The sequence below is a fragment of the Miscanthus floridulus genome, chromosome 12 (assembly GCF_019320115.1).
Source record: "Miscanthus floridulus cultivar M001 chromosome 12, ASM1932011v1, whole genome shotgun sequence".
Classification (NCBI taxonomy): domain Eukaryota; kingdom Viridiplantae; phylum Streptophyta; class Magnoliopsida; order Poales; family Poaceae; genus Miscanthus; species Miscanthus floridulus.
The window spans coordinates 68,089,043-68,161,131 of NC_089591.1; the positions used below are offsets into that span (position 1 = coordinate 68,089,043).

Here is a 72,089-nt window from a genome sequence, read left to right on the forward strand (position 1 = left end):
CGAGTTGATCCATATCAACTCCAACTTCATCTCCTTTGTAAATATGCCAACACCACCATGTGTATGTGTGTTAGCATTTTCACAATCATTTTCCAAAGGATTAGCCACTCAACTTGCCACGCCACTCAATCCTAGCGACGATGTAAAGTTAGATCACTCGAGTGGCACTAGATGACCGATATGCAAATAAGTTTGCCCCTCTTGATAGTACGGCCATCTATCCTAAACCCGGTCATCAACTTCTCTACACACCTATGACTGGTGAAATAAAATGCCCTAGGTTATACCTTTGCCTTGCGTATTCTATTCCATCTCCTCCAATGTCGATGCAACACATGCACCAACATGATCGACAATGATATGATCCACTTCATATCATCACGTGATCATATTGGTCCATCGATCTTGACTTCACTTGCTTTTCACCGTTGCCTTTGTCCATCGGTGCTAAGTCTTGCTCAAGCTTCACCGCCACACGATCCATTGCTCCAAAGCCTCTGACTTGCCCTTCACGTTTGCAACCGATCCATCAAGCCAAGTCTTGTCTTAATCTTCTCCACCTTGATCACATGACTCAATGTCATGTCTCATGTGCAATGAGCTCCTTCATCATCACATGTGTGAGCTTTGCAACATCTCCAAGCCATTTTCACCTTCATGGCATATATTGCTCACACACATGTTCCTGTGGACTAATCACCTATGTATCTTACATAAACATAATTAGTTCACCTAGGTTGTCACTCAGTTACTAAAGCCACACAAGGACCTTTCAATCTCCCCCTTTTTGTAATTGATGACAACTCTGCAAAGATATGGAACTTAAGCTCTTTTGGATTTATGTTGCTTGCCCAAGCAATTTTACCATGTGAAAATGATTTTAGACAAGTACCACAAACTCAAGATAGTAGTATTAGCTCCCCCTACATATGTGCTAGAGTGTTTAATTTGAAGGTCGCACATATGCATAGATTAAAATTGTGGGAGAGTAATTACTACAAAATGATGCTAAGGTGTATAGAATAAACCTTTGAAGCGTGTACCAATCGAAGTTGCGCCTTTAAGTTCATCCTTAGCACCATGGTTAGCTAGATATCACTTGGAAATAAAAGCACTAGATACCTTATGAGATCAACATTAAAAGCAAGGTACTAGCATTACTTAAAAAACATATCAAGTGTCTACCTATCATCCTATGCATGCTAGTTATCAAATCATCATTCAAGTTCTACAACTAGCATACACCACACAAGCATGCATACTGAATTTGAAAGCTTATGTAATGCAAGCAAGCACATGAATATGCACATATCAAATGCAATCAATCAAAGTTCATGAGCTTGCTCCCCCAACTTGTGTGCTTCTCTTGTCTAAAAATTTTTGATCCATCTCTTTTTTTCAATGTTGCTCCCTCTTTATCCATATCCATGTCCAACCTCTACTTCTTTGAGCTTTTATATCTTATCTCTCCCCCTTGTATAATCTCAATCTCAAAGCTTTCATATCTTTGTATAATCTCTCCCCCTTTGTCACTAATTTCCATAAAAGGTGAGCTTCTCATTGATGCAAAGGTATACGTTTGGGGTAGATGGTTGAGGCTTGAATCTTGCATTTTTATAGACATCACTTGATTGTTGGAATGACACCACTTGTAACTCATACCACTTGTATCTTGTGTAAGGCTTCTTGAGATACCATACATAGAATCTTTGATCTTGATATCAATTTATGTGACACCTCCCCCTATGTGATAGCATAGATCATCCATTTGATACACTTGAGCTCTTGTAGGTGAGGGATGTATTCTTCACTTGATGATCACTTAAAGTTGAGGATCACTTGTGGAACCATTTTCTTGCATGATTGATATTATGTGTAGATATGATATCACTTGAAAGAATCTTCTAGTATGGAACCACTTGTTGGATTTATCAATAAAAATCATTTCTTGAACATTTGCTATCTTCATGAGTACCACTTATAGGATATCACTTGTGAGTTGATCTAGACATTACTTGTAGATTCTTGATGAAATACTTGAGTCTAGATACCACTTGTAACAAACCAACTAGATACACATTTGCATTGTTGTCTTGTGCTTATACTTTTATCACTATCATGAGCTTCTATGGTTAGCTTGAACTAAATTGATTTGTCTAAGCTTTCAAGTCCGGTTTGAACCAATGACAAGCTTCTTCACACCTCTTGCAAGGGTTATCTTACCAATATTGTACTTGTCACTTGTTAGCAATCCAAATTAGATCAAGTACTTGGGATCACTAGCTCATGAACAAATTCATATACTAACCACTAGATCAAGTAATAATTCAAGCAATAGTGGTAGGTTATGAATTTAAATATTTCATTTGTTATGCATGATCCTATAAAGTATGTACTATATGCACTAACCACATACTAGTAAGGGATGAAATAATCATACACATTACAATGATACCTTTGCTATGTTGGAGTAGAGGATAGTCACATAGATTCCAATTTATTACTCCAATAGCAATATGAAGTCTAATTATAAGCTTGGTGAAGACCAATAGATACCATGTTGAATTCTATTCTTCACCCATATGAAATGAATACCACTTATGATCAAGTGCACTTTCTTGTTGTGGTTGGCTTGCTTCATCTTTTGATCAATGCTTGCATGAGAGCATCAATTTGAGAATACCACTTGAAATATCATGACTAGCTCTCTTTTAGATGTTGCTTACTTTTCTTGATCAACCCTTTTGATTGCTTCAACTAAGCATCTCAAATGTTCCTCGGATCACCACTTCCATGTTAGCCTTTCAAGTACCATACTTGGTTCACCTACACATAGGCGGCAAGCCCCTACACTAGAGAGAAGTGACCTCTCTCTAAAAATCATTCTTGATACTCACTTGAAATGACTTGATTGATTGATCCAAGTGATAGACTTAACTTGGTGAGTAACCTTGATTCCTTCTTTAAGTCCTTTTCTTTCTTCTTCTTTAAGTCCTTTTTTTCTACCAAATGATTTCCAATAGTCACTAGAACTTAAACTTCAACTTCATCTTAAGTTTAATCTTGATCTTTCAATTTGAGTACCGAATGTGTGCAAAGTACACTCCACAATCAAATAGCCTTATACTCTTTGCTTGTCATGCTTCTAGATCATCTCAAAATCAAACTTAGGTACCTCAAATACATATAAACATGTTTCCAACTTGAGGACCTTTCAATTAAAGTGACTCTAGATCAATCCAACATTTGTCACTTTTCTGACAGATTTTATACCTTTCAAAGAAATAAGCATATCTCCCAAAATACAAATCCAAATACCACTAAATTTGGTGGAGGTGTGCAATACTAAGTTACCTAGCAGCTGTAAAAATTTTAGCTTCATTTGACTTCTAGATTGCTATCAGATTTCAATTCTTCCACCACTGCTACATGCTGAAAATAGCTGCACTATAGCTAACAAGATCCATTCTAAAACTAAAGCATTTCTTATCCAACTATCATGAAAATTGTACAGCATCTTATACCATAAGTCTAGAGAATGTACACTAATTTTTATGCCAATCCAATAAGTGTTGATTACTCAAACATGGCTAAGATCATAGCTCACTTAGATTTTCAATATAGGATAGATTTCAATCACTTGAGCTATACTTCATCAAATATGAATCAAACTTGAAACTAACTCATTTGAATACTTTCACAAGACATAAATCCATTCAATCCACTTACTAAATATCATCTTATGAACTTATCCAGCACAAATCAATCCAAACTTGACTGCTAATTAATTATCCATTCAATCATCTCATAGCAAGCAACATTGCATATTTATCCAATTCAATCAACTCATATGCACCCAAATGAAATGATCAATAAGAGATATACCTTGGTTAGCTCATGATCATCCAACTAGCAAGTTTCAACTCAAATATTTTTGCAAGCCATCAAATATTCTAATAAATCACCCCAACTTGAATATAACACTTGTATGTTGATAGCACTTGGACTTCACTCAATTTTCACTTGGCATTGGGTTTGGATGTGCACTAGGCTTCATATCTTGACTCAACATATGATGATCAATATGAAATCAATTGAATCAAGTCTCCAATACCAATGGTACCTACAATCAATCATCCACTTTTTGATGGTACCCAAACAAGTTTGGGTCCTCTAAAATTAGGAGCAACATATTTAGGCATAGCCTTAGTATGAGTAGCGGGATGTTTTGCAATTGTAATCAATGAGATACCATTGCCATCCTTCTTAAGCATGAATCATCATCAATTGAAATAGGCTTAGGAGTGTTACCTAGGGGACATGAATGTGCCATGTGTCCCCTTTCCCGGCATGAGTAGCACTTTCTTTTTGCTTGAACCTTTTCTTCCTTGCTTATGTTGTGCTTCTCATTGCCTTGCTTCTCCTTATTTGCTTGAGCCTTCTTCTCAAGCTTGTTTGGATAACCCGAAGCTAGGTGGCCCAATGTGTCATAACTATAGCATTTCATGTGAGCAATCTTCTTCATTTTCTCTTCTTTGTTCTTGCTCATTTGCTTTGCATCTTGATCATTCTTAGACGCATTGCTCTTTCTCTTGTTTTTTCACCCCTTCTAGTTTTCTTCTTCTTTATCATCAATTCACTATTATCTTCATGGTTGATCTTGATTTGCTCTTGGGGAGTCTTCTTTTGCTCAACTTGTGGCTTTGGTTGATGCTCTTCTTGTTGCTTCACCAATTGCTTGGTTGGGCATATTGAGGTAAGATGACCCCAAGTGCGGCACTTGAAGCACTTCACATGCCTTAGCCTCTCTTCTTCTTTTATCTTCTTGAGCTTCTCAATGTTAGGGCAACCACTTGCAAAGTGTCCCACTTCATGACACCGGTAGCACATGGTATGACAGAGCTTTCTTTGTTGTAGCTTCTTCATCTTTCTTTCTCTCTTTCTTTTGCCCTTTGTCATCTTCTTCTTGAAGCCAAGGCCACACTTGTCACCATAGTTTCTTTGAGTCTTCAATATATGCTCAAAGGTGACTTTTGAGTTGTAGCACCTCTCTAACTTGTTGCTCAATTTCTTCACTTCACTTTTGATCTTAATGTTCTCCTTCAAAATGTTAGTCTCACAAGACATGGAAGTAGAACAAGCATCGATATGTGAAGAGCATGGTATATCTAATAAATCATCACAAGAGGTGGATATATGCTTCTTGCCTACATCACAAGGGTTAACAACAATATATGATTGATCAATTGACCCATGTGATGAGCTCTCATTGTTTTTAAGTTTCTTTGTAAATAATTTAATTAGAGAAGCATGTTATTCTAATAATTCATCATGAGATGCAAGTAGTGTCTCATGATTCAATTTTAGCTCATCATGTGAAGATTTGTAAGCATCAAGTAATTTCTTATGTTCTTCATAAGAGTTCTTTAGAAATGAGTTTTCATTTTCTAATTTTAATATTTTAGCTTTCTCATTTTCTAAAGACATAGTCATGGTAGCAAGACTACTAACAAGCTCATCATATGAATCAACATGATCAACAACATTATCATTTGATACCTTGGTGTCACCTTGTGACATAAAGCAATATGGTGATGTAGTTGGAGAGCTTATAGTAGCGATTTCATCATGGCTTGAGCATGAACCATCATCACCATTAAGTGTGCATGGGGTAGCATCATCACTTGCAACACTTGTGGCATCATCATCAACCTTGTCAAGTGAACTTGTGGTAGATCGATCATCATCATCATTACTTGACCATGAGGTGGAGCAATCTTCCACAATCACCAAATTATGGTTATGCTCAACACACTCATGTGCCTCTATCTTGGACTCATCATCATCGGAGACCGTCCCATATTTTTCATTGAGATAACTCCAAATCTTATGGACGGTCTTCATGTCAATGATCTCTCCAAATATACAATCATGCAAAGATCTATACATGATGTTAGTAGCTTGGATGTTGAGATCTAGGCATTTCTCGAGTGCTTAAGTTAGATTATCTTCATCCAACATATGAGAAAAGCCTACATCTATCATCCACCACATTTGAGGACAAATAAACTTAAAATTGCATATCATCTAATTTTTCCATCGTGTAAAGTGTGTGCCCTCAAAAATATGTGGACAATCAACATCTAGCCCATAAGCCGCCATCCTCTCGGGTTGATGAAGACCATAAATAAGAGACCTAGCTCTGATACCACTTGTAGGGTTAAGATGACGGACTAGAGGGGGGTGAATAGTCCTTTCTAAAATTAATCACGTCGGCTAACAGAAACAAGTGCGGAATTAGAACTATCGGTCTAGCCAAGACTACATCCCTCTATCTATGTTCTCTAGCACCTTCCAAAGATACTAATTAAGCAACAAAGGTACCGGGCTAGCTAGAGCTCACCTAACCAATTTTAGAAGCAAGGTCACATAAACCTATGCCACTAGTACTTTAAACAATAAGGGAGTTCCTACACATGCTAGTAAGCAAAAGCACAAAGCCACCTAATGATCACTAACAATGTTCAATAACAAGGCAACCAATATCAAACTAGAGAGCGCAATTACTTAGCTACACAAACTAAGCAATGCGACTAACAAGGTTACACAAACCAAATTAGCCACGCAAGAGAGCTACTTCTATGCTACACAAGCAAGAAGATAACTAGTAAGCTACACAAGCTAACTAATTACAAGAGTAACTACACAAGCACAATGTATATAAAAGTAATTACAAGCTTATGTAACGAGGATGCAAATCAATAGGAAGAATAAGGTTGACACGGTGATTTTTCTCCCAAGGTTCATGTGTTTGCCACACGCTACGTCCCCGTTGTGTCGACCGCTCACTTGGTGGTTTGGCGGCTAATTGGCATCACCCGCCAAGCCCGCACATTGGGCACCGCAAGAACCTACCCCGAAAGTGAGGGTAGCTCAATGACACACTCAACTAGAGTTGCTCTTCGCGGCTCCCACGGGGCGAGCACAATGCCCCTCACAAAGCTCTTCTCTGGAGCATCGCACAAACTTCTTGTGGGCTTCAACGGAGACCACCACCAAGCTATCTAGGAGGTGGCAACCTCCAAGAGTAACAAGCACCACTAGCTTACAACTCGATCACCTAGTTCCACTCGATGCAATCTCATGATGCAATCGTACTAGAATCGCTCTCTCACACAATCGAATGATCACTATCAAATATATGTGAGATGGAGGGCTCCCAAGCACTACTACACAAGGCACCAAGGCTCTAGTGTGCTCAGCTGCCGGCCCAAGGCTGACCATGGCTTCTATTTATAACCCCACAAACAAATTGAGCCATTACCCCTTCACTGGGCAAAAATCAGGACGATCGAACGCTCCGGTCATATCGACTGGACGCTGGACCTCAGCGTCCGGTCACACGATACTCACCACGTGTCCCCTCCTTCAAATGTTATTCATTCAATCTCAACGGTCATCTGACAACCGAATGCAATAGCTTCAACTGACCGGACACTGAGCCTCCAGCGTCCGGTCGTTTCCAATAAGGTTCTAGAAACAACATTTCACGACCGGATGCATCCGGTCGATCGCGATCGGACACAGCACCAGCGTCTGGTCACTCTCTAGCTTCTCTGTTCTGCCTGCGTCATCATATGTCACCCTGACCAGATGCACACAGCCAGCATCCGGTCACTTTCAGCACCAATGTCCGGGCGAAGACCGACGCCTGCACGCTCTCTGCCTCCACTAACCGGATGCCGGACCCCAGCGTCTGGTCACCACATGACCAGCGTCCGGTCCACTCGGTGAGACCCTGTCTTTTCTATATAGGGCGCCGGTGGAGTTCCTAACCCTTCTCACCTCTATTTCATCACCGAGTTGATCCACATCAACTCCAACTTCATCTCCTTTGTAAATGTGCCAACACCACCAGGTGTACACCACCATGTGTATGTGTGTTAGCATTTTCATAATCATTTTCCAAAGGATTAGCCACTCAACTTGCCACGCCACTCAATCCTAGCGACAATGTAAAGTTAGATCACTCGAGTGGCACTAGATGACTGATATGCAAATAAGTTTGCCCCTCTTGATAGTATGGCCATCTATCCTCAACCCGGTCATCAACTTCTCTACACACCTATGACTGGTGAAATAAAATGCCCTAGGTTATACCTTTGCCTTGTGCATTCCATTCCATCTCCTCCAATGTCGATGCAACACATGCACCAATATGATCGACAATGATATGATCCGCTTTATATCATCATGTGATCATATTGGTTCATCGATCTTGAATTCACTTGCTTTTCACCATTGCCTTTGTCCATTGGCACCAAGTCTTGCTTAAGCTTCACCGCCACATGGTCCATCGCTCCAAAGCCTCTGACTTGCCCTTCACGCTTGCAACCGATCCATCAAGCTAAGTCTTGTCTTGATCTTCTCCACCTTGATCACATGACTCAATGTCATGTCTCATATGCAATGAGCTCCTTCATCATCACATGTGTGAGCCTTGCAACATCTCCAAGCCATTTTTACCTTCATGGCATATATTGCTCACACACATGTTCCTATGAACTAATCACCTATGTATCTCATATAAACACAATTAGTCCACCTAGGTTGTCACTCAATTACCAAAACCACACAAGGACCTTTCAGTGTGCCAATCACAAGATGGAGCCAATCAATCAATCACAAAACAACCAATGAAATCCTTGGACAAGGTGACACAAGATTTTTTACTGAGATTCACTTGCTTGCCGATAAGCTAGTCCTCGTTATGGCCTTTCACCCACTTGGAGGTTCACACGCTAATTGGCATCACACGCCAAACCCTTAATAGGATGCCACACAACCAACATAAGATGAGGATCACACAAGCCACGAGCAATCCACTATAGTACCTTTTGGCTCTTTACCGGAGAAAGGTTAAGAACCCCTCACAATCACCATGACCGGAGCCGAAGACAAGCACCTTTCTCCGCTCGACGATCCTTGCTGCTCTAAGCCGTCTAGGTGGCAGCAACCACCAAGAGAAGCAAGCAAATCCCATAGCAAAACACGAACACCAAGTGCCTCTAGATGTAAACACTCAAGCAATACACTTGGATTTATTCCCAATCTTACAAAGATGATGAATCAATGATGGATATGAGTGGAAGGGCTTTGGCTAAGCTCATAAGGTTGCTATGTCAATGCAAATGGCCAAGAGAGTGAGCTTGAGCCGGCATGGGGCTTAAATGGAGAGCCTCCACAAATAGAGCCATTGGGCTCCTCACTGCATTGAACATGGGGCAACCGGACACGCTGGTCAGAGATGACCGGACGCACGCCTCCAGCGTCCAATCGCCTAATGGGCTCCATGTGTCCTCCATGTTTAATGTCATCTGTTCCATCTTAATGGTTGAGTACCTCAGAGCAACAGCTAAGTTGCGCCCTGATGTGTAGGCAAACCGATCGGACACACCTTGCCCGCGTTAGATCCTCACTCACTCGCACACCACCTGAAGATGATCGGACACGATCGCTGCCTTGACCTAACTCGTGCCAACACGGAGTCAGATCATTTCTAGTAAGCTCCCTGAGCGACATTTATGCGATCGGACGCGTCAGCTGGGGTGTGACCGGACTCAGGCCAGAGTCTGGCCCTTCTTCTCCTCTGTTTGCCAAGCAACACGATCGACGCCATCGTATGTCATAGGTGACTGGACTCACACTCCACCCATTCAGGTCACAAAGTGACCCTATGTCTGGTCACTCTATCGATCGAGGCTTGAGCCACTGCTCCACTACTGACCGGACGCGTAGGTCCAACGTCCGGTCTGCTTAGTGACCATCTTGACTTCTGAAACTTCACCTACCCTTGCTCAAATGTGCTAACCACCAAGTGTATCACCTCATGCACGTGTGTTAGCATATTTTCACAAACATTTTTAAGGGTGTTAGCACTCACTAGAATCTAAATGCATATGCAATGAGTTAGAATATCTAGTGACACTTTGATAACCGTATTTTGATATGAGTTTCACCTCTCTTAATAGTACGGCTATCAATCCTAAACGTGATCACACTCGCTAAGTGTCTAGATCACCAAATCAAAAAGCTCCTATGGATATCACCTTTGTCTTGAGCTTTTTGTTTTTCCCTTTCTTCTTTTCCAAATAAAGAGCTTGATCATCATCACATGTCCAACACCACCACCTTTGGACTTCAATTGCTCCACCACTTGGATTGTGCCATCTCATAATTACTTTGATAAACTAGGTTAGCATTTAGGGTTTCATCAATTCACCAAAGCCAAACTAGAGCTTTCAGCCATGTCGCGTATCAAGAGAGGGAGAGAAATGAGACAAAAGGAGATAGACGAGAAAGATTGTTGCGCTGTGTGCCGAGATGAGATAGAGAGAAACAAGAATAGAGGATAAAAGGATATTTCCTTACTCACTGACGTATGGGTCCCACATCTAAACAAGATGGAGCTTCTCTAGCATGTGTCCCTTACTCCCTTACAACACAGGGGATTGGGATAAGAAAAGGGAAATTGATTGGGGATAAAAGAAGGGGTTTGTGGGATGGGAATGCTAGTCTTTATTTCTCTACGTCTATCTTTATTTCCCATTATCCAAACATGATATCAAATCTATTCCACCCCTCATTTTCCTATCCCAAACTCTATTTCCCATTTCTCAAACACCACCTTATACTGTATAGAATTCAAATTTCTTAATCGCTATACCGAATTTAAAGGAAAAGGGGGAAAGAGATCCGTGGAGTTGCTCTTACTTTCTTATGTTTTTGTTTACTTGTCAGTTGTCACCAATATTTTATTATAGCAACTTTGGCCATTTTTTGCATAAATGATATTTAGATAGTTCAAAATGTATCACACCAATGAACAATCATACCATATGAAGAGGTTGAAGTAACCAAGAGTTTTTTTTGGGAAAATGGTGGGAAGTGTTTGTCAAAGTACTTTAACGGACTTGGTTTTGGATCATATATATAGAGTATTGATTTGACAAATATGTTTAGGTTGAGATATGTCAGCAAGTTGGGCCCACACCCTGTTTATTTACTGGAGGTTTATTTCTGTGTCATCCGGATGCAAGATACGGGCGACCCTCGCTATCTAGGACCGAGTGGCATGTCCAAATGGGAACTTGACCTCCCATTTCCACCCAAGCGGGTGCGGTCTAGCACATTGGCCTAGTGGCCTCCGATACCATATAGGGAGGAAACACGTACTACCACATGGAACTTCCGGGACTAAAGGGCCGACCCACGTGGCCAGACCGGGAGGCCTCTTTAGCCCTGGTTGGTATTACCAACCGGGACTAAAGGTGGACCTTTAGTCCTGGGCGCGAAACCGAGACTAAAGGAGGGGTCCTTTAGTCCTGGATTCGTGCTCCCGGTTTCAAAACCGAGACTGAAGGGGGTTGACAACCAGGAGTACAACCCTGTTTCTGTACTAGTGCAGCTAAGGTTTTAAATAAACATATATCAAACACACACACAAAGACACGATGCAAAGAAGAAAATTATCAATGTGATAGAAAACACATAAAGTAGTATTCCCTGTACTGATAAATAAGAGACATTTTTAGGTTGTTAAGACAACAGTTATGTACTTCGGTTGTATTACTTCTATGTATTGAGTTTCGAAATTTTAAAATAATATGATTCCAACTGTCACAAAATTGGTTTCATAAAAGTTTACATCTGCTAGATTTTATAACGATTTTGTAGCAAAATATAGTAGTTAAAATTGTATTAGATAGACGCTAGATAGTGTCAATGTATCCAAAACTTCACCTATTTTTAACTGGGGGTGTAACAGCTAACCAAAGTTAATAGTCTAAAAAAAGCTTACCAAAGTTAATCACAACCAAATAAAAAACAGAGTATCCTTATGTGGACTGCGTTATAGAAAAATAAAATAATATGTAAGAGGGAGAATGCACACAAAGGTGAGCAATTTTATTAGTTATGGGCCCCAATTTCTCCATGACTTTCTAATGCTTCTCCGTGCGAGCAAATTGCAATTACTCATAGAACTCTAAAGGTGCAATTCATTCTAAGCTGGGTGAAAATTAGTCATAGAATCTATATTTATATTTATATCTTTTATAAAACTAATCCCCACTATAAGTTTTATCTTAACATGCAAATCATACACATCATTTCCACTAACTATGCACATCATCTCCCACTAAAGCAGTGTTTGGTTTGCACTACAGTACACACAAATGGAAATAATATTAGTTCAAATCGAATGGCTTGTGGTAACATCTGTAGCTTTAAGTCCATTACATTTGCGTTACCAACGCTTCTACCAAGCAGCACGTAATAGTCATGTCATCCAACTAACTTTGTCTGCTAGATCTGTTTCTGAAACTGGGCACTTGAAGAGGCACCAGAAATCATGTATGGAAAAAACTAATCGACGTGCTACTGTTCAGTCTAGGCTTGCGCTTAATCCTGATGGTTTGCGCAACTAGGACTATAAATCCTGATGTAGCTAGACAGAAGTTGTGTCGATTGATTGCTAGGCTTGATCTTCCCTTAGGTATTGGTGACACTGATGCATGGGAGGAGTACATTCAACAGTGCTCATAACCCTATTTTTACTAGGGTCTCCCGGCAGGCCACCACTAGAGACCTAAGTAAGTTATTCACTAACGTCAGTAATATGCTTAAGAATCATATTTTGCGTGGTGCTTCATCTATTGGTTTGACATCTAACATTTGGTCTGGTAATGCTAAGGAGGACTACATCAGTAGTAGTTGCTTATTTTGTGAGTGCTGACTGGGAGCTATAGAAAAAGGTAATTAGGTTGAGATTGATTGAGGTGAAGCATACTGGTCAGAACATTGCTGAAAAAATTGGTTCTGTGATTGAGGAATTTGGTTTGATTGATAAGATCTTTTCTAGTTACTCTAGATAATGCTTCTTCTAATGCAAAAGCAATGGAAACTTTGACACCTTTGTTTGCAGAATACTTGGGTTCTGATCCAACCCCTACACCTTCTGATCCTAATAAAAGAACTTATCACCTTATTCATCAATGTTGTGCTTGTTATATCATAAATTTAATTGTTAAATCTGGTTTAAAGAGGTTCAAACAATACACAGAAGATTTTAGAACTGCTATTAACTTCTTGAATTTTTCTAATCATAGAATTGCCAAGTTTAAAAACTACTGCAATACTCAAGGTTTAAGACCTAGGAAGTTTGGTTTTGATATGGATGTTAGATGGAATGCTACATACCTTATGCTTAAACACCTGCTGCCATATAAAGAAGATTTTTCTATGTTCATTAATGCTAATTTTGGGGTTGAATTGTTAACTCCAAGGCATTGGCATATAGCTGCAAAGGTATTAGAATTCCTAGAAGTATTTTATGAATCAACTGTTGTTCTTTCTGGTGTGTACTATCCAACTAGCCCTCTTGTTTTGCATCATCTGCTTGACATTTCTGCTCATTTGCATGAAAGTGAAAAGGATCAAAATCTGATAGCTAGTTGTGTATCCGATGAAACTAAAATTTCTTAAATACTGGGAAAATATACCTCTGCTGTATTCATTTGCTTTCATTCTTGATCCAAGAGCTAAGATGAGAGGTCTGTTTAATGTCCTGATAATTCTAAAAGAAAACCTTGGTGTTGATTATAGTTCATATTATGCTTCTGTTAAAATTGAACTTTATAAGTTGTTTGTCAAGTATGACAGCAAGTTTGGTGCAGCTAAGAATAGAAGGGCTGCACATCCTGCAGGCCAAACTGGTAGAAGAAAACAGGCTTGGGGAAGAATATTTGGAGGCCCTAGGAGCCTCTGGTGTTATTGGTCCATCCCCTACCCCAACTTCATCTGCTGCATCTGTTGGTTGTGAGCTCACAACTTACCTAGACAGTGACAATGTCACTGCATATGAAAATGACTTTGATTTGCTTCTCTGGTGGCGTGACCACAAACTAACCTTTCCTGTTTTATCTATAATGGCAAAAGATATAATGTATGTTCCAGTGTCTACTGTGTCTTCAGAATCATGCTTCAGCTTGACAGGAAGGATACTTGAAGAGCGACACCGATGCTTGTTGCCTAGAACATGTGAAGATGCTTGCTTGCATCAAGGATTGAGAGTTGGGAGAATGAAGGCTGCAGCATTCAACAGACAACCAAGAGTTGGCAAGCTACTTCGAGCATTTATATCTTGATGAAGAAATTGAAAATGCATTTGGGGCTCCTTCGACTGGTACATCAGTGGCTTCTGCATCTACTTCTGCTGATACTTAGTGTTCTCTGTTCTGAGAGTTGAGAGATGAGAGATGAGATATGAGAGTGAGTTGAGAACTTGAGATTGAGAGGAGAGATGAGAGATGAGAGTTGAGATGAAACTAAGAGTGACATTTGTATCTGAACTTTGAACTTATCATTATAAGAGCTATGTGCTGCACTCTTTTTTCTTTTCTAGGGTTTCTCACAAGGGTGAGTTTTACCTAGAAAGGATTTTTAACGAGACAGCATTGCACATAGCTCAATTATCTTTTTAAGTCTTGTTTGTGCATTGTTATTTTGTGATTGTGAGTTGAGTTGTGATTGTGAGTTGTGAGTTGTGACTGGTCAATGGTCTAGTTGTTAATTGTTATCTTTGAATCCGGTCTAGTTGTGAACTTGTGATTGTGAGTTGTGATTATGAATTTGTAATCTCTTATCCTTTATGTTTTATGTGAAATTTAATTCCAAATTTGAAAACTGAAGTTAGAGCTGAATTTGCTGGTGTGTTTACAGAATTGCGGGCTGTAGACTGGCACGGCCCTGATATTTTCGCCGGGCTGGCACGGCCCGAAAATCAGCCCGCAGGGCCGTGCTTGGGCCGAATGCCAGGCACGAGGCCCGTGCTAGCACGGCCCGCAGGCACGACGTGCCATGCCGGCCCGAGAAGTTGCGGGCCATGCCTGGCCCGTGTCCGTGCCAGGCCGTGCCGGCCCGGCCTGATGGCCATATATACAGGGAACCACCCCCTGCACATGAGTACATGAACTTGGAGCCGTGGCTTGTGTGCGTGCAGCCGTGCACGCACCAACAGCGCTGCAAAGTATGTACAGGATACAGGAGAAAGCGTCCAAAAACCTCCATCGCTCCCACGGCCACGGCCCATGTGGCCACCAATCCTGTACGGTAGTAACCAACCGTGCACGAGTGGCCGCGCTTGCATTCCGCGCTCCAGGAGTAGGAAGCGCAGCAGCAACGTAGCACCTACGTTGTGGTGGACTGGTGGATCCGTGGACGACGGTGCATTCCACCATGTTTGCCATAAGATAGGCCATAGAATTAAAATATTTGCTATCAGATAGATAGAAATATTGTGAGACTAATCCATAAGGTAGTCCGTAGCAAAAGATATCCATAAGCTTATAGACTACCCATAAGAAATAAAAAATATTACTTTTTCTTACTCCTCCCTCTCTCTTTCTTGATTTTGCATAGGATTGTAAAGAGAGAATTTTTTATCTCATAAAGAGAGATTTTTTTATCTCATATGGGACCCATCTTATTGGCTGAAACACTATGGAGACAACCATAGCTATAGTCCACTGACACAAAAGCTACCTATATGAACTACTTAGCCCATATACATTGTGGTTGCTCTAGAGGGCAGGTGTGAAGGTGAGCGCGGCAGGTGTGGCCTATAGCCTGCAGCACTCGCCGCAGCGACCGGTGGACGGTGGTGTTCGGCTCTGGCTCGTGCACTTGCGTCATTTGCGTGTAGTCCGCTCCACCTCCAGTCCATTCCACCATGGCCATGGATGTGCGACTGATTGCCTGTGCTTGAGCTTGCTCGCTCGCCTTTTCAGCTGCCGCGAAGTCAGTAAGCGCGTGTGAGACCGCCGCGCGCCGGCCTATCCATCCACCTACGGTGGCCTTCGATTGCCGCTCTGAATCGTACGAGAGATCCTCATGAAAAGCGCTTTTCGTGCTGGATCTCCGATCCGTTCGCTCTGACTCTGTACAGTGTTCCACCTCAAGGGCTCAAGCGAGAAACACAAAGGCGAGGCAACGAAAGATCACCTAAATGTAGAATCTTGGTGCCCAACACACTGAAACGAACACACCTAAAAACGATCCTCTAGAGCCTAGAGTGGTAAGCATGTAAGATGTAACCTTCCTAGCTTATTTATTTAAAATAGAAAGGGTTAATTCGAACGCTGCCATTGTAACTCTTCGAGTTTAGAAATATACCATTGCAATTCGTGATATTGTAAATATGCCATTGTAATTCCCGTGAAACGTGATTCATGCCATTAAGTAGGCTTTCAGGCGTTCGTATACGGCAACATGTTTAGTATGGCCCGTATTGCCCCTGTCCAGTCGCCGTAGCACCTCCGCCGCACGTCACATTGCCTGCAGCATCCGCTCCTTGGGCGATACCGTGCCTGGCTGTCCAGCTGACCTGTATTTTGCATTGGATTGCCCAGCTGACCCATCTGAACAAAGCATATGACATAAAAAGGTCATAGATAATTTGATAACAAGTTGAAAACTTCTGATAATTTGATAACAAGTTGAACACACTGAACAAAGCATATGCCATAAAAGGTCACAGATAAGTTGATAACAAGTTCACAGACTAGTGCCTGGACTTTAACTGACTACAAGTTCACAGGACTTTAACTGAATACAAAGTTCACATGACTTTAAATGGATAAAGTTCACAGGACTTTAACTGAACAAAGCATGGCCTGATTAATAAAATTCAAAAGCACGGCCTGATTTCTAGTTCAAAAGCACGGCCTTATTACAGGTTCACAATCACAGCCTGATTACACACAGCAACCATCAAAAGCACTCGACATTAAGATTCAGGAATCGGTGACGTGAGCAGTGAGTTGGGTATTAAGGAACTGTGACAAGCTCATGACAACTCTAGGCTGTGGTGCGGCGGTAGCCTTCTGTTGCTTTTTCTTCACTGGAGTCTTCTTCTTCTTGGGCGTCTTCTTCCTTTTGGGACTCTTTTTCTTCTTTTGTGCTGTCTTCTTCTTCTTCACCTCTGATGGCCCAGCAGTGTCATCATCTTGTTGCCGTTTCCTGCATAGTATAGTGGTTAGCACTAGGTTCAGTACAGAATGCACAAGAAATGCTTTGAGAATGAGTCACTAACCTCTTGTTCTGTGATCTGCCCCTAATTTCTCCATCGGAGTCAACCTCAGCAAATTTGCAAGTCTTGGCAAAGTGACCAAAGTCACCACACCCTTCCAGTTCACCAACAATTGGAAACTTTCCTCATATTTACCATGTATGTGCTGAAGAGCTAGCTTCATACCTGCCCATGCCTTAGAATACTTCAACTTGATCCCATAATCATCTTCCAGTTTGTCCCTAGCATCCTTGGCACCTTTGTTTGGATTTTTCTTGAGTCATTCTGTCAACCTGCTAGCACACCAGTCTTGTGTTGCCATTTTTCCTTCTCTCAGCTTTGTAGTAGGACAGTTATGCTCAGCAGGCAATACTTTAATCTGCAACAAAATTGAATACATGTTACAAAAGTGTACCAAAAACAGTTTACAATAGAAAAATAAGAATACACAGGTTGTACCAAAAACAGTCTTGTGTTGCCATTTTGAAAGTTAGTAGAGAATGGAAATGTATAAAAAATCTTTATAATGAGGGAACAATAGATAATTTTGAAATCATTAGATCAACTTTAACTTATGTAAATAATGTAAAAATCATGTCAAACAAAAAGCAAGCAGTATAAACATAGTACACTTTGCCAGTCATACTACTTGATTTATGTACAAAATGTAGAGAATCAGTTCAGATTCTGAACTTTCCCTATTATGTATATTAGCTTTGCAAACAGGTTGACTCACATTAAGGAGAACCACAAGTTTCAGAAAAATGGCAGAGAGGGTCACAGGGAAGATGATCCAGCAAAGGGCCTAGCACACATCGTCAATGAAATCAAAGGGAAACATGAGCTAAAGTATGACACCATTATATTGGATAAGTTGTTCTTATTCATTTATTACAGATGACAAAAAAAATTCGAAAGTCATCTCTCTGACATGTTGTGTCAAACAACTCAGGTATGTGTATGTATGGCATGCCATTACTGGATACTGGGGTGGAGTCAGGCCAGGTGTAGTTGGAATGGAGCACTACGAATCAAAGATGCAGCAGCCTGTGTCATCACTAGGGGTTCAGAAAAACAAGCCCTGCGATGCTTTGGACAGCATAACGACCAATGGACTGGGCCTTGTGAACCTTGAGAAAGTATTCAGTTTCTACAATGAACTCCACTCGTATCTTGCATCTGCTGGGATCGATGGGGTCAAGGTAGACGTGCAGAACATCCTTAAGACGCTGGGTGCTGGCCATGGGGAAGGGTACTGTTAGCTAGAAAGTACCAGCAGGCTCTAGAAGCTTCCGTCGCTAGGAACTTCCCTGACAATGGCATCATATATGCATGAGCCACAACACTGACAACCTATACAGGTAAATAGCTTATGCTGAAATATCTTGAAAGCTTTTTTTAGCAAAATATCTTGAAAGCTTTCTTTGGTAAATCAAAGATGTTTATAAAAATCATGTCAAACAAAAAGCAATGAGTCATAAAAGATGTTTATTGCAGAAAGATTATAAACACAATATCTCTTCAAGTCTACAACTAACATTTTTAAGGGACAGCGACGTGAGCCGACCGGCCCTGCAGCCGGCGCTTGGGAACTTGCAGGTGCCGTCGCTGACGCTCCACCCGCTGAGGCCCGTGGCTGCCTGGCTCGGCACGGCCTCCTTGAACTGCTCCAGCAGCTGAGCATCGTCGGCGGCGGAGGCAGACGCGGCCGCCGCCATGACGACGAAGAGTGCCACTACAGCGACCAGGCCCGGAAGATTCCATGAACTAGCTAGCGCGCTACCTTAAAACATCAGCTACTAGCTGCCTCTCTCATCTCGCAAAGCGTAGATGCTGCCCAATAACCCAGCAGCGGTACCTCGCACGGCCCTCGTCTTCTTCGTATGTTCATGTACTTGCAAATACAGAGATTGGTAAATCCGTCCCTGATCCCCAACTACTCTAGTCATACCGAGGGAAGATTTTGCAAGAGTTAAGAGATTACCTAGCCTTGTTGCCAGCCATGGCCGACGAACTGCTCCCACACGGCTCGCCGGTCGTGGGGAAGTCTATCATCTTGCTCAAATCGATGTGCAGACTTGGGGAATCAAATCTCCTTCACCACCACCACCTGCTCCAGGCACGAATCGTCGCCTGCACAGGTTGCACAGCCTCCGTCGAGCCTGCACAGCCTGCGCCGCCGCTGCCGTCGAGCCGACTCGCCTGCGCCGCCGCCGACTCTGGTTGTTGGGTTAGGGTTCGGGGACGGGGAGAGAAGAGACGAGAGAAAGACCGAGAAAGAAAGCAAAGCGAGCCGCGAGCGACCTTGACTCCTCATGTAAGTCAGATGAGGCAAGGGCAATACGGCCATACGAAAAATGTTTCCGTATACGTACGCCTGCAAGGTGGGCCACAAGTCGTTGCAAACGTACTTAATGGCATGAATCACGTTTCACGGGAATTACAATGACATATTTACAATATCACGAATTGTAATGGTATATTTCTAAACTCGAAGAGTTACAATGACAGCATTCGAATTAACCCAAAAGAAAAGGCAAGCAAGTAACCGTTAAATAACCCCAACATTTTCGTTCCTTGACGCTTGTTTTCGCCACAAAACAACGGCGGACACATGCGTGCTTCGCTGTCCGATGCGCTCGCCGTACCCCAAGTCCCGATTCCCGAACTCGTGAGACATTGGAGACCTAAAAAAATCATGTTTAATTTCTTCCTCTAAAATTTAGTCTCTATCAAAGCATATATTTGAACACATTCATTAGCCCATATATTTAAACACCACCAAAGTTGAGCTCCATATCGGGTTCTTGGACACCATTATTGCCGTAGCCTCTACTTACCGCACACTTCCAAGAGCAAAGAACCCAGACGCTGACACGGATGAAATCCAAGATTTTTCAGAGGATAGGACACTGGACACGAGCACCCAGTCCTAGTTTAGCTCTGTGAAATTTAGAAATTCGGCTACTATAGCACTTTCGTTTTTATTTAGCAATTAGTATTTAATTATGGACTAATTAGGCTTAAAACGTTCGTCTCACGATTTTTAACTAAACTGTACAATTAGTTTTTTTTCCGTCTACATTTAATGCTCCATGCACGTATCGTAAGATTTGATGTGATAAATACTGTAGCACTTTTTGAAAAAAGTTTTTTTTTAACTAAACATGACCACAAACATTTTCAAACCCCTCCTCGCTGGCACACGTACCGCTACTACTACTGTTCACACACGCTCACCGAAGAGTGCAGGACTGGCCTAGGAGGCTAGTACTACTCCGTGCGGCGTGCGCGTGAGAGCAAGAGCGAGGCCTGCTCTCAGCTCTCCACCACTGTTCCCTCTTCAACCACGCACAGTAGACATGGCCACCTGTTCACCTTTTTGAAGGGAGGCTTTTTCCCATGCGCTATTATAAAAGATGTTCCAAAGTCTACGTGTCACTAAGAGGTTTAAACACACCTTAGTACTGTGATCCTAAACTTTTTTTATCCAACACGTCATTCCTTTCACTTTTAGCTCTAACGGTGTCAAACTGTGCTAAAAAATGTCTAAACTATCCTCAGGTCTGCTAGCATAAGTGTATGTGATCTTTTAATCTTGGCCGCAGATCCAGAGAAGAACGGTGCAGGTTCATTGCTAGTATAAGTGTATTTTTAAAGTATTTCTGAATTTATTTTTCTAAAGGAAAATGGCTGTATAAGGTGTAAGCATGACTTCACGGTGAGGTCATCAAGCTAGCAAGGCAGAGTTCCCTCTGCTCGCTACGGCCACTCACGCGGCGTTGCGCGTGAGGCGTTGATGCAGAAGCCAGCGAGGACGACAAGCCGCGTGGAGCCACGCCACCCCGTCCCAAGCCACCGACGCCGCCGCGGTAGAGTTCGACACGCTCATGGACGTCCAGTCCGACGACTCTAATGGGAACCACGTCGGCCCGGATCTCGGCTCCATGGTCTCCGCCGCCTCCGCCAACCTCAGGGACAACGCCACCGGTGGCGTCGACCTCACCTGCGAGAGGACCGTCAACGCCTGGATCGACTAACGTCCCTCTAGTTCCAGCGACGGGTGTAACACCCCGGTGTTATGTAAGCATTTAGGCACTGCAAATCATGCATATTATGCATCATCAAGCATCCTAATCATACATGCCTAATCATGTAAATAGTAACTAAAACAATGCTTCGAAACATATGAAACATGCTCGTGAAACATGAATGTTGCATACACTTGTTTAGAGTTATTTTGCCCTAATTATGCTTGCTAGGTTAGTAAAACTATGTTTGGCTATAATTGTAAATCATCTAAAATTATTTAGCATGAATTTTTGGAGCAAAGTTTGTATTCAAATTTTTGACAAAATATGCATTTGAAATTTTTATTGAAAATGGTCAAAAATCCTCTCTATTTAGCTTTTGCTTCCCAATTCAAAATCTATGCAAAATTTTTAGTTGGTCCCTAAAGCAAAGTTATAGAGGATTAAATTCTAAGCAACTTTTATTTTTGGGCCATTTTCAAAAAAGTCATTTTCTTGCTCAAAAGGGTACTTGAAAACTGATATTTGAAAATTCATTGAAAATAGAATTTGAAAAAATTGTTTCTCTCTTTTAACGGGCCGCCGCCTCACTTCTGGCCCACCATTGCCCGCAATCGAGCACACGTCGCTCCGCCTCGCTCCCCGGCACCTGGTGCTCGCTGCAGGGACACCATTTGAGCAAGGTACAGCTGCCTTGCGCATTTTCACCGCCGTCGGTCATGGCGCCGCCGTGCTTGACCTCGCCGTGGAAGAGCTTTCCCCGTCACATCTCCATCCCCTTGAGTAACCTGCTCGGGTTCGCCATCTTCTTGCGGACCTAGCGCGCACGCCCGCTTGCCCGGTCATGGCCGACAATGGCCATCGGCCCGCTGGCAGCGGACCGCACCATCGTGGCGTCTAGAACGCCGACGTGGCGTGGCCGTCTCGCCTCGGTCGAGCTGGGCCAGGTCGGCCTTAGGCCGGAGCCTCGAGCCGGGCCAGTCGCCATTCTCCTTCGCTCAGGTTGCGCACGCCGAAAGCGGCCGTGGGCCAGTCGTTCCTATGGGCCGGCCCAGTAGTAATAGGAAAATGGTTTTCGTTTTTTCTTTTATTATTTAGGAAGAGAAATACTTTGGAAAATGTTTGTGTACTCATTTTGGCTCCAAATTTGTTGAAGTACAATTTTGTTGTATTCCTTATCACCAGATCTACATGATAAAAATATTGCATAGTCATTTTTGAGATACTTTTCTGTAGAGCTTTATTTAATTCTTGATATTGCTGATATCTTGTAAAATGTGTAGTAAAACCTATATGTATCAGAAAAATATGCTTCAAAGTTTGTTACTCTTCTTGTGTAATGTACTTCCTAGGAAAAATATATGCCATGCATGTCCTGTAGAAAAATTATGAGATGTAGTTCAAGTGCCTTTAATGGCTGATTTTTGTTATTTTTGCTAGAGAGCAAAATTTGTATAAAACATGCATGTGATAATTTTTGTACAATGACTATTTACTGTATAGAACATAGGAAAAATATTACATCTGTTGTTTGACACTTTTCATAATACAAAGTATTTTCATGTTCATAATTATGCCATAGCTTGTCATTTTTGTGTAGGCTACTCCACTTATTCAAATGTCATAAAAATTTAATGGTAGGCTACGTAGGGTAGTACTATGCTATGGTAATTTTCTAAGATTTTTCTAAGCTATAAAAATAAATGTTGCTATTCAAACCTATTATTAATTAGGGTTTAATCAAATGTTGCTTTGTGCATGATTAAGAAATTAGTGAAGCTTTGGTGTATCTTTGAAGCATTTAATGAGATGTGTTGACTTAGCATCTTAATAGTAGAAGAGAATACAGTAGATGACATGTGCTTGTAGTACATGTTCTTGATAATGTTGACTATCTTGCATGCAGGCATATTCATTATGTTCATTTCGTCCGATGCACCTTTTGCATAAGCACTTACGCACCTACATCATACAGGATCGCAAACCGAGAGCCTAGTCATCATACCCGAGGAGCCCGAGGAGCAGCTTGAGGTGTAGCCACAGGAAGTGACCAAAGTAGACGAGGAGGACGTTGAGGAACTTTCAGAGTGCCCCGATACCACCCGAGCTCCTTCGAGAGAGGCAAGCCCCAGAGTATTTTTCTCCCCGGTTTGTAATTATTAATGAAATGCTTTACTTTAATTGATGCATTACGTTCAGGAGTTGTTTGCAATCGTTGCTGCATTATACCTTGTCTACCTTTGTTATACTATATCCTTGTTACCCTGATATCCGTAGTCGAGTCAATGCTTAGCTGGCTTAGACTGATAGAAGTCGGGTGATTTCCTATCACCTGTGAGCTATAGGTGGTTACCTGGATCTGCTTGGATAACTATATAGTCATGGTATAACTAAGTGTTAATTTGAAGTTGAGACCTGGACGGAGACTTATAGAGTTTTGGACTGTAGTGCTTCCCATCTGTGTCGATTAAGGACCGACCAGTTGTTGGGCCTCAGGTCATGTTGAACAGCATGCCTTACTATTTAGCTGGCCAAATAAAGTACCTTTCAACCGTGAAGCTGGGAGATTATTTGGGCCGAGTAGATTGCCCGCAGCGCACTGTGCCGGAGCAGGTGTGGTAGGACACGGGGGCGTGATGATAAGACCAAAGGGCAGTCGGTCGGCCCCCGGGTACATGTGGTTCCTAGCAAACTTGAGATTTTCCTAGGATAGTTGACTCGGTGACCAATACCTCACTTTAGCGGGTGAGTGAGGTTTGTGTAAGGAATAAATCACCAGCTGGTTAGGAATCGATTCGAATCGCTATCGCTCCTGGATAGTGAGTACTTGACTTGAGTGACTTCATCGTAGTAATAGTTGATGGAACACTTGGACAGTTATAACGAATATGACATTATGGAAGTTGTTAATGATCATTTGTTATCATTATTTGCTTAATCACATGCTTGCTCTAGTATAGGTGCAAACATAGTCGACAGGTTAATAATAATTAACTTGATAATAATGCTTTTGGAAAGGTTCTTGAAATGCTAAAAATGCCTCTTTTTGTAAATGAGTCAGCTACCCTACTATAAAGCCCTTCATAATCCTTGGTGTCACTTTATTTTCGGTTATATCGGGTAAGTCTAGCTGAGTACCTTCTCGTACTCAGGGTTTTATTCCCACTTGTTGCAGATGGGCAGATGTATTACGGCTACTGTATCAACTGCCTTTATCCTGCGATGGGTAATGCTTAGGACCATGGGCATGGTCATTCCCTACATCTCGTCTGATACTTTTGTTGGAGATGATCATTAGCTGGCACTGTATTTGAACTCCGTGTGAGTGTGTGTGGTTTTGAACAAATGGCTTCCGCTACTTCTATTTGAACTCGTTTTGTAATAACTATGTTTAAACTCTGATGTATCTGTGATGCAAACTTTTATGTAATATGTGATGGTGACCGTTAAACTTATTACGATCTTGGCTGGTATGTGAGTTGGTTTGAAATCCTTCGTGATTTCACGGACTACCGGGTTATACGGGCTTAAGTTTGCTAAATCGTCTGCTCTGGCGGACGATTTTCTTACTTAATTTCGTATAATTGGTCAGTTCTGTTACAACGGGAAAGGCGGCGTCTTGGAGGTGTTCGTGTCCTACGCGCCCAAGCGCCCGCCCAGGCCCGTGTTGTCCGCGCCGCTCGACCTCGAGGAGCACGTCAAGGACGCCGCATTTGTCGGATTCTCCGCCTCCACGCAGGGGAGCATGGAGACGCACGCCATCGAGCGGTGGAGCTTCTCCACTGCGTCGCCTTCGCCATCCCCGCGTTCGGCACCCGCCACGGCGCCACTCGACTCTACCCCGGCGCTCCCGCCTCCCGTCGCCAACCCGGTGCTCCGTCACCGCTGCTCCCAGTAGTGACAACGGGTCCGCCGCACCGGCTGGCTCGAACGCACGAACGCCACGAGCGGCTCGTCCTGCCCCGCGGTCGCACGAGCTGTCCCCGGCGCCGGCGTCACGGCCGCCGCCACGTGTGCCCTGCATCACGCCGCGAACGCACGGACCCCACGAGCGCCCCTGCGCTGCCCCGCAGCCGCACGGGCGCCCGACCCTGCCCCGTGGCCGTCCTAGGTGCCGACGTCGCGATCCGCCGCTACGTGCAGCCCTGCCCCACGCCGCGGATGCGCGTGCCATCCTCGACTCCAACAGCGTGGGCGCCACCGCGAGTGGCCCGCCCCACCCCCGCGCGGGCGAGCTCCGCCCTGTCCACCACAGGCGCGCGCGGGCGAGCTCTGACGCGACCACCGCGATGGCGCGCTGGGCGAGCTCCGCCCCCCGCAACTGCGACAATGCACGGACGAGCTCTCCCCGGCCGCGTTCTTGATGAGGAAGAAAATGTCTGGGTTACTTACAGCTTGGCCCCACCGGATAGAGAGAAAGAAGTGGAAGGATAAGGTTGTGAGAGAAGTGTATTTTAGACTTTGCGACCGTTTGGACCCACGTGTCTGCTAAACGGTGGAAAACAGACGGACGATGAACGGAATATCGTGGAGGAAAAAAAAGAGAGTAAAGTGTCGTGGTATCTTAGTGCGTTTGAATTTTTTAATGATAAGAGGGTCTTTTACAGGGCCCTGGCCTGAGCCTGACCCCTGCGGGCTGCGGCCTGCCTGAAGCCCTGAACTGCCCGCAGGCTTGCAGTTGCAGCTCATTTGCAAGACACGGACAGCTCTCTCCTTTTCTTGCTTCCTTTTCTTTCAGTCGCTTCACTCCACAGCCTCGAGCTTTGGCTTTGTGGCACCTGTGATTCTGTGAACAAAGGACTCAAAGGAGGGTGGAGAGAGAGGGAGAGGGCCGATCCAAGTAGTTCCGGCCACCTGCTTGTTTCTCCATTTGGCCTGCAATGGCGGGGAGCTTCGACGGGAGGACGCCAACCAGAGGCGTTGAGCAGGCGAGTCAAAATCTCCTTCCCCCACTTACCCATTTCCTGTCCATTTCTTGGAGGATTTCACGGTCGCTTTTAGTAGGCTGGAGTGGGAAGACTTTTAATGCTTCCTCTTTTCCTAATCATTTTTTGGGGGATTTTATACCTGCATTTTTTGGGGAAATGAAATGCAGAGGGTTGGAATGCACCGACTGATTGCTTCAGCTCGTTGCTTTGTTCAGGCCATCGTTGCTCTGAAGAAGGGCTCACATCTCCTGAAATGTGGCAAGAGGGGGAAGCCTAAATTCTGCGCCTTCAGGCTATCATCTGTGAGTAATCTAGTGCCTGCGATTTCACTTCAAGAAATCCTAGAACCTGTCTCCTTTGATACAGGGGTACTCCCTTGTTGTCCATGATTTCAGTTTCTTCTTATTTATTTCCTTTTTAGTTACACACGACTCCTAGTTTATTAAGGGGAGCTTGAATGCCTGGGGTGGTAATTCTGAAGTTATACAGACCTAACGGTAACCAAAAAAATCATGTGGATACTGGATTTCTACCTACCTATTTCAATACTTTTTTCCTACCCCAGTTCATTCTGCTAGAAGTGTTGAACTAGATATTGCTCGTGCCCTTCGGAAACTGCTTAATAAGCACTGCCGTCTGCCAGAGAGAGACTGGCATCAGGTTTAAATAGATTCGATAGTGAGTAATATTATTAGTCTCAACCAATAAATTACAGAAGATTCCTTTGACTGACTTATACAGTTCCATTTTCTGAAATGTCACAGAACTGCAAATACCTCTGTCGATATCATACGATTCTATAATAGAGTTCAAACTTTTGAAGCTAGGACCACCATTCCAAGCTTTCGGTTCTAGAGCAGCCCAAGTTTTGAACCGTGACCACTAATAGTCATACAAGTATTTAGGTTTGTCACATGACAAATGATATTAGTATATTGATGATCAGAAATTCAGAAGTGCCTCCAGTTTTTATTTCATAATTTCTACGTAGATATGATCAGAACAAGTAGCAGTCAAATGTTTATATTTGGACATGAATATATCCGAAACAGCACCATTCTGGAGGGGAAAGTCATAAAGTTTTGTCCAATTGAACTATGAGGTCTTGGCCAGTTTCCTGTCCGCTATTGTATCATAGTTGAATTGCAGCTTGTTATGCTATGTATACGTAGTTAACTAGTTATATCAAAATCCACCTTCCAGTCATGGGGAAATATTTTTTCCTTCTATTTTCAGGATGAGACAACATTGATATGGTACTCAAAAGGGAGGGAAAAACACTTGAGCTTAAGCTCCGTGTCAGCTGTGGATTCTTGGCCAGAAGACGGTACACAATTCATTTTGTGCTGCAAAAAAGTCATGGTATTTGTTATTCATATTATAATGCAACTATTTCTAAAGATTTCAGAATTTTGCAGATAAAATTTCTGCGACAGCGTTGTCCAGAGAAGGAATCCCATTCCTTTTCACTTATATACAAAAATGGAGAGCACTCACTTGACTTGGTATGTGCATTGCAGTGTCCAAGTCATTTTGGTTTGTAAGTCTGTAGTGTCCATTTTTTTTTTCTCACCAGCACCATATCTTTCAAAAACAATGACCAGATCTGCAGCGATAGAGATCAAGCTGAATACTGGTATCTGGGCTTGAGGGCCTTATTACCAACTCCTTGTAGCCCATGTTCATCAATTGGATCAAGGAGCAGTAGACAGATGGACAGTTGTACAAATACTCCCAGCAGCTATATTCAGCTTAAGAGTAGGTTACCAAGTGCGCATGGCACACCAAGGCACATACAGGTTAGTTCAAGAAGTTACATTGTAGCATCTGAATGGTAACACTTATATCGCTTGCTTTGACATTTTTCTCTGGTACTTCATGTAGCAATGTTTGTTTTTGTTGGGAAAGGGGCTTCACGTGGCAAGTACAGGGCATGGACTGTCTGAATTTGAAATTCAGGAGGCTAATTGACAAACAGAATATTCTTAGGTTGTACCAACTTATATCAATCTCAACAAACCACACACCTATGAGTTATGACTGCAAGGCTATTAAATGAGATCCACATTGAAATGATTTTAACTTTATGAACCCAATAATTTGTGTTGTTTTAATCTTGTCCATATCACCATATGTAAGTAGACATGCCTTACTGATACGCTTTTTTGTTTCTACACGCCTAGTGCTCTTGGTTAAATTACAGTTCTTCTATTTGGGTCTAACGATTCGTCTAATGCATTTCATGTTAAGGTATATTCATCACACAGGAACCCCAAGAAGACACATGGAACATTTTTTGGTGGTAGCACTGATTGTTCAGAAGCATTATTTTACCCAAGGCAGCGAGCATTCTCTGACATAGATACCTACCTGGAAAAGCTGACACGCAAGATGTCAACTCCAGAAATACATGGTTTGAAGGATATTATGGTTGGTAACAAAGAAAAGGAGCAGAAAATTACCCAAACACCTTAACTGAAAACCTTTGAAGGACCCCGTGCAGCATGTAGGTTGGATTCTCTGAAGGATGTTTTTTTTCTGGGGTGATGCTTTTGGAAGTATTTTAGACTATGATGATACCTCAAAATCCCTTCCAATGTTAGTGGACTCAACCAACATGCTTGATGTACAAAGCATTTCTTGCGGAGAGACTCATGCAGCTATAATCACTAAGCAAGGGGAGGTCTACTCCTGGGGCAATGAGAGCAGTGGCAGAATTGGAAATCAAGTAAATATCAAAGTCTCCCGACCCAAGCTTGTTGAGTCTCTTGCCTCTTTACATGTGAAGGCTGTGGCATATGGATCAAAGCACGCTTGTGCAGTAACTGTTTCTGGTGAACTTCTTGAATGGGGCGAAGGACCCCATATGGGTCAGTTGGACTGCTATGCAAAGAATCAATGGTTTCCGCATAAAATGTTTAGTCCACTGGATGGCATATCTGTTGTGAAGATTGTTTGTGGGCCTTGGCATACAGCAATAATAACATCGTCTGGTCAGTTATACACATATGGGGATGGAACATTTGGTGTTCTTGGTCATGGAGATACACAAGGAACTACTCGACCAAAAGAAGTAGAGTATTTGAAAGGCTCAAGAGTGAAATGTGTGGCATGTGGGCCATGGCACACAGCTGCCATTGTGGAAGTAATCAGTGATTTCAAGAGCAATTCACCAAGAAGCAAGCTGTTCACATGGGGCGATGCGGATCGGGGGAAGCTGGGTCATGCTGACAAAAAGATGAAGCTTATACCAACATGCGTCGATTCACTGACAGACTATGATTTTATTCAGGTGTCCTGCGGGATGGCACTCACTGTCGTTCTTTCTATTACTGGTGTGGTCTTCACTATTGGCAGTTCCATGCATGGGCAATTGGGGAACCCCCATGCAGATGGTAAAACTGTTTGTGCTGTTGAAGGACTACGTAAGACCGAGTTTGTCAGACATATATCATCAGGTTCTTCCCATGTAGCAGTGCTGACTACAAATGGGAAAGTGTTTACATGGGGTAAAGGCAAGGAAGGGCAGCTTGGTTTAGGTGACTACCTTAATAGGAGCACTCCAACTTTAGTAGATGCATTGGAAGGTAGGCAAGTGGAAAGCATATCTTGTGGTTACAATTACACTGCAGCAGTATGTTTGCATAAGATAATCTCAAGGAAGGACCTCTCTGTATGTAGTGGTTGCAAGATGGCTTTTGGTTTCACTAGAAAGAAGCACAACTGTTACCATTGTGGCTCCATGTTCTGCAATTCCTGTAGTAGTAACAAGGTTGCCAGGGCAGCACTTGCACCAGACAAGAGCAGAAGGTATCGCGTATGTGATGGGTGTTTCTGTGAGCTACTGAAAGTTGTGGATTCTGCTAAGGTAAAGTCTGAATTAAAGACCAGCAAAGGAGCTGAAATTATAAGGTCATACACACCAAAGTTGTCTCGTATATTCAGGGATGCAAACTTACCTGTAGAAAAGGTGGCTTTAGTACAACGCCCCAATCAGAGAAATGAGGTCCCGGCCATTCCAGTCCAAGCAAAATCTCAGAGATGGGGGCAAGTTGAGTGCCCAGCTCAATTTCTACCTGGAGAAGACAGTTTTCAGTATCAATCTATATCAAAGAATCATATGTGTAGTGCCTCTGTTTCCGAGAGAATGCATGACCCCATAGTGCTGAAGTCTGGCAGATCTCTGCAACAGCCTAATGATGACCAGAGGAAAGATCTGAACAGCACAGAAACCTTGCTCACAGAAGAAGTAAAGCAGCTTCATTCACAGGTAACTTTATGCGGTTATGTCACTGATAAGCAAATAATTTTGTTTCCCTTTCCAGAAATAAGCTGTAATACTATTTCTGGTGTTTCAATAGGTGACACTTCTCGTGGAGCAGTACCATCAAAAAGCTCTTCAGGTTGAACTGTATAAACAAAAACTTGATGAGACATGGCTAATTGTTAGGGATGAGGCTGCAAAATGCAAAGCTGCCAAAGACATCATAAAGGTTCTAACTCATCAGGTATGGGCATGATACATACTCTGATTCCAATCAGTACACTGTTTCAGTTGCAGTTTTAGTTTCAGTAAGAAAGAAAGTGCCATGCATCACTTTGCCTTGATTGGCATGTTTGTCTGTTGTGAACTGTGCAGTGTAAGGCCTTGTCAGAGAAACTTTTGGTTGGTCAGCAATATGAGAACCTTGAGACAAAATCTAATATCAGCCAAGGACAAATATTGTCAGCAGATTTGCAGCATTATCCCAGTGAAAAGCTTGCCACAGGCAAATTCGGACAACTCAACAACACCAAAAATCAGCAGTCCAGCAGCAAAGGAGATGAAGAATATACACCTTCTTCGAGTTCTGATGTGCAGGTAGAAGGATCGTGCAGTCATTTGAATGGTTCAAGAACATTTGATGGTAATGGCTGTGTTACAGAAGGGAATTCCCTTGTTGCTCGAGTCACCTCCAATGGTGTGATTGAGCAAATCGAGCATGGGGTTTATGTCACATTTGCTGTATCACCTAGCGGCAAGAAAGACAAAAAACGTGTACGATTCAGGTGGGTCCTAGGATGACTTACTGGTGCTTGATTTTACCTTTTACATTTGCAGTAACCTAACTAGGCATTCTTGGTGGTGTAGTCGGAAGCATTTTGGCGAGAAGGAAGCTCAGCACTGGTGGGAAGAGAATAAGGGCAGTGTCTATGCCAAGTACAGTACTGAAAAAATATAACATCAGCTAGAGGGCACAATCAAGAATGTACAAGAGTAACCACAAGGTCAGATTGGGGTGTCTACTTTTGAGCAAGAAGACAAATGACATGGAGCAGATAAGATGATATTGGCGGAACAGATAACTGACTCCTTTTTTGCCAATGAAAATAGGCAGTTTAACTTACTGTAGATATGAATGTACAGATAAGATTGAGTGAATGGCGGCTGGATGCCTCCTCTTTCTTCTCCATTTCCTCTTGATTCAGTTACCATGATCTAGTCTGATGAACAATGCAGTGCTGAATGTTTCCTAAAAAAACAATGCAGTGCTGAATTGAACTAGTATCAGTTGTAATTTCCTGGTAGAAAGTAGAATTTGTTCAGTGTTAGTTGTTTCCCTTGATTCTTCAGGCAACTAAAGCTGCAACAAGGGAAGTTTTCAGACATAATAAGGCTGATATAGTAGTCAGGGCTCATATCCTGACGGAGAAAGCATCCAACTGAAAACGGTTCAAACCCTCGGCCCAAATAGGAAGGCAAGGCTTATCCTTCCGAGACTCCACACCTCCGGCAATGGCGAGCGCTCACGCCGGCTTTGCCCTCACCATCGCTGCTTCCAGAAGCTTCAGCTTCAAAATCGTGGCATGCCCCTCCCCCTCCCCCTCGCCCACGCATCGTCCGGTCGCTTCGCGCGTTGGGGTCCGCAACCAGCAGCGCGCGTCCACTGCCACGGCCTGTCTCCAGCAGCCGAGCGCCTCCCATGACGCCGCCACCAGGCTGTGCGTCAGCGGTAGGCGCCCCGATCTCAGCGCACTCACTTTGCTCCTAGATTTGGTAATCCTATGTTAGGCGCCCCGATCTCAGCGCACTCACATGGCTCCTAGATTTGGTAATCCTATGCCGTGCATTTTAGGTCTTTCAGCCAACGATTTCCTGACGAAATTCGAAATCTCCAAGGCCGAAATCTTAAAGCACACGTTCTGACGGTTCCCTTCCTCGAACAGGTCTTTCGTTCCGCACCACCGAACAGAACCTCCGGGACGCATTCGAAAAGTTTGGTGACCTTACGGAAGGTGACAGTCCGAGATGAGTAATGTGATGAGAAACTGCACCCGTTTTGATTCAGAATTATTCAGATTTGCTTCATGCTTGCTACTCCAGTTTGTCTCGTGATGGATAGAGTAGCGAAGCGACCGAGAGGTTTCGCTTTCCTTTCTTACACCGAGGAGGAGGAAGCCAGGGGCGCCATGGAAGGAATGCACGGGAAGGTGAAAGATGTTCAGATCGTCAGATGCTTGTGTGATAATCTGTTGATCGCCAGATGTTCAGATAACTTGTAGGCTTTGTTTGTAGCTCACACTCTATGTTCTGCAGTTCCTGGATGGCAGAGTAATCTTTGTTGAGGTTGCGAAACGAAGGCCTGGACCCTGAAGGATTGTGGCCAGGTGCCAAGCGAAATGTCATCCAGTTTCCTTGACGCTTGTTCGATGAACCTGACAAGTCTTTCTGTATTACTTAAACTCTGTGTAAACTAAATTCATTCATTGCAGGTTTCTGTAGCACGGCCGTACTGCATCACCAGTGTTACGATTTTTAAGGTACTGATCATTGTTCAAAAACTAGATTGTACTGCACCACCTAGTGTTACAACTTTTAAGGTACTGAACATTGTTCAAAAACTTGATCGTAGGTTTCGGCAAAGTCCCTGATGAGACACTGATGCAGGCAAAGCTCACGTGAAGTTCATATGTCAATAGAGTAACTGAAGAAACCTTAGCAGCATTCGGTCGTGTAGCTGCCATTTCATTGTTTCACAAAACATTCGTAATTTACATATACAGGTCATACAATATGGTCTCCTACTACAACTATTACATTACTTGCTGCATGACAACCATTGACCTCAACCTCCACCGCCGGGGGAAAATTACAAACACTCCGAGAGGAAAATGGAAACATTAGTCTTGAACTATACAATGGCAGACAGGAACCACAGTCAGTCAGTCACCTCCATTTGTGGAAGGCTGCTTCACCAGTTTCAATCTGCCTCTCATAACTCATAAGTAACAGCAGAATGCGAGAATGGTCCATCCTGCAAAACATCAGTACTGATGTACTGTACTAGTCATACGTATTGAATATCAGCAAAAATATCCAGAGTAGCGGTGGCGAGGGCCCAAAATTTTACAGGCACAGCCTTGTCATCTCTCTATCTGCCTCCTCCCCAGTTTCCTCTGACTGCAGCATCTTGCTTTGAGATGTGCACTTCTTGTATGGTACAAAACCTCGAAGGCAGGCTGGAACTGTGCTCGCACATTTCCTTGAACCTGGAACAGGTATCACTTTGTCTTCATCGTTGTTTACTTTCGTGCATTCTATAGAATCTGAATTCTGAGTTGTTTCAGCCACACTGCTGGAGGTTGTGTTCGACTCCTGTCCATGATCCTTCTGCCCTCGTGACCTTGCAGTCTACAGCTTGAGATGGTTGGTTCTGCTGCTTATTTGAGGTAACTGTCTCTGCGTTCAACACTGTGTAAGATATGCTTCCATTACCGTAGTTGAGGAATTGGCAAGCAGAGTGCATAGAGAACACCTCCCCTTGAGGAAGATAGTACATAAACTGCTGTGTACCGGTCAGCCATGGGCACCATGTCTTTGCTTCTTCTGTAACTTGGGAAGACAACTTCCCAGTTCCACTAGTTGGTGTCTCAGCTGAAGCATCCAGTTCCATGTCTGCCACATGTTGTAGGCTCCCAGTATTGGAGCTTGGCTGCTGATCTAAATTATTAACCACAACCCTCTTGCCAAATAGCCTAAGAACTGGACCTTCAGGTATTTCACATGCCACATCGTTGGAAGTGGTGGCATCCTGCAGCATATTTAAGGCGTTTGTTAGAACTAAGAATTTAGGTGTTATCAACTGTGCTATTAGATGCTGTTCTCAAAGGAAACGAATTTTCAATTCCATTTCCATGCCACCTAGAATTAATGTAAAAAGGTGCCAGGAACCAGCTAGTATGCTGATATACATGGTGAGGTTATGGACTTTAGTTGGATGCTTAATATTCTTAGGAATGAAAGAACATATGCTTTGCAAGGTATATTATGGCTGTAACAATGTTCAGTACCTTGGAAAGTGCTACTGATGTGCTTGGTGTGAAGCATTTGTCCTCCATGTAAACCGAGGAAGCTGGTGATCCACTACCTTCAGTTTGCAGGGTCTCGGAGCCAATCTGTGCTGTGGATAACACAGATTTTGGTGAGCAATTCTCCTGCTCAGACAGGGACTGTGTCTGCAACAGGGGCTTCTGAAGCTGTTTGATCGCAGAGGCATCCCTGCCGACTGAATTACGCAGCTTGCGCGGGTATGGGTGTGTTGGCCTCCTCTTTGGCCGTGGCGGCGGAATCTGAATTTGCGGTGGAGCAGCTACGCTGTTGCTATCCCCAGAGGATTCTCGGAAGACCTGCAGCGTGCAAAGCAAAAAGCAATCAGAAGCACATCTTGGATGGCACAGCATGGATAGCATCTGCTGTCCATGATTGAGCTGACTTACATCACCTTGCAAGCAACACAATCCATGGAATTTTCAGGCAGAGGGGATTTGATGGGTTTTTTTTCTATGCAAGAGGCAACGAGACCTTGGAGAAGAACTTCTGCGCGTGGCTCCTGATTTGCACGGCAGTCTTGCTGCCTATGTGCTCTGCAGATTGTACAGGTCATCAGCCAGGTTCTGTGCAGTTCTGATAACAAAGCTTGTAGTACATGACCATAAATAAAGAAGGGTGACAGGCACAGAGGCACTCTTCTCACCTTGTATACGGCGCCAGGCACGGCCGTGCTGCTGCAGGGCCTCCAAGAAGAGATTGTGCTCGTCCTCGGTCCATTTCTCCCTCTGCTTGGATATCGTGTATGGCTTGCGTGCCTAAACGGCAAGTGCCAAAAGTGTGACCTTGGTGAGAGGAAAACATCTCCAGCTTCATTAGATTTGGAATTCGGTGCTAAAGCTGCTCTGCAGATCGCAAGAGAAGTTTTAGGTGTACCTTAGGGGCTCGCGCTCCTCCTGGCAAGTTCAGTTCACCGGAGTTGAGAGTGTTCTTCAGATGATCCATGAAGTTTCCATGGCCGACGTGATCTGCAGCAGGCCTTTGATCGTTCCTCGCCTTCAGAAACAGAGAGGAACTCAGGATTTTCTGAGCCAAAACAACAACAACTCAGCAGCCTTTCTTTTGGGGGCATACATGTATGGCAGCAAAGTAACAGACTTCCAAGAACACGCTTTACCCCCGAACAAACCAAAACGATCGGGAAGAATAACGACAGCTGAAGAAAGTAAGACTAGTTAGTTACCTGAAAACGAGCCATCTCGAGATTTCTGAACCACCGAGTCTGACAGCACCTCAACCCCCGGCTCTTCACCACGAGCACGAATCAAGCAGCAGCAGCAGGAAGCAGAAGAAGGCGAGAGCATGCACCACCGAGACCAAGCCACCGGCTGCTGAACACCCTTCCGAGAGCTGCCGGTCCTGAAGCGGGAGGGGAGGAGAAGAGAGGAGGCAGGCAACGAAATGGAGGCTGGATGGTGCAGCGAGAGGGGGAGAGGGCGGAGAAAAAGGGAGGCGAGGCGAGGCCAGGGCGCCACGTCGGACAGGATTTTTCCGCCGGTGCCCCTTTTCCGTGCGCGCTTTTCCGTCCGGCCTCACGCCGCCGCCGGGACAGGATGAATAATCTATCCGCCTTTACAGGCTTCGTGGGGCCCGGAGCGGAGGACGCCCGGGCGCCGCTCGATTCTTGTGGCCGTCGCTGCTCCGCCGGTCGGGTTGCCTCGCCTCGCCTCCAGAGCTGCTCGTCCGCCACCGCAGCTCACCCAACCATGCGCTGCACGACAGGGGTGGGGGTGTTGGGTGTTCCTATCGGTCCGGCCCGGCCGGTCGGCTGGCTTGCCTTCCCGTCGTCGCCTTTGGTGGGCCGCGCCTGCGGTGGCTCGTGGATATGTGTCATCGTGTCGAGACTAGAGAGGCGGTTTGGCTGTTTGATCGACGATAAAGCTCGGCAAAAGCCAAAAGCAAAGGCCAAACTTCCCCTATTTATATGCACACACGCAAAAATATCTTGCAAAGTATACTACTATATATAGTAGTATATAAAGTTAGGCCTGGTATGCACACGCGAGAACAACTTACCAAGCCGAAAATGAGCTATACCCTCGCTCCATCAGTAGTAGTAACTACCTCCGGAGTTTGACTTTGCGCTGCTGCTCCTACAGAAATATCTGGACAAATATCTGAGGCCTTAGGGGCCGAAAATGACCTATACCCTCGCTCCATCAGTAGTTGTAACTACCTCCGGAGTTTGACTTTGCGCTGCTGCTCCTACAGAAATATCTGGACAAATATCTGAGGCCTTAGGGGCCGTTTTTCCTCCGAAATCCGATCCTATCCGCTTCCGCTTTGGTGCTTTCATTTCATGCGACGAAACGTAACTTGTTTGGCTTCTAAAATTGGGTCGCCAGGACGGCGCGTCGTCCGCCGTCGCGCCTGCTCGGCTGGATGGATGGATAGACAGCCTGTCCGCTTGCTCGTAAACGATCGTAAATTTTTAATTGGGAATAGTGTTTTTCTCTCACACCAAATCAGCTAGCAGTAAATAATCCACGATACGATACGGTCTCCCAAACAGGCTGAGAGTAGCACAGATGGGCAACCGGCCGGCCCGGCACGGCCCGATGGGGTTTGGGCTGAGTAGGCACGCCGTGCGTTGCGGGCACGCGGGCCTGATCTTTGGCCCAGGCACGGCCCTATGGGCCTTTTTTCATGCCGGGCCAGCCCGTCAGGCACGCCAGAATTTGCTGGCCGTGCCAGTCCACAGCCCGGTTCACATGAAACACCTCAGAGAACACATCTCCTCAATGGCTCAAAGTGGATTGGTGGGATAATAAACACCAGATAAAACAACAGTGCAGCCATAAAAGAGTTTCAGGAACTCCAATATCTTCTCAGCAACATATCAGTGATTTGGAGACAACAATGCAAATCCATAATTTGAATTAATGAACACAGAAAAAACTGCACTATATGGAATAAATGTTTCAGCATAAGATAAGTAGCATTCCATCTAACATCCATATCCAAGCCAAACTTTCTAGATCTAATACCTTAGCATTACAGTAGTTCTTGAACATAGCAATTATTTGATTAGAGGAATTCAAAAAATTAATTGCAGTTCTAAAATCTTCTAGGTAAGGTTTTAACCTCTTTAGTTTAGATTTAACAATCAGATTAATTATATGACAGGCACATCGTTGATGCACAAGAGTATACTTACGTTTATTAGGATCTAAAGGCTAAGGTGAAGGATCAGAACCCAAATAACCAGCAAACATGGGTGTTAAAGTTTTCATAGCCTTAGCTTTAGAAGACGAGGACCACACAGAGGCAACGAAACTGGGAACGGATTAGCAAGGACGGCGAGTGCTGGTGGAGGAAGTGGCAGGGACACAAACTCATATGGTCACCGAGAGGACAAAGGAGAGGGAGAGGGAAAAGGGAGGGGATCAGGGAACTCAGGGTGAGGTGGGGGAGCGGCGGCGAGGTCACCGGAGCCGAGGACGATGGTCGACGGGGACGGTCGGAGACGAGCGAGAGCGAGAGAGAGCGACGCGGCGAGGGAGGGGAGGGGATTTCTGAGTTAGGGTTTGGGGAGTGAGGGGGACAGCCATAGCGCCTACATTTTATATGGAGCGGGGGGTGCAGCGGGGAGGGGAGGTGGGCTGGGCCAAATGCAGCGGGGAGCAGAGGAGGGGAGGCGGGGAGGTGAGGTCGTGCCGTGCCGTGCTGGCCCACGTGCCATGCCGACCCACATGCCTGGCATGTGGCCCAGGCACTGCCTGCTCCTCCGGGCCATGCCAGCTGAAAGCTCTAGTTTGGTTTTGGTTAATTGATGAAACCCTAAGTGCTAACCTAGTTTATCAAGATGATTATGAGATAGGTAGCACTACTCTAAGTGATGAAGCAATGGCGAATATCATGACAATGGTGATGGCATGGTGATGGTCAAATGCTTAAACTTGGAAAAGAAGAAAGAGAAAAACAAAAGGCTCAAGGCAAAGGTATAAAATGTAGGAGCCATTTTGTTTTAGTGATCAAGACACTTAGTGAGTGTGATTACATTTAGGATAGATAGCCGTACTATTAAGAGGAGTGAAACTCGTATCGGAATGCGGTTATCAAAGTACCACTAGATGCTCTAACTCATTGCATATGCATTTAGGATCTAATAGAGTGCTAACACCCTTGAAAATGTTTGTGAAAATATGCTAACACTAGTGCACAAGGTGATACACTTGGTGGTGTTGGCACATCTACAAAGGAGGTGGTGTTTACAAAGGAAAATGGAATGCCTATTTTCTATTGCGCCGGATGCAAATTCTTGTGGTTGGCACATTAGAGCAAGGGTGAAGAAGTTAGAAGTAAAAATGAGTTGATCGCAAAGACGCTGGCGCCGGTCAACTGACCGGACGCTGGGTCTGAAAGCACCGGACCCTGACAGCGCGCGTCCGGTCAGGTGTGGCAGAAAGGTCGCCAGTTTCAGTGTTGCACCGGACGCTGGACCTGAGATGCACCGGACGCTGGTTTCTGCATCCGGTCAAACTGATATGGCAACATAGTGACTAGAGTTTAGCACTGGACGCTGGTCTGTGTCCGGTCAGGGTGGACCGGACGTGTCCGATCGAAGAAAACCGGATTTGGACCGGACGCGTCCGGTCAGTTTTGCCGGAGCATCCGGTCAGTTAATAGCCGTTGTGATCTGGCGGCTCAAGTTTAACTCAGAATGACACGTGGCTTACATCTATGGACCGGACGCTGTGTCCAGGGTCCGGTCAGTATGACCGGAGTGTCCGGTCAGAGCGCGTTTTGCCCAGTGAAGGGGTACAACGGCTCTATTTGATGGGGGCTCTATTTATAGCCCCATGGCCGGCTCAACGGAGAACTCTTACACATTTTCATTAACATAGCAACCTTGTGAGCTTAGCCAAAGTCCTCCCACTCATCTCCATCATTGATTCATCATCTTTGTGAAATTGGGAGAGAATCCAAGTGCATTGCTTGAGTGATTGCATCTAGAGGCACTTGGTATTCATGTTGCGCTGCGGATTTCGCTTGTTAATCTTGGTGGTTGCCACCACCTAGACGGCTCGGTGCAGCGGTGGAGGATCGGCATGAGTTGGTGATTGTTCATGGCCATCTCCGGTGATTGTGAGGGGAGTTGTACCTTTCCCGGCGGAGCGTCGAAAGGTAACTCTAGTAAATTACTCGTGTCATTGAGTTACCTCACTTGTGGGTCGGTTCTTGCGGTGTCCAATCGTGTGGACGAGGTTTGTGAAACACCTCTTAGCCGCCGAACCACCAAGTGTTGGTCGACACAACAGGGACGTAGCGTGTTGGCAAGCACGTGAACCTCGGGAGAAAATCGGTCGTCTCTTGCTACTTGCATTCTCTCGGTGATTGGCTTAATCTTCATCTTGTGATTGGTTCACTCCACGACCCGACGGTATAATCGTGTTACTTACTCATTTACATTTCCGCAAACTAGATATAGCAAGCTCTTTAGTGTAATTAGAATTGAGAGCTTGCCTTGTGCTTTAAACATATCTAGTGGAGCTCTTTAGTGTAGCATTTGTGAGAGCTCTTAGTGAGTAGTGGTCAAGTAGATTGTGTGCCAATTGATCATTGCAACTAGAATTGTTGGATAGGTGGCTTGTAACACTTGTAGAGCTAGAGCAAGTTTGCATTTCACTATTTGTCTTACTAATCAAATTACTCTAGTTGATTTGTAGTTTTTAAATAGGCTATTCACCCCCCTCTAGCCATATTAGGACCTTTCACTAGCCCAGGCTCGCTGGGCACCGGGCCAGGCCATGCTTGGGCCAGGCCAAAATATCGGGCCTCGTGCCAGGCCCACGGTTCTGGGCTACATGCCCATATATATCTCCTACAACTAAAAAGGACTAAAAGTAAGACTATTTTTTTGTGCGACTTTTTTTGGGGTCGCTCCTCTCTTCCGGCCATACGATACCCCACGCGATAGAAAAAAAACTGTCATCTCTACGATCCCTGCCTGCTTTGAAGGAAACAAATCGATCACCTGAGGCCACATGCATAGAAGGAAACAATGATCATGCATGGAAGAAAACAATTAGCAAAGATCAAGCAAGACTTCTCTCTTCCGGCCATGCGATACCCCGCGCGATAGAAAAAGAAACTGTCATCCCTGCGATCCCCGCCTGTTTTGAAAGAAACAAATCGATCACCTGAGGCCACATGCATGGAAGGAAACAATAATCATGCATGGAATGAACTAATTGGCAAACATCAGGCAAGACGACTCAATGAGGTTGTCCCTTAATTTTAGTGTTTCCAGCATACCGGCCTGAAATTAAAAAGTGGCTGCTCCTTGAGAACATCAATGGTGCCAAATAAAAGATGTGCAGGTTATACATGGTGAGACCGGTGAACCTTCTGTAATTTCCTAAACGAATATTCCCACCATTCGTATATAGGTCCATTCCCCTGTGTTTCTTCATGCTCCAATTATCATATAATATGAAACTATTGTTGTGTTCATCACCACTTCGAGTTGACTACTCCCATTAGCATATACTTCCTCTGCCCCAAAATATAAGTCCTTATGGGATGTGTGTAGGTCAAACTTTCTCAACTTTGACTAGGTTTGTAAAAAATACGTGCAACATTTAAAAATCAATTGGTCGACTCTTGAGGCCACATGCATGTAAAAAATACCTACATTATAATTGGTCGAAGTTAAAAAAAGTTAACTTCTCGGGAAGCGAGAATGAATTCTATTTTGGGATAGAGGGAGTATATCAAAGCAGTGTTGAAAATATTTTAACAATCAAGTTCGTCTCTGTCTGATTGATAAGGTTAGACATCGTAATGGCATAAAATTTTTTGACTCTCATGGACACCCTTATGGATCACTACAAAGCATCCTAATCCTACAACATACACAAATGACAACCTTAAAGATCATCTTAGACGTTCTGGCATTAGAGTATATACGTGCAGACACATAGGCATGGTGGTGTAAGTGAGTAGCCAGCAGGAGTCGAGAGTTAGGGGGTGTTTGAATTCCAGGACTAAACTTTAGTCCTTATCACATTGAATTTTTAGATATCAATTAGGAGGACTAAATATGAGCTAATTATAAAACTAATTACATAAGTTGTGGCTAATTCGCTTGTCAGCGCCGTGTACAGGATGGTATGGAGATGTGGTGGAACTTATTCGTGGATTTGTTGGCGCACGAAAGAAATGGATATCGAAAATCTCTTCCTATCAGTATAAAAAATGATCTTAGCCGCATCACAGAAAGATCTACACAGTAGAGTTTGTGAGCTTGCGACGTCATGCTCTATGTGACTGTGTAAATTTCACGAACTTAGCTTTTTGGATTAAATGTCACTTTAACGTCGGTCATCTACTTTTACAGTATTGTTATCTTGTCGTGCGATACGTGTGTTTTTAGCACGAAAGTTTAGTTGTCCCGTAGCAACGCACATGCACGAACCTATTTACATATATACTCGAACCTGTGTGTATATGATTATATGGAGATGCAGTAGGAACTTATTCATGGATTTATTGGCGCACGAAAGAAATGGATATCGTAGAATTCTTTCTGCCGATATAAAATATTATCTTAGCCGTATTACGAAAAAGTCTATACAGTAGAGTTGGTAAGCCTGCGACATCGCGCTCTCCGTGACTATGTTAATTTCACGAACTTTGATTTTTAAATTAAATATCACTTTAATATTGGTATTTAATTTAACAATATTGTACGATTTGTGTATTTTTAGTATAAAAGATTTAATCGTCTATGAACGTACGAGCACGCTACCAGAGCATAAAAGCGCAGGGAGGCGGGGACTGGCGCTGTCGTCTGGCCCGCCGCCGCTTCGCTTTTTGACACGTCAAAGCCACCACCACGATGCCGAGGCCCCAGCCCAAACACGGGTCCTGTCGCCTCACCGCCGGACACGTGCCTCCCTACTAGATATTCACACAGCAGGGAAACCACCTTGTATATTGCTCTTTTCTCTTTGCTCTGGAGAGTGAGAGCAACGGGTCTCCCTCCATGCCTCCATGGGTTGCACTAGAAGCCAGTGGAAATTCCGTCCACATGTTTTGCATTTGCAGGCACGCCTTCGTGCACTTTTGAGAGTTTTGGGCTTTGGTTTTCTAAAAAAGAAAAAGAGTTTTGGGCTTTCGGCGATGTGACTCGTGACTTCGTGAGAGGCCACCTGTCAGAGACATATGATCCGGTCGCTGGCGGCTGGCGCTTGGGTTCCTTGCAGGGCAATGGATCGACACTGCAGCCCAGCGAGGTATGGTCACGGCGGCCCAGCGTGGCCCCCGTCGTCCAGGCGTTTGACGTCGTGGCTTGTCGTTGGCGGCATCACGTGCTCTTGGCAGCAACGCACAAGTTTTAAGATCTGGCTGGGATTTTTTGGAAGACTGACGGCGACTTGAATTTATTGTACCAGCAGTACGTGTCCTGTGTGCTGTGTCCAAAAACGACGACTGTCCATCAGAAATCGCCATGGATATTCCACTTGATACAAGTAGTAGCAGTACAACTCTTATTTAGTTTATTTATTAGATTAGACTGAGCCAGCCCATCAGAATTTGAATCAGCTGGATCCACCGTCAGTTGACAGGCTGCTTCAGATGCTCAAACGGGTGGTAGGCTGCTGGCTCGCTAGCTTTACCAACCGCGTTTGCTTGATTTCATCATGAACGTACTATAACCAGTTTAGCAGCCACAACGATGTCACGAAAGAGTATAGAAGCAAATACGTAGTTCGGGCGGTTCGACTGCTTCTGCGTGACGTGTCGTTCTCCTTTTAGTAATTGCAAGTACACGACCGGACAGTTGGAGCGCGCGTCACTCATCCGACGCAGCGCGCGCATTAGTAGCTCCAATAATTCAGGGAAATTAGACCCTGCCGTCTTTAGGGCATGTACAACCCACAGGTGAGGTTTCGTCTCTAAACGTCTCGAATCTATCATACATATAGGTATAAAGATAAATCATACAACTCACAGACAGAGGTCCGTCTCTAAGCTGTTTAATGCATTGCATTTAGCTAAGATCAACTATAAATAAATTTTTGTATACCACTATATGGCTATTTGATAAAAAATATATCAAGGATAAATTATGAATACTATTTTGTACAACTATTTGATAAAAGATTGCAAGACTTCGGCTACTCCTCATCACTAAAGAAATATTAGAATTTAGAAGTACAGAAAATAAAAAAATAAAAAAATAGACGAAAAGACTAGACGGTCTTATCTCTTCCAGTTATTCTATTCTTTCGCGTGCGGCCATTATCTATTCATCTCCATTGGTCATTCTGTGTCTGTATGTGCTCTCCCTTCCCTCTCCTCCCCCTCTTCTCTCTACTAGTATTTCTCCATTGGTCTTCCTCTACTATTCTTTCCCGTGCGGCGAGGCGAAGCTTGGCCGGGCACAGTGAGTAGCGGCAGGGGCCGACGGCTAGCTCGTTCTATGCGGCAAGGAGGAGCTTTTGCCCCGCATCCCATGGACGATGACGGCGACCTCGGGCCGGCGTCAGCAAGGGGCAATGGGTAGGGCAATGTACATCTTCTGTTTTAGAGCTCGTGCATTTCTTCTCCTGTACTGGTGCCACATGGGATCTACTGGATCTGTTGCTACATAGACGGGATAGGTACAACGGTTTCTGAGCGTCGATTTGGTACGGGAGCACGGGCCCGCCCCGTCGTCTCGTGAGACGACGGCCTTGGCCTGTCTATTGCCTGTGAGGGTGCTTTCTGCAAATTTTGCCTCAGAGAGACGGCTCCTAGAGACGCGATGTACGTGCCCTTAGGTTTCAGACGGAGCAGACTGATGATGCCCCCGATTATATTATATGCATGCTGGTGATTGGATGAAGCTGCTCTGGCGGTTATCCTGTGCTTTCTTGGCCATATATCAGTACAGAGTTGACAGATCAGCGCGCGCCGCTACAAAGTGGAAGATCAGACCTAATAAACCAGCCAGCTCGCGAAAACACAAAGCAATGTATAAAATGCCTCCGCGCATGCAATCACTAATCTGGAAGCTTGTGGCTTTGGAACAAAGTTAAGCAAAAAAAAGCTAACCGATCTCACCGTTCGCTTTTATTAGGGCCTGCAAAAACTAGTGGTCGAGGAGAGACGGCGCTAGCTTTTAGCAGCTTGGTAGTACGAGTCGTCCCATCATCAGCAATGCATGCGTTAGATTGTGTATGTATTTTGTTCAAGGGTTCTTCTTGGCAATTAATGGGTCTCGCTGCATCTGCTGACCGGCGGCAAGAAAGAGTGCTTCTGGCCAAACGTTTGAAGCCGCTAGTCAACGCAATGCGTTGCCTTTACCTGAAGGCTGAGGCAACATAGCATAGCATAAAAGCCATCGATTATGGTCTTATTATATGGAGCTGTAACCAACCTACGTGCACGTGCTTCACCGTGACCATTTTACCCCATCTATTCGTAGCTGCTGTAGCCCGTAGGTCGCTGGTTTGACGTTCCCCGCGAACTGTCATGTTGGCTGTGTTCTGGGCTGGGCAGGAAGATCTCGTTCTAGGCCATGCTAAAACTCCCAGCCCATGTATCCGGCCTTTTTCGGCTTGTTCAGAGGACCGGCCTAGTCATGCACGCAGGTCTTTTTCCCAATCCACATCCAAGCCCGCACGTGACGCGTCCACCCGCCGGTCCGGTCCTTCCGCCAACCTCTGCACTTCGCCAGTGAAACTCGAATACGCAAGAGTATTCGTATCATTTGCCTTAAGAAGGAAGAAGCAGTTTATGTTACAGGAGGCTAAAGCCGGCCCGGCCAAGAAAGGAGGTAAAGGATTACATGATGCTTAGGAACATACTGCAACGCTATGTTTTGTATCTGCTCTGATAATTAAGAGGAGATCCAGCGGCATCTCTGAAGCAGCGTGCATTTCTTTGCTTCCATACTTCCCAGGATATCAGCGCGAAGAGTGAGTCGATGCCCGAGCGCCGAGAGCCGGTCCAGTCCGCGCGAACTCGCCGCCGCCATTTGATTATGGATTGGGTTGCCGGTGGGAATACCCGACCAAATGCTTGATAGATGAGACTCCATACCTCCCTGCTGTAAGGACAGGATACGACGATGTGGTCAATCGTCTCTTGCGCATGGTCGTAGAGGTAGCACCGCTCCCTTGCTTCCAGGCCATGGCGTGCTCGACGATCTCCGGTCCAATGCCTGCGGCGGAACGCTAACCATAAAAAGATCTTGACCCGTAACGGTGCCCAGGTCTTCCAAATCAGATTGTGGCAGCGGAATTGTATAGCGCCCTCGTGCAGCATGGCGTAGGCTGATCTTGCAGTGTATGATCCACTTGGTGTCCAATGCCATATTGTTGCATCGGGCTTGTCGTTAAGTACGATGGCTTCCAAGATGTCCCAGGGAGCGAGGTAGTCGGCGATGGCTGGAATTGGGAGGCCACCGGAGATCACACGAACCCATTGGCGGTTTGTTAAACCTTCCCCGACTGTTTGGTGCCGTTTAGTTCTAGCATGAACAAAGTGCGGCAGCGTGGGGGCGATCTCAGGAACTGACTGCCCATTAATCCAATTATCTTCCCGTGCACTTGCGGGTCAACTTTGATCAGTAGTTGGCTCCATGCTCGATCTTGATCCGTCTTCTGCAGCCATAGCCATCTTGATTGTAAGGTGAAGCTGGCTAGTTTGAGATCTGATACTTCTAGACCGCCTAGCTCTGTTGGGGGCGACCATGCATTTTCCTCGCACCGATGTGTCTCGCCCTGCCCAGAAGAATTTGCGGCAAATTGCATCAATCTCTTTACGCGCCCAAGGCGGTAGACTGTCTGCCATCATGGCGTAGATGGGCACTGCACGGAGCACTGATTTTACCCAGATGAGTCGACCACTTCGCGCCATCAGTGATCCATGGCTGGGCGGTAGTTTCCTTGCAACAGCTTCTACCATGGATTGCAGGTGAGCCTTTGGTAGTCTCTTGGAGTCTTGGTGCTCAGAGGTAGGCCCAGGTAGCGGATCGGGAATGGCTGGACTTGGCAGCCCAAGATGGTGACCAGCTCCTGCAAGTTGTCTTCCCCACCGAATATGGGAGTGATTGAGCATTTCGCCAAGTTTGTTTGTAATCCGGAGGCCTCACCGAAGATGCGTAGTATTTCCTTGACCGCTGTTGCCTCTTGCGCGGTTGGCCGGATGAAGAGTATGACGTCGTCGGCGTAGAAGCTCCATTGGTACTTGACTACCGATGATTCCATTTTCTGCAGTACACCGTCCCTTGCGGCTTTGAGGAACAACGGAACGGTGTTTTTCTCTCGCAACAAATCAGGCGAAACAGTTTCGGCTTCAGCGAAGCGGACAGGGCCCATGGCGATGATGAACAGCATAGGTGATAGGGAGTCAGCTTGGCGCATGCCTCTCCTGTGTTGTATTGTTGGTCCTTGATGGCCATTCAACATGATTTTGGAGGACGCCGTACTGAGCAGCACAGAAATCCAACGCCTCCAGTTTGGTCCAAAACCTCTGGCTTGAAGGACCCTCAAAAGGAACGGCCAGGACAGCGTGTCGAACGCTTTGGATATGTCTAACTTGAGGAGCAGCATTGGAACTTTCTTCTTGCGGATCAAGGTGGCTGCCGATTGGATGTACTTGAAGTTGTCCTGGATGATGTGGCTCTGGATGAATGCGTTCTGGTTTTTCGCTATCAAATCGTTGAGCCTTGGTGCCAATCGCAGCGCCAGTACCTTGGATAACAGCTTGGCGAAACTGTGGATCATGGTGATCGGGCGAAAGTCTGCTGGACAGCATGCACCTACTTTCTTTGGCAGCACTACGATCACAGCGTTGTTCAATCTTTCCATGGCCCGACTGTCTGCATGCGCGAACGCGTGAACTGCGTCCATCACGTCCTGCTGGATCAGCGGTCATGCTGTTTTGTAGAACGCCCTCGTGAACCCATCGGGTCCGGGCGCTTTGTCGGCCGGCAACTCCTTGATGGCGTGCCAGACTTCATCAATGGTAAACTCTGCCTCCTGTTCAGAGAGGTCAAGATGCTGAATGTCAAGCGCCTCAAGATTCAGAGATGTTGCCCTTCTGGCCGCAGCCCCGAAGACTCCGGAGAAGTGCGTGTGAAGAGCGTCCTCCATTCCTTCATGCTCAGTGACGACGTGACCGTCCACTGTAAGCGATGGTATGTAGTTCCTCCGCTTCCGGCCCCTTGCGATCAAGTGGAAGTATGCTGTATTTGCATCTCCCTCGCTCAGCTGTCTAACCCGAGATCTTTGCCGTGCCATTGTCCGTTCCAGGGATGACAGACCAAGGCATCGCATCTTCATCCTTTTCCGCAGACCACTCTCGTCCTCTGAAAGAAGCCGATGTTCTTGCGCTCTGTCTAGCTGGAGTACCAGTTCCCTAGCCATGAGCAGCTGTTCCTTGATTCTGCCGATCTTAGTGGCGGACCATCTTTGCAGCGCCCGTACCAGAGAGCGCAGCATGATGTCTAGGCGAGTGATCGGGCATGGGTGTGTCGGCCGTGTCCATGCAGCGGCTACCGTGTCCAGGTAGTCGTCGAACTTTGGCCAGAAAGCTTCGAAGTGGAACCGTGGCCCCCAAATTGGTATGCAGCAGCAGAGGGCAATGGTCCGAGGCATCTGAGCTCAGTCCGCGCAGGTGCGAATTGGGGAACAGTTCGTCCCAGTCAACGGACACCAGGACGCGGTCTAGTCGTACGAGCGTCGGCACGTCACGTTCATTGCTCCATTTAGGTAATCTCCACCGATTGGCCCAACGGTTAATTAGGTTTTTGATCCGCGTCCTGATCGGGACGCTCAATCATACATGGTTGGTGGGCACCGTCATACTGCGCTATAAAAGAAAGGTAGGGGAGAATGTTAAGTTTAAGTCATAAAGTGAGATTAAGGGGGAGAATGTTAATTTGATCTCCAACGATTGCCCCAACGCCCAATCGGACCCCTTGACCGCGTCCTGATCGGGGACGCTTAACCGACCACTGGTCGACAGGCCCCTGTCACACAGCGCTATAAGTAAAGAGAAAGGTGGGGGCCAGGGCACGCGAGACAAGGTTCACCGCCACCACTAACCCACCAAAGAAACCCTAGAAGGCCACATCCGATCGTGGGCGCGCTGCAGTGACGGAAAGCACCGCCGGACGCGTCGCCGTCCTCAGGACTCCACCGTGCCTACGCTGTTATGACACCAGCGGCCACGTCGCTGCGACGCCATGGCCGCAACTACCCTAGGGCGAGGTACATCACCAAGCCTATCTAAGTTATGCATTTACCCACTAATCTGCAACTAGAGGTTCTAAAATTCCTATCAATGGTACCAGAGTCAGGTCATCTAGTGTGTAGATCGAGTGTTGGGGTAGAAAAGAAGAACGATTTTAGAAAGAAGATGGACAAATTGAAAGTATGCAAATCGGGTTTAACCCTAACCCTAACCCTAATCGGGTAAATAAAAGTAAGAGGAAAGGGGTCTCTGTTTCGAGATGAACTCAAACCCTAACCCTAACCCACGTAGAGTGGGCGGGGAAGATGAACAGCGGGTCCGGCCAAACCCGAACCCCAAGACCTAACCCTAGCAGAAGAAGGACGGAGCGGTGAGGGTACCTACCAGGGCTCTTTCGCCGCAGACACCACCGCCGTAGCGCGGGAAGCAGACCGCGCTGTCGTATCCGCCAGCACGTGCGAAGAAGATCCAAGCCGCCGACCGGGAGGTCATGCCACCATGTGGCCTACGCCTCGGGCTTCGGGGTCAAGGCGCAACCGCAAGGCCGCTCGACGGCGGCACACTCAGCCTAGGGCAAGTGTGCGCGTGAAAGGTCTTAATATGGCTAGAGAGGGGTAAATAGCCTATTTAAAAACTACAAATTAACTAGAGCAATTTGATTAATATGACAAAGAGCGAAATGCAAACTTGCTCTAGCTCTACAAGGGTTGCAAGCTACCTATCCAACAATTCTAGTTGCAATGATAGCTAGACACACAATTTGCTATGATACTACTCACTAAGAGCTCTCAATCTTTCTGCTCTAAAGAGCTCCACTAAGCAAACTTAAATAGCAAAGCAAGCTCTCAAATCTAATTACACTAAAGAGCTTGGTACAACTAATTTGCAAGAATATAAACGAGTGAGTAGGATGATTATACCGCCGTGTAGAGGAATGAATCAATCACAAGATGTATATGAAACCAATCATCGGGAGAATATCAAATGGCAAGAGACAACCGATTTTTCTCCCGAGGTTCACGTGCTTGCCAACACGCTAGTCCCCGTTATGTCGACCAACACTTGGTGGTTCGGCGGCTAAGAGGTGTTGCACAAACCTCGTCCACACGATTGGACACCGCAAGAACCTACCCACAAGTGAGGTAACTCAATGACATGAGCAATCCACTAGAGCTACTGTAGGATCTACAGGAAGATAAAGAAGGCCTAGAGGGGGGGGGGGTGAATAGGCCTGTAAAAATCCAACTTAAAACTCTATTAGAACAGAGGGCGACACTGTCGGCCTTACAGGGCGGCACTGCCGCTCTATGAAAAATAATCTAACATAGTTGAGATTTAATAGATATAAACCTGACCCCACTAATTGCTTAATCCTGCAATATAAAGCCAAGATCCAGTTCGAAGACTGGATAGCACAGAAACTTCACACAATAATGAATCGAGCAACTAAACCCTAGCAACAGCTAGCAATAAGATGAACTGCAAGTATAGTAAAGATGAAGCACGTGAGACACAAGATTTATCCTATGGTTCAGCTCACCACTAAGGTTTTCCTAAGTCCACGTTGTTGAGGAAGCCACAAAAGGCTTGAGCTTGCCACAAAGGCTTGCCTTACCCTCATTCTCAAATCAAGAGAGTGAACTCTTGAAGTGAGGGGTGATTTTTTAGCTTTTGAATGAGGTTACAAACCTCCCAAGGCTGCCACACAAGTTGGCAAGCACAAGGACGACGCCTAGCCAGCTAGGAGCAAGCTCCAAGAGTAACAAACCCTAGAACCACTGGCCAAACGTGAACCACATGCTCTTAGACTTTGGGAATCAGTGGATCTTCTCTCCAATCGAGTTTTGCTGCCTTTTCTCTCAAGTTTTGATGGTTGAAATCAAGGATTAGCTTGAGGGATGGAGGAGCAACAATGAAGGAGAGAGGTGAGCTTTGGTTCTATCTTGTTTCGAGATGAATGACTCAGTGGAGAAGATGACTGTTGTGGGCTGAGCCTAAAGGGTATAAATACCCCCCCGAGCCCAATGGTCAGTTAAGGGCGGCACTGTCGCTCTTAACAGGGCGACACTGCCGCCCTAGCCAAAATAGGTAATATGATATCAAATTTGGCTAGCTATTTTGACTAGGTGGGAGGATGTAGATCTGTGAATTTGAGCATTTGATTCAACAGTTGACCAACTATCCTAAAATCCCTCTTAATAGTACGACTTTCCCTAAACTCAAATTCAAAACATAAAATAATTTAAACCTCCTTTGAGCTAGGTCTAGCCACCTTTTGTAATTAGGACACCTGCAACCTATACATCATTCTCATTCTTTGATTCACTGCTTGTCATCTCGATAAGTCTTATTAGTCCTCTAATTTGGTGGTCATTAATACCAAAACCCACAATAGGGCTTGATTGCACTTACAATCTCCCCCTTTTTGGTAATTGATGACAACCCAATTAGATCTTACAAATGATATGAAATCTAAACTGAGATTTTCAAACCATGGGTGTAGGAACCTCCCCCTAAATATGTGAATAGAGATTTGAATTCTCAAATTGGCATGAAAGACCATGATTCATATTTTAGGTGTGATGGGAAGCTCCCCCTACATCCATGCCTGCTGTGGAGTGCTAAACTAAGTGTCACAGGAATAAACTAGATGCATATGACAGGTTTTATCAGTTTAAGCACACAAGATTCTGACTGATACAACAAAGGGCGGCACTGCCAACCCCATAGGGCGGCACTGCCGTCTTGACTATGTCGGTCAGGTAGCAATCATATTTCTACAGCAGATCATATGAATATAAGACAATTTAAACTCAAAATATGATAAGCTAAAATTATAACCATGAATACATGTCTATTTCCGAAGTAAATAAAGTCACAAAGTAGCATAATTTCATAAAATAGAATTTTGAGCAACTCTCAAACTCACAACCTAACAACTACTCTCATCAGATCTAAACATCAAGCGCCGCAGCAGCGAAGAACATATGGCGTCGAAAAACTGTTGACCCCTATAATTTTCTCCCCCTTTGGCATCAAGTACCAAAAAGAGAAGAAAAAGCAGAGAGATCACTCATCACTATTGGAGTCAACGCGCGTACGTCCGACGACGTGGGTATGTGAAGTGAAGCATGCTGAACGTTGCGAAGGTGCTGCCCTAGCTGATGTATAAGGCCTTGGCTGATTCATCGAAGGACGTGGTCTCCTGGAATATGTGCGAAGCAAAGCTGCATGAACCTATGGATCGGCCTCTATAGGGTGAATCTCTGCACCAAGGTCCTACTACATTAGGGGCTCCTCAAAATGTTGCCCCTATGGGTACCCATAGTACTGATTGAATGGCTCATATGAGTGCTCATGCTGCTGATCATCTGGCTATTCATCATGGTGCTCATGTGACTAATCCTGCTCCTCATCAGAAGAAGAAAGGCGAGGTAAGTTAGGAAACTAAGGTGGTGGCTGCACTGGTGGAAGTGGTGGTAGCCCTGCCATCTCCCTAGCATGCCTCATAGCTTCCCTGTTCTCCATTCGATCCTCATAAGTAGTCTGTGAAGCATATGCACAATGAGTAAAGATAGCCTTCATCCATGCACTCATCTTTCCCCACTTAGACTTCTTCTTTTGTTCCCTGGCCCTAGATGACTCAGGGATATCTCTATGTTCAGCTCCAGAAGAGTGAAAGCCTGCTGCCCCACTATCTCCAAGTCCTCCAGAACCAGTGTGCTGAGTAGCTGAGCCAAGTCCCCCTAAGCCACCATGTGTCTTTTTTATCTTATAAATAGTATGCTTACAGTCCTTAGGGAACCACATGCCAGTCACTCTCTCAATCATAAACATGAGGTAAGGAGCATAGGGCAAAGATCTCCTCCCATCATCCATGGCATATGCTAGCTCAATCCAATTGAATCTTGGAACATTAAACTTTTCACTGCTGGAAAATCTAGACAACACATTAGTGATATAGCCATTCAAATCTGTTGCATTATCTTTAGGGTTGAGAGTGATCCTGAAGAGATTGTTCATGATGTAATAGAAACTCTTGAGCTTTGTTCTTGACCAATCAGGAACTGCAAGATTTTGATCCTCCCACATGAAGCTTACTTCCATTGGCTCAAAACGACGCTCATTATGTATCCTATCATATCCCCTGTGGATATGTCCAAAACCAAGAATACGACAGAAGGTGACAAAATCAATGCGATAATGTCGCCCATCAGTCATCCAATGAAGCTCATCCACTTCCCTGTTCCAATAGTAAGTAGCATGGAATTGGGCAAGAATCTCCCTATTCTAATCATACCTGAAACTCATGATGTCTGTCATCTTAAAGCAGTCACAGGTTTTGATTGCTGTAGCAAACTGATGATCATCCCTGCTCTCCAAGTCACCAAAGTCAATGCACTGCATCTTGCTAATCTTGCCCTTTGACTTGGATAGAATGGATGTAGCATAAAAATCAGATTGGAAAGCATTCCAAAATCTATAATCAACACCATTTGATTTATCAGAGGAGTAGGGATCAATCTCTCTGGCTTCACTAGTCTTCTTCCAACTCATGGAATAATCAACAACTCTATGATCATCACTGTTTTGAGGAGGAATGAGATCGAACCTATCTGTGTTATCTCTCATGTAGCTGTTATCAAACTCTGAAATGTGTAGAGGAGAATCAGGCCACACCCGAATGGTTCTTCCCATCCTCTGAATATTTTCCTCTTCAGTAAGGTCTTCATCAAGATTTCTGTCTCTGGGAATATAGCTCGCCTGTCCCTTGCCTCTCTTGTCCTTTTACTTAGTTGTCAACACTTTCCTTTTTCCACGGTCCATCTATGTAATTAAATGAGACTTGATAAAAAAAACTGTATAAGATAATGAGTTAGACACAATTGCAAGCAGGTTTTAACAAGAAAAAGAATTTTAAAGATGACATAGGAAGCAGTGCTGGATTTGAAATCAGCATGGTAGGGCGGCACTGCTGCCCTCAGTTGCTTCACTATTTCATCTTCAACTTTCTCATTCTGGTTAAATCCTATTTCTAATAGTGTCTATTCATCATCACAATTTCAGAATCACAGTCCAAGCAAAGAATACATGAAACCCTAGCCATGAATTTGAAAGATTGAGTATGAAAAGCTTTAGAAACAATTTTTGATAAATGAATCCAATCCATTCTAAACTTCATCGGATTTATGAACTTGAGAATAGCAGTTAGAATCTGCTAGGGGTGCCATTAATGGTCCCAAGGGTGGCATTGCTGCTCTCCCCAAAATCATCCAACCGGTGAAATCCAAAATCAACTCGATTCAACCATCAAAAACCTTTCCAAACCCTTCATACTCCCCCTAGAAACTAAAATCCATGACTAAAGCTCCACATTGCATAGATCAAAAGGGGTTAGGGTTTCACCTTGCTTCCAAACCATTGGAGTGGAGGGAGAAGAGAAGAAATGGCTCGGCCAAGAGCCTCCTGCAGTGACCAGCGAAGAAGAGTCTCGGCCGGCTATAGGGGCGACACTGCCAGGGTGGTAGTCCGCAAGAAACGGCGGCGTCACGTGCTTGAGAGAGAGGAAGAGAGAAGCACGGGCGTTGGCGTCGGCTAGAGAGAAGGAGAGAGTTGGGTCGGGGGCCAGAGAAGGAATAAGTAGAGGAAAACGGGCCCCGCGACCCAGCCAAAATTGACTAGAAACGGTCCAGTTTACAGAGAGCGACACTGCCGGCCAAGATGGGCGGCACTGCCGCCCTGCCAATTTTGCAGGGTTCACGCTAAAACTTTATGACCTCCTTCACCTCAGATATGGATATATATTATCTAAATATTATGACCAGTAAGCAATCAACAATATAGGCAATGGTCATGACACTTAGTTGGCCTTTTGAAATGGTTTTGAAACACAATATAGTACCCTTTTAAATCATTTTCCTATGTTGCTAAGTAGTCAAATAGAGGTGTGCTACATTTCAAACCATGTTACAAGAATCAAGTATATTTAGCTCACTATGCAAAGCTCAAAACCTTGACTCATCGAGAGACTTAGTGAAGATATCGGCTAGTTGTTTTTCGGTGCTCACATGATGAATTTCAATATCTCCTTTAGTTTCGTGGTCTCTCAAGAAATGATGTCGGATGTCTATATGTTTGGTTCTTGAGTGGCTTACGAGATTGTTTGCTAGCTTTATGGCACTTTCATTGTCACACAAGCGTGGGATTTTGGTGAATTGACATCCGAAATCACGGAGGGTTTGCCTCATCCAAAGTAATTGAGCACAACATGCACCGGCTGCAACATACTCGGCCTTGGCGGTGGAAAGGGCTACACAATTTTGCTTCTTAGAACTCCAAGATACTAGGGATTGTCCAAGGAATTGACATGTCCCCGAAGTGCTTTTTCTATCTACCTTGTAACCGGCATAATCGAAATTCGAATAGCCAAGTAGATTGAACTTGGAGCCCTTAGGATACCACAAGCCAAGGTTAGGAGTGTGTACTAAATATCTCAAGATTCTTTTAATAGCCACTAAATGGCACTCTTTCGGGTTAGCTTGAAATCTAGCACACATGCATACACTAAGCATTATGTCCGGCCTAGATGCACATAAGTAAAGTAAAGAGCCGATCATGGAATGATATACCTTGATGTCTATGGCTTTCCCTTCTTTATTTAGATCAAGATGTCCATTAGTTGGCATGGGAGTTTTGATATGCTTGGCATTCACCATGTCAAACTTGTTGAGCATATCATGGGTGTACTTGGTTTGGCTAATGAACGTCCCTTCCTTCATTTGCTTGATTTGAAATCTAAGGAAGAATTTCAGCTCACCCATCATGGACATCTCAAATCTCTTAGTCATAATCCTACTAAACTCATCACAATACACATGGTTAGTACTACCAAATATTATGTCATCGACATATATTTGGCACACAAATATATCATTTCCAACTTTGTGAGTAAAGAGTGTAGGGTCGGCTTTGCCTATTTCAAAGCCTTGTTTGAGCAAGAATTCCTTAAGGCATTCATACCATGCTCTTGGTGCTTGCTTAAGCCCATAGAGCGCCTTTTGGGGTTTATAGACATGGTTGGGAAACTTGGGATCTTCAAACCCCGGTGGCTGCTCCACATACACCAACTCTTGTATTGGGCCATTGAGGAATGCACTCTTGACATCCATTTGGTACATCTTGAAGTCATGATGGGCAGCAAAGGCTAGAAGCATTCGGATTACTTCAAGTCTTGCCACCGGTGCATATGTTTCTTCAAAGTCCAAGCCCTCAACTTGAGTGAAGCCTTGGGCCACCAATCTAGCCTTGTTCCTTGTCACCATGCTATTTTCATCTTGCTTATTGCGGAAGACCCATTTAGTACCAATGACATTGGTATTGGGCCTTTCAACCAATTTCCACACTTGATTTCTTTCAAAGTTATTGAGCTCTTCTTGCATGGCCATCACCCAATCCGGATCTTCAAGTGCTTGTTCTACCTTGAGAGGTTCCAAAGAGGAAACAAACGAGTAATATTGACAAAAAATTGCTAAATGTGAATGAGTTGTTACCCCCCTTTCGAATGCTCCCAAGGATGTTGTCAACGGGGTGATCCTGTTGTATAGTTTGACGTAGCCTTGGATGTTCAACACCTCCTTGTTCTTCTTCTGGACCTTCAGCCTCTTCTTGTTCAAAGATAGGCTCCAGGTTGAGCCCTTGAGGTGGTGGAGTAGGAGTTGAAGGAGCTGCTGCTGAGGTAGATGGGGCAGCATGTAACACCCTGGTGTTACATTGTAATGTTTTGCTGAAACATTTTGTAAGCATCTGGATTTATGTGCATATGTGTATCACATAAGGTATAACTTGATGTTCAGCACTTGAAACATTCGTACGAAAAATGAGTCCGGGGTTACATTTCATGTAATGTTGTGTAATCGCATTGTTCTAGAATCTAAAAGGGCTAAAAGAATGTGTAGCTAACAGCGATAAAACTAGGTGTGGTCGAACAAGGTTAGCTGGCTAGTACCTCGAGTAGGCTGGGTTTGGATTCCGACGCAGAATCGTTTGTTTTCAACATTGTTCGCGTATGTTTCGGAAGTGGCCGACGATGCTATGTTTGGCAAACTCTGTGGAACGATTGGCTTAAGAAGTAGCGCGATGTAATGACTATGGTCGACAGTTTGATGAACCGTCTTGTGCATCGAGCAATTAGTTTAGCGATTGGAGCTTTTCGTGCAAGGTTTCTCACTGCTTTGAAAAGCGTACAAGACACCTGGCTTAAGCCCTGGGCGCGGTCACCACCTGCTGCTGGCATGCCAGCACCCACTGCCGCGCCCGGCTATGCCCACTGCGTCATGCACGCGCACGGCCTGCGTGTCCTGGCCGCCTGCCCCGCTGCTGCTCGCCTACGGCCACTGCCCCGATGTTGCTCGCCTGCGGCCACTGCCCCGATGCTGCTCGCCTGCCGCCACATCTGGCTCACCCTGCGCGCTGGCACAGGCCACATTTCCTTGCCGCCGGGACATGACGCGCATGTCTTGCTCTGCACTGCCTTGGCCAGGAGCGCGTCGGGCCCGCGTTGCACGCCGCCCGTCGCCACACTGGATCTGCGCTATTGACATCATTTTGGCTGCTTGTGCACTGGACGGCAGTCTACCCCCCATCACCTCACATCGCACTCACGCTGTGTCCCTTGTCAGATGCTGCCCGCCGCATCGCCATATCGTTGCCTCGACGGCTTGCTGCCACACCTTGCTGCCTGGTGCCTAGAGCCACGCCCTACTGTTTCCCCATGGCCGTGCACGCCAGTAATTGTTAACGACCACCGTAGGTCCGAGCCAAACCGTGCCATGACTCCCCTGTCTCCCCTGTCTCCTGAGCCACCGTGACGATTTCCCCCAATTCGCCTTAACCATAGCCGTAGACTTCAATTCGTCTTAGGCTCGGCTCCGTTAGGCATCTGGCTGTGCCCTGTCCCCACCTTACTGTGTGTGTCCTTACACATGGCTAGAATTTCGTAATTCCGCATCACTGGCTCCATAAGGCCGAGCAGATGCCCTCCAACGGTGAGCTAGCCCCACAGTGCATCTCGTAGCGATTCAGTGCACCCATAGTCTCGCCATATCCTCCTGAGCACCTCGTGCACCGCAGCCGTAGCTTCATAGTAGGCCAGCCCCACCACCACAGTAGTGCCACCGTCGGGCACCGCCGCGAGCGCACGTGGCCAGCTTTGCTCAGACCGCCTCCAACAAAACCGTTAACGTGAGGGTATCGGTGAGTACTCCCTGGTGCTCGCTAGCTCATGCGCTGGCCTCGCCTTCGCTGTTGCTCATGGGAACGCGCCCGCCTTTGCAGGTCAGGAGCCACCACCGGGGAGGGAGTTCGTGCCTGCATCTCTGCTCGCCGTGTCATCTCTAGTAGCTTCTATGTGTCATCAAGGTACCTATCAACCCCTTAGGTAGGCAGTAGGGGTTCGGGCGAGGCCGGTGTGGTCGCCCGGTGCCACGCCGTCGCGCCGATGCGCGGCCTGGGGGCCAGGGACGTGGTCGCGGTGAAGAGTATGAGGAGGAGCTCTTCACACGGGAGGGAGGCCAGGAGCCTATTGGTACTAACTTTGTTGACCCGACACCTGCCCAAGTCAAGCCCCGGTGCATAACCCCTATTTTTAAATGATCACTGAATCTATTTATATGATATGCATTTACGTTACAGGCATTTTATGGAAACCACATGCATAAATATATCCACCATGAGTCCTACTAGAATAGGTCGAGTAGCTGCTATGCTCAGGTTGTTGGTAGCATGAGTAACCTACCGTTACTCACAAATAGGTGGTTAAACTATGATATCATGATGAGATAATGGAAAGGAAAAAGGTGACCGGGCAGGGATATGGATCTGGTACTGGTGGGTGTGAGGGGTTGTGTCCTGCGGCCAACAGGGCATAGCCCAGTTACACTTTTTTCCTGTCTGTGTCGATTAAGGACCGGTCATTGCATATGACTCTAGGCAAGTCACAGATTATTATCCCGAGCACATACTTGGGTATGGGCGCAGGGAAGGCTTGTCGCTCTCTTGTCATGGATCCAGCTCTTTCCGGACCGACTAATGGGAAGAGGAGGTGGTGGAGGTCCTTGCACCGCACTGAGTCCGGGACTCAGAGGCGGGGGCTTAGAGTCCAAGTTTGGACGGGGACCTAGACACCCGGGACAGGAGAGTGGTGGGTTAGTCATGCTTGTGCCTAGGGTACAAGCGGGGCATGTGTCTTTGGGGCACCTAGCTGGGCACATTGATTCATGAATCGTTGGGTTATCCGGTACGACTTGTCTACGGTTTAGCACCGTAGTAAGAACTGGAAGTGGAAAAGGAGAAGGAACAGTATCGATTGCTCAACCCTTGCTTGAAAGTAGAACATGTGCTTATATAGATTTACTAGATGAAAACTTAATATGGCTGATGATAATAATGTACCAATAAGGACTCACTATTAGTATTGCTTTTTGCTAAAAGAGAACTAGCAAACCATAAAGCCTAGCATATTCCTTAGAGTCGGGAAAGTATTCCCACTGGTTGGATAAGTCTTGCAAGTACATTATGTACTCAGGGTTTATTTACCCCTGTTGTAGGTGATGCTTGAGGAGTACCTTGTGTGGAGGATTCTTCTGGTGGGCTCAGATGAAATCCTCGTTATCTTATCGCTAGATGTTATCTTTTAATATTCCGCTGTTTATCATTCCGCACTCTGTATTTGGTATTGTAATAATGTACTTTTTAAGAAACTCTAATATATGAGATGGACTTGTGTTGTAACTCATTTTCATTATTGGATCCTTGGGAAAAATGTGGATCTTTCGGGTTCTCCCTCGGGGTGTGCCCGACGGACACCGCTCGCTGTAGTTGCTTTCGAGGTGCTTAGTGTCTGGTGGAAGACGAGCGCCTCTGTAAGTACGCTATTTTGGGCGGTTCTGCCATAGTTGGTACCAGAGCCAATAATGGTCATGAGTTCCTCACTCTTTTACAAAACTAAAAGCTTGACCAATAAAAGTTTTGCGAAAAGTAGGATACGATTAAGTTAGTTATATAAGTATAAGCCCTAGCTATATGGTATATCTAGGATAGCGGCACTGGTTTTATCTAATCAGTTTTCTATAGGTACACTGACTTACGTTGCGTAAGAAATCGCTTAGTATACGGAAGGTGAGTGTGCGATGTGCCAAAAATTTTACGAATGCCGCTATATTCCGGCTTGAGTGAATGTATAGGTCGAAGCATGCATCATATAATAGTATCTACTTGAACTAGGAATCCCCCTTCATGTATAATGAAAGTAGGGATTGGTTGGACTAACTAAATAAATGCTTTAATAAATGTGCTGTCATCTCTTTAATCCTTGGATTCTGATCAGGAAGGTGTCCTAATGGATGGTTCATCTCTCTTACAGATGAATCTGAGGTCCGGACGTGGGAGTACCAGTTCGGGTGCGGCCAACGAGGGCCATGGTGACAGTGCTCGGGAGGTTCCACCTTTGGTTCCTCAACCTTTTCCGCCGCCGCCACCGCCTCCGCCGATGTCCCCCGCGGAGATCATGGTGGAGTTGTTGGCTGCTCGTCGGGAGTCAGCCGCTGCTCGTCAGGAGACAGCTCGTGCCATGGAGATTATGGCACAGGCCGTCGCGGGTCTCGCCCGTGGAGGCCCCGGGGGCAACGGTGGGAATGGGGTGGTGCTCGCCATCCTGAGGGATAGTCCTCTTACTAGGACTTCCTCAAGACCCACCCGCCCATGTTCACGCCGTCGGACGGCCCTTTGGAGGTGCAGCACTAGCTTCGCACGCTGGAGCAGAAGTTTCAGCTGCTCAGAGTGGCCAACGAGCAGAAGGTGCACTTTGCGTCCCAGCAGCTTTTGGGGTCCGCAGGTGCCTAGTGGGAGACTTTCCAGGCCGCAGAGCTGCCAGATCATCCGGCAACGTGGCAGGAGTTCTCCACCGCCTTCCGCAAGTTCTTCATACCTACTGGTGTTATCCACCAGAAGGTGACCGAGTTCATGGAGCTACGCTAGGGGAGCAGGACAGTAATGGAGTATGTGACCCAGTTTAACCACTTGGCTCAGTATGCTGGTAGTCAGGTGGATACGGATGACATGAAGAGGGAGCGTTTCTTTCATGGTCTCACTCCTGCTCTTTAAGAGAAACTGTACCTGGGGAACTATTAGACCTTTGGGGCTCTAATGAACGCCGCCATTGCTCTTGAGGGTTTTCAGCAGGCATCTCAGGCGGATTGGAAGCAGAGGCAAGTGGCAGCTGGATCCTCCAGCCACCCTCATACGTAGAAGGTGCAAATTGTGAGGTGGGGGTCCTATCAACCATCCGGCCGGCCTCCATTCCGGTCACCCCAGCAGACGTCATAGACTTCCGCTACTCAGTACAAGGCACCTCAGCAGTAGGTGCAGCCTCAACAGACTCAGGGCCAGCAGGTCCCACCTTGTTAGGGATTCAGGAACAAGCCTGGTGCTTGTTTCAAGTGTGGCAAGGATGGCCACTATACCAGGGAGTGTCCTCAGCAGCCGGCAACTCAGTCGTCTCAGCTGTCTATAAATTCCAGGCTTGTTAAGAGGACTATCATCTAGAGGAAGGTGCCTAGTAGATCTGGTCAGGTGCACTTCACGGATGCTCAGCAGGTTGTGCAGCAGGAAATAGTTATGGCTGGTATGTTTACCATCAAATCCCATCTAGCTTTGGTGTTGTTTGATTCTGGTGCATCGCATTCTTTTACGAGCATGGGGTTTGTAGAGCGGCACAACTTATCACTATTGGCTATACCGTATGCCTATAAGATCCGTACTATGGGTTCTCAGATGTTCATCAATACCCGCATGGATACAGTAAGTTTGGTATTAGCCACCCATGTTTACCATCTACAGTTCATGATAATGCCTGGGCAAGGCATTGATGCTATTCTTGGAATGAACTGGTTGCAGGTGTATGGCGTAGTATTGGATATGAAGAGAAGAAGTGTAGAGTTACGGCTTCCATCTTCTAAGGATAGGATGTCTCTCATCATACCCTCAGAACCAGTCTTACCTATTGCTGCCCATGCTAAAGCCGTTCCTGATCTTACCTCCATTCTAGTAGTATGTGAGTTCTCGGATGTTTTCCCTGAAGATCTTCCTGGATTGCCACCAGACCGTGAGGTAGAATTCTCCATTGAGCTTGAGCCTGGTACTACTCCTATCTCCAGACGTCTGTATCGCATGGCTCTGAGAGAACTAGCAGAAATGAAGAAACAATTGGAGGAGTTGATGGACAAGGGTTTCATCCGCCCAAGTTCTTCACCATGGGGTTGTCCAGCGATTTTCATAAAGAAGAAGGATGGTACTCTGCAGATGTGTGTGGATTACCGCCCCCTCAATGCGGTAACAGTTAAGAATAAGTATCCCTTGCCCCGCATAGATACCTTGTTTGATCAGTTAGTTAGTGCCAAGGTGTTCTTGAAGATAGATCTTCGATCGGGCTACCATCAGATCAAGATCAGGCCACAGGATATACCAAGGATAGCTTTCTCTACTAGGTATGGGTTGTATGAGTACCTAGTGATGTCTTTCGGTCTCACCAATGCCTCAGCTTTCTTCATGTACCTGATGAACTTAGTCTTCATGCCGGAGTTGGATAAGTTTGTGGTAGTGTTCATTGATGACATCTTGATCTATTCCAAGAATGATGAAGAGCATGCCTATCACCTCCGGATAGTCCTGACTTGACTAAGGGAGCACCAGCTGCATGCTAAATTCAGCAAGTGCGAGTTTTGGTTAGATCGAGTGTAGTTTTTGGGACATGTGTTGACACCCGAGGGTGTTTCTGTGGATCCCAACAAGGTGCAAGATGTATTAGATTGGAAGTCTCCCAAGTCTGTGCACCAGATCTATTAATTCCTTGGGCTAGCTGGATACTATCGGTGTTTCATCCTTGATTTCTCCAAGATAGCCCAGCCCATGACCAAGCTGCTCTAGAAAGAAGCTAAGTTTGTTTAGAGTCCAGCTTGTGAAGAAGCTTTTCAGTCCCTGAAGACTTTTCTGACCACTGCTCTTGTATTGGCCCAACTAGATATTGAGAGGCCCTTTGATGTTTACTGTGATGCCTCGAAGATGGGATTGGGATGTGTGCTTATGTAGGATGGGCGTATGATAGCTTATGCTTCGCGCCAACTGAAGAAGCACGAGGTGAACTACCCCACCCATGACCTAGAGCTAGTTGTTGTAGTTCACTATCTAAAGATTTGGAGGCATTATCTGTTGGGCAACAAAGTGCATATCTTCACTGACCACAAGAGCCTTAAGTATATTTTCACTCAGTCGGAGTTGAACATGAGGCAAAGGAGATGGTTAAAGTTGATCAAGGATTATAATTTGGAAGTCCACTATCATCCAAGAAAAGCCAATGTGGTGGTGGATGCTTTGAGTTGTAAGTTGCATCAGGTTGAGGAAATACCCTTGTCACTCCACCACACAGAGGTGCTAGCTCAGATTGCATTGACCTCAACATTGCTGGAGCAAATTATTCAGGATCAGAAGGAAGACCCGAAGAGATTCCGCACATCAGGAAGTTGCTGGCTGAAGGGCGTGGACCTCATTTTAGCATTGATGAGCAGGGGGTCATAAGATACAAGGATAGACTGGTGGTTCCATCCAATGAAGAGCTAAAAAGAAAGATTTTGCAAGAAGCCCATCATTCTAAGCTGTCTATCCACCCTGGTAGCAACAAGATGTACCATGATCTGCGCCAACTGTACTGGTGGTCCAACATGAAGCAAGATATCACCCAGTTCATTGCGGAGTGTGACACTTGCGGTAGAGTCAAGGCAGATCATATGCGTGCTCCTAGATATCTATAGCCCTTGCCCATTCTAGTTTGGAAATGGGAGGATATTTCCCTGGATTTCATTGTGGGTTTACCCCGCACCTCCACGGGCTTTGATTCTATTTGGGTAATTGTGGACCGTCTCACCAAGTCTGCCCACTTCCTTCCGGTGGACACTAGATATAATGCCAAGAAGTATGCGGAGTTATACTTTGATTGGATTATGACCCTACATGGAGTTCCTCTCACCATCATCTCTGATAGAGGGTTAGTTTTTGTCTCTTGTTTCTAGGAGAAACTCCAGGAATGTTTAGGTACTTGTCTTCTCAGAAGCTCGGCATACCACCCACAGACTGATGGTCAAACTAAAAGGGTGAACCAGGTGCTCAAGGATATGCTGTGGGCTTGCACTATCTCTTTCCCTGAGAAGTGGGATCATTGTTTGAAGCTGATAGAATTTTCATATAATAACAGCTATCAAGAGAGTATCCGCATGGCACCATTTGAAGCTTTATATGGACATAAGTGTAGGACGCCACTAAACTGGGTTGAAGTAGGCGACCATGGGTACTTCAGGCCTGATTTCATAAAAAAGGCTCGAGAGAAAGTAGATATAATTCGTGAACACTTGAAGGCAGTTCAGAGTCGATAGAAGGCTTACGCAGACAAGCAGAGGAGACCTTTGAAATTTGTAGCTGGGGATTATGTGTATCTCAAGGTATCTCCTATGAGAGGGGTACATCGTTTTGGTGTCCATGGCAAGTTAGCCCCTCGGTATGTGGGTCCATACAAGGTGTTGCAGCAGTGTGGCCCCATTGCGTATCATCTCCAACTCCCTGAAATTCTCTCGGCAGTTCACAATGTGTTTCATGTCTCACAATTGAAGAAATGCCTACGAGTTCCTAAAGAATCTGTGGAAATAGAAGGACTTCTACTCCAACCTAATCTGTCTTATGTGGAGCATCCTATAAAAATCTTGGATGAGAAGGAGAGAGTGACCAGAAACAGGGTGACAAAGTTTTACAAGGTGCAATGGCAAAATCATTCAGAAGATGAAGCAACCTGGGAGCAAGAGAGCTACTTATCAAAGCATTACCCCCATCTCCTCTCTAGGTCGGATAGTTAGTTATTGCGCCAAATGTACTCCCTACCTCTTTCTCACACTAGGAACATGAAATCTCGGGTCGAGATTTTGTTTTAGGGGGTAGGTTTGTAACATCCTGGTGTTACATTGTAATGTTTTGCTGAAACATTTCATAAGCATACAGATTTATGTGCATATGTGTATGACATAAGGTATAACTCGATGTTCAGCACTTGAAACATTCATACGAAACATGAGTCTGGGGTTACATTTCATGTAATGCTGTGTAATCACATTGTTCTAGAATCTAAAAGGGCTAAAAGAACATGTAGCTAATGGCAATAAAACTAGGTGTGGTCGGACAAGGTTAGCTGGCTAGTACCTCGAGTAGGCTGGGTTTGGATTCCGACACAGAATCGTTCATTTCAACATCACTCGCGTATATTTTAGAAGTGGCCAACGATGCTATGTTTGGCAAACTCTGTGGAACGATTGGCTTAAGAAGTAGCGCAATGTAATGACTGCGGTCGGTAGTTTGATGAACCATCTTGTGCATCGAGCAATTAGTTTAGCGATTGGAGCTTTTCGTGCAAGGTTTCTCACTGCTTTGCAGAGAGTACATGACACCTGGCTTAAGCCCTGGGTGTGGTCACCACCCGCTGCTGGCGTGCCAGCACCCACTGCCATGCCCAGCTACGCCCACTGTGCCATGCACGCGCATGGCCTGTGTGTCCTGGCCGCCTGCCCCGCTGCTGCTCGCCTACGGCCACTGCCCTGATGCTGCTCGCCTGCGGCCACTGCCCTGATGCTGCTCGCCTACCGCCATGTCTGGCTCACCCTACGTGCTGGCACAGGCCATGTTTCCTTGTCGCCGGGACACGATGCAAACGTCTTGCTCTGCGCTGCCTTGGCCGGGAGCGCGCTGGGCCCGCGCTGCACGCCGCCCGTCGCCACGCCAGTTCTACGCCGTTGACATTGTTTTGGCTGCTTGTGTGCTAGACGACAGTCTGCCCACCATCACCTCGCGTCGCACTCGCACTGTGTCCCTTGTCGGATGCTACCCGCCGCGTCGCCGTACCATTGCCTCGACGGCTTGCTGCCATGCCTTGCTGCCTGGCGCCTGGAGCCATGCCCTGCTATTTCCCCATGGCCGTGCACACCAGTAATTGTTGACGACCACCGTAGGTCTGAGCCAAGCCGCGCCATGACTCCCCTGTCTCCCCTGTCTCCTTAGCCGCCGTGACGATTTCCCCCAATTCACCTTAACCATAGCCGTAGACTTCAATTTGTCTTAGGCTCGGCTCCGTTAGGCATCTGACTACGCCCCATCCCCACCTTACTATGTGTGTCCTTGCACATGGCCGGAATTTCGTAATTCTGTGTCACCGGCTCCATAAGGCCAAGCGGACGCCCTCCAACGGCGAGCCAGCCCCGCAGTGCATCTCGTAGCGATTCAGTGCACCCACAGTCTCGCCATATCCTCCTGAGCACCTCGCGCACCATAGCCATAGCTTTGCAGCAGGCTAGCCCCACCACCGTGGTAGTGCCACCGTCGGGCACCGCCGCACCACCGCGAGCGCATGTGGCCAGCTTTGCTCAGACCGCCTCCAACCAAACCGTCAACGCGAGGGTATCGGTGAGTACTCCCTGGTGCTCGCTAGCTCGTGCGCTGGCCTCGCCTTCGCTGTTGCTCATGGGAATGCGCCCGCCTTTGCAGGTCAGGAGCAACCACCGGGGAGGGAGTTTGTGCCTACGTCTCTGCTCGCCGTGTTGTCTCCAGTAGCTTCTACGTGTCATCAAGGTACCTATCGACCCCTTAGGTAGGCAGTAGGGGTTCGGGTGAGGCTGGCATGGTCGCCTAGTGCCGTGCCGTCGCGCCGGTGCGTGCCCTGGGGGCCAGGGATGTGGTCGCGGTGAAGACGTAGAAGTGGGAGGGTGTAGTTGTAAAACTGTAGACTAGCGAAATAGTACTGTAGAGCTCGTAGCAATTACCGAGTACGTCGAGGGTGTCCGTGCATTTTTGCCGACGCGTGCAGGCCTTCCCCGTCGTGGCCCGTTGGCCGTCTAGGCCGCGCCTCCGCGTGGGCCGCACACTGGGCTACTATCGCGCGCGAGCAGGGTGACGCACTGGACCAGGCTACGCGTGGTGGGCCGACGAATGAGGATTCGGTTTTCCTTATTTCCTAGGAATAGAAATGCTTATTATTTTCTGTTATGAATCCAACTTCGATAAATCATAGTAAATTGCATGGTTGTCCAAAAATAGCGAAACTAAGTTTGTTAGGTTCGCAAAAATGTCATCTACCTGTTAGTATAGTTAGTTCACCATTAGCTGTTAGGATGGTAGGCTCATAAGATTTAAGTAGAAAGCTTAGCGTTATGTCGGTCAATAATTACAGGAATTGTTATGGCAAACCAACAATAGCTTTAGCTTTGAAATCATTACAGTAGGTTTCTTAGGCCTTTATATACTTGCTGAGAAAAATTGTTAGCCGTAGAGCGAGTTGCTTAATAGCGTAGTTATTATCCTTGCTTTATTGTATGTATCGTAAATTGGCATTAGGAGTAGGAATATTCATAGTCGCCGTAAGAATGTATGTCACGTTCATACTTGTTAGTGGTGCTGGTACGTAGCTTAGACTTTAGTGGGTAGATCTCACTTAGTAGTTTAATAGATGTACTTTTAAGCGAAGAGTTGTTGTTGTCATCTTATTAAGCATTGCATCAACATTTCATGTAGATCACGAACAGGTAGACTTCGTACCCATTTGTGAGCCGGAGTACGACGAGGTGATTGAGGAGTATGAGGAGGAGCTCTTCGCATAGGAGGGAGGCCAGGAGCCTGTTGGTACTGACTTTGCTGACCTGGCACCTGCCCAAAGCAAGCCCTGGTGCATAACCCCTATTTTTAAATGATCACTGAATCTATTTATATGATATGCATTTACGTTATAGGCATTTTATGGAAACCACATGCATAAATATATCCACCATGAGTCCTACTAGAACAGGTCGAGTAGCTGCTATGCTCAGGATGTCGGTAGCGTGAGTAACCTGCCGTTACTCGCAAATAGGTGGTTAAACTATGATATCATGATGAGATAATGGAAAGGAAAATGGTGACCGGGTAGGGATGTGGATCTGGTACTGGTGGGTGTGAGGGGTTGTGTCCTGCGGCCAACAGGGTATAGCCCGGTTACACTTTTTCCTGTCTGTGTTGATTAAGGACCGGTCATTGCATATGACTCTAGGCAAGTCACAGATTATTGTCCCGAGCACATACTTGGGTATGGGCATAGGGAAGGCTTGCCGCTCTCTTACCGCGGATCTAGCTCTTTCTGGACCGACTGATAGGAAGAGGAGGTGGTGGAGGTCCTTGCACCGCACTGAGTCCGGGACTCAGAGGTGGGGGCTTGGAGTCCAAGTTTGGATGGGGACCTGGACACCCGGGACAAGAGAGTGGTGGGTTAGTCCTGCTTGTGCCTAGGGTACAAGCGGGGCGTGTGTCTTCGGGGCACCCAGTTGGGCACATTGATTCACGAATCGCCGGGTTATCCGGTACGGCTTGTCTGCGGTTTAGCACCGTAGTAAGAACTGGAAGTGGAAAATGAGAAGGAATAGTATCAATTGCTCAACCCTTGCTTGAAAGTAGAATAGGTGCTTATATAGATTTACTAGATGAAAACTTAATACGGCTGATAATAATAATGTACCAATAAGGACTCACTATTAGTATTGCTTTTTGCTAAAAGAGAACCAACAAACCATAAAGCCTAGCATATTCCTTGGAGTCGGGAAAGTATTCCCACTAGTCGGATAAGTCTTGCAAGTACATTGTGTACTCATGGTTTATTTACCCCTGTTGTAGGTGATGCTCGAGGAGTACCTTGTGTGGAGGATTCTTCTGGTGGGCTCAGACGAAATCCTCGTTATCTTATTGCTAGATGTTATCTTTTAATATTCCGCTGTTTATCATTCCGCACTCTGTATTTGGTATTGTAATAATGTACTTTTTAAGAAACTCTAATGTATGAGATGGACTTGTGTTGTAACTCGTTTTCATTATTTGATCCTTGGGAAAAATGTGGATCTTTCGGGTTCTCCCTCAGGGTGTGCTCGACGAACACCGCTCACTGTAGTTGCTTTCGGGGTGCTTAGTGTCTGATAGAAGATGAGCGCCTCTATAAGTACGCTACTTCGGGTGGTTCTGCCACACGACACTGCTGCCCTCATGAGCGGCACTGCCGCCCTGTTGATGTTCAGCAGGTGAGTGCTGCCCTCGTCGATGGAGTACGTCAGCAGAAATTTGTGCAGCAACATCCTGAGGATCCTCATCATCAGTGGCTTGATCTTCTTGTGGCCTAATGTCGCCTATAGCCATTTGCTTGATTGCCTCACATGGTGGATCCTCCTTCCCTACACCACTTGAATCAACTTGCTCCACTTGAGAGCCATTAGATTCATCAAATGTCACATCTACCGTGACTTCAACTCTACCCATGGTTTTGTTGAAGACACGATAGGCATGCTCATTTGATCCATAACCAAGAAGAATGCCTTCATCAACTTTAGGTGCGAATTTAGAGGTTTTGGGTCTTTTGTTAAGTATAAAACACTTGCACCCAAACACTCTAAAGTATGACACTTTTGGTTTGTTACCGGTTAGAAGCTCATATGAAGTCTTCTTGAGTTTCTTATGTAAGTAGAGACGGTTGATGGCATGGCAAGCGGTGTTGATGGCGTCACTCCAAAAGAGGTCCAACATCTTGTATTCATCTAGCATTGTCCTTGCCATATCAAGAAGTGTACGGTTTTTCCTCTCTACTACACCGTTTTGTTGAGGGGTGTAAGGAGTTGAAAACTCATGTTTGATGCCCTCATCATCAAGAAACTCTTCAACTAGAGTGTTCTTAAATTTGGTCCCATTGTCACTTCTTATTTTCTTGATAGGAAGATCGAACTCCCTTTGTGCCCTTCTCACAAAAATCTTGACTTTCTCTTGCACCTAGGACTTATCATAAACAAAGAACACCCAAGTGAAATAGGAATAATCATCAACAATTACTAGACCATATTTGTTACCCCTGATGCTTATGTAGGTGACTGGTCTAAAGAGATCCATGTGAATCAACTCCAACGGTTGTGTGGTAGTCATGATGCTCTTTGGTGGGTGAGGTACACCTACTTGCTTTCCGGCTTGGCAAGCACTACAAATCATGTCTTTCTCAAATTGAATATTGGTTAGTCCAAGAACGTGGTTGTATTTTAGGAGTTTGGCCAAGTTCCTCATCCCAACATGAGCCAGTCGGCGATGCCATAGCCAACCCATGCTAGATTTTGCCATTAAACAGGTCTCAAGCTTAGCTTTACTTTTGCTAAAATCAACTAAGTAAAGCTTGTTCTTGAGATAACCCGTAAAGACAATAGAGGAATCCTCCCTCTTAGAGACTTCCACACCCTTATCCGTGAAGAGACAATTATAGCCCATCTCACATAATTGAGAAACGGACAATAGATTGTACTTCAAGGAATCAACATGTAAGACATTTGTAATTGAATGATCAAGTGTAATAGCTACTTTACCAAGTCCAATCACACCCCTTTTGAATTATGACCAAATATGATATTCTCATCTGAATTTGTAGTTGGGGAATATGATGAGAACATACTCCTTTCTCCGGTCATATGATTTGTACAGCCACTGTTAAGCACCCAACTTGACCCACCGAAGGAGTATGCCTGCAACACAAGTTTAGTTCCTAGTCTTAGGTCCCCAAATATTCTTGGGGCCTTGCATGTTAGTCACAAGAACTTTAGGAACCCAAATGAAAGTATTATGATAAACATTTCGACCATTTCCAACAAACTTAGCAAACACCTCCCCCTTGCTGTTGTGCTACAAAACAAAGTTAGAATCTAAACATTGAGGAGGTGTTTTGCCTTTGATTGATAAGCATATCTATTTGGAGTGACCTAGATAGATTTCTTTGGTTTCTGAACAACCTGCTCTGGAAGTGACACCTTCTTCTTAGGCTTGACATGAGCAGAGGAGTAGGAGGTGGTCTTCCCTTTTTTGTGGGGGGGGGGGGGTGGCACTGCCGCCCTTCACAGTGGCACTGCCGCCCATAGGCCACGATGCTGCTCTGGGCTAGCCTTGTGCCACCTTCTGTGCAGACCTATCTGTACCTTCCTACCCTTTGCTCACGAACTGAACACACTCATATCCATTTATTACTTTTCTCCCATTGGTTTTACCTCCATGAGTGTGCCCAAGCCCGTCTTTGATGCGTGGATTCCTTCCATCTTTGTATTGTGGCCTCTTTGGTTTTTCACCTTTGCCACCAGCAGGTTTCTTACCTTCCATGCCCCTTTTTCCTAACATAGCATTAAGCCTAGCAATCTCCTTTTTCATGACCTCCAAGTTTGCAAGATTAGTGGAATAAACATTTAAGTCAAGATTATAGCATTTTCCACATCCTTGGCTAGTGGAGGGAATAGACATGTCATTTGTGTTGGAGGGAAGTGGGGTGCTCTCATATAGAAGGTTATATTGCTTCTCACGTTTGTTGTGCTTTTCAACTAAGACACAATACTTGTCATTGAGTGCAGTATTTGCCTTCTTTGTGATTCTCTTTGTTCTTTGGCCAAGGCCTTGTTCAAAGAGTCCACCTCACTTCTCTCTAACTCAAGAGCTTCCTTGTAGCCAATATACATCTTTTCAGTTTCCTCAAGATAATCATCTCTATCGGCTAGCTCGACTTTGACACTTTCTAGTTCCTCCATTAGATTCATGATGAAGAGCTTGGTTTTAGAATCTAACCTTTTAGTCAATTTAGCATATTTCTCAACATCACTAGTATCATCATCACTAGAATCACTAAGTTCACTACTAGAGATGTCACTAGGAGGTGGAGGAGATTTAGCTCTTCGTTTTACCTTCTCACCCTTTGCCATAAGACAAACATGAGTGGAGCGGTGGTCATCATCGTCGGACATGTTGTTGAAGAGCCTTGATGTAGAGGATGGCTTTTGAATGGCCATGGTTGCAATCTTCACATCCTCTTCACTTGACTCTTTAGTTGAGTTCCACTCATGCCCAATGTGTGCCTCTCCCATTTGCTTGTATCTCTTTTTGTGCTCATGCTTGCCCTCATTGTTGTCCCTCTTGTATTTGTTTTCTTTCTTGTCATAGGGACACTTAGCAATGAAGTGCTCCATGCTACCACAATTGTAGCAAGTCATCTTCTTCTTGTTGGGGAACCTTCTTTGCACTATTTTATACCCATTCTTTTTAAACCCCTTGTGATAGCTCTTCATGAACAAGGCCATGTTATCAATCTTCATATAATCAGCCCCATCATCTTCATCTTCACTTGAGGATGAACTTGGATCATCATTTTATGGAGTTGACTTGATTTCCTTGGGTTGACTTGTTGATGCTTGCTTGCTGCCCTTTGCCTTATTGGAGGTGCCTTGATTGCTTGATTTATTTGCCTTGAGAGCTACTTCCTTGATTTTCATGCCTTCTAG

The 72,089-nt window shown here is 45.4% G+C and overlaps 2 protein-coding genes, 1 long non-coding RNA gene and 1 pseudogene across 6 annotated transcripts; 2 read left to right on the forward strand and 2 right to left on the reverse strand.

Annotated features, from left to right (window-relative positions):
* The first annotated feature begins 25,747 nt into the window (after positions 1-25,747).
* LOC136497155 (PH, RCC1 and FYVE domains-containing protein 1-like) lies at positions 25,748-31,348 on the forward strand (annotated as a pseudogene).
* LOC136497156 (uncharacterized) lies at positions 29,812-31,614 on the reverse strand. Of its 3 annotated transcripts, XR_010769220.1 has the most exons (6): positions 31,476-31,614; positions 31,174-31,295; positions 30,926-31,099; positions 30,321-30,496; positions 30,047-30,163; positions 29,812-29,947 (listed from the first exon to the last, which is right to left on the reverse strand). It is a non-coding gene; the product is annotated as an uncharacterized lncRNA (long non-coding RNA). The 3 variants fall into 3 exon arrangements; XR_010769221.1 differs by lacking the exon at positions 30,926-31,099; XR_010769222.1 differs by lacking the exons at positions 30,321-30,496; positions 30,926-31,099.
* Positions 31,615-31,863: 249 nt separating this feature from the next.
* Positions 31,864-33,103, forward strand: LOC136497154 (organelle RRM domain-containing protein 6, chloroplastic-like). 2 transcript variants are annotated; one of them, XR_010769219.1, is made up of 4 exons: positions 31,864-32,080; positions 32,295-32,363; positions 32,452-32,888; positions 32,981-33,103. XR_010769219.1 is itself a non-coding variant. In XM_066492950.1 (3 exons), exons 1-3 carry the CDS (start codon positions 31,864-31,866, stop codon positions 32,628-32,630), a joined length of 465 nt encoding a protein of 154 aa, XP_066349047.1. In that variant the 3' UTR covers positions 32,631-32,937. The 2 variants fall into 2 exon arrangements, 1 of the variants encoding a protein (XP_066349047.1); XM_066492950.1 differs by lacking the exon at positions 32,981-33,103 and having other exon boundaries at positions 32,452-32,937.
* LOC136497147 (protein REVEILLE 2-like) lies at positions 33,054-36,347 on the reverse strand. Its single transcript, XM_066492943.1, is given in 7 exon segments — positions 33,054-33,723; positions 33,725-34,159; positions 34,419-34,754; positions 34,930-34,991; positions 35,102-35,213; positions 35,332-35,451; positions 35,639-36,347. Coding segments are annotated over 7 exon segments (1,329 nt in total). The 5' UTR covers positions 35,654-36,347; the 3' UTR covers positions 33,054-33,474.
* Positions 36,348-72,089: the final 35,742 nt, after the last annotated feature.

Coding starts and splice junctions, on each gene's coding strand:
- LOC136497154 (XM_066492950.1), top strand. CDS start 31,864: ATGGCGAGCGCTCACGCCGGCTTTGCCCTCACCATCGCTGCTTCCAGA. Junction 32,081..32,294: donor CACCAGGCTGTGCGTCAGCG/GTAGGCGCCCCG, acceptor TTCCTCGAACAG/GTCTTTCGTTCCGCACCACC. Junction 32,364..32,451: donor GTTTGGTGACCTTACGGAAG/GTGACAGTCCGA, acceptor TTGCTACTCCAG/TTTGTCTCGTGATGGATAGA.